Source organism: Mesoplodon mirus (genome assembly GCF_964341445.2).
Source record: "Mesoplodon mirus genome assembly, chromosome: 3".
Classification (NCBI taxonomy): domain Eukaryota; kingdom Metazoa; phylum Chordata; class Mammalia; order Artiodactyla; family Ziphiidae; genus Mesoplodon; species Mesoplodon mirus.
Window position 1 is genome coordinate 150,951,062 of NC_138978.1, and position 69,920 is coordinate 151,020,981.

Sequence of the window (69,920 nt, forward strand, 5' to 3'; positions counted from 1 at the left end):
TGGCCTTCAGATTGGAGCTACACCACCGTTCTCCTGGTTCTCAGGCCTTCAGACTTGGACTGGAACTGCACCACTGGCTCTCCTGGGTCTCCAGCTTGCCAACTAACTCTGCAGATCTTAGGACTTGTCAGTCTCCATAATTGTGTAAGCCAATTTTTTATAACGAATCTTTCTCTGTATATAAATCCTACTGGTTCTGTTTCTCTGGAGAACTGTGACTAACAGAATGAGGTCTTACTAACACCAGGTAAATCATCAACTCACAGATGCCAGAGCTGGGCATCAAACACTTCCCTCAGTTTATGGATGATGAAACTGCAGCCCAAGAAGGAAGGGTCTTCCCGTGGCATACTTCACCTACCATGTTCACTACTTAGCTGATGCTCGGAATCTCCTTAACTGGAAATCATATTTACAAAGAATACTTAAAATGCAAATATCTCTGGGAGAATAATACACTGATATGAATTCATAAAAAAATATAAATGACTTGATGAAATGTTTTCTGAAGAGCAATTTTTGGTGGGGGAAGGCAAGAGTACAAGGTGAAAAGATAGACATAGTTCCAACCCTCTTAGAAAGGGGGTCCTTGATGAATGAGAGTTTCAGAGATGGACAGAAGCAAGCCATGCACTATGGGCATAGTTTGGTTTTTAAAAGTGAAAGGAGGAGGCATTTGGGACAGTGAGAGGTGAGGTCCAGGAAGGGCAGGGCAGGCCCACAGACTTCACCTCCTTATGACCTTGAGAGCTGGTCCAGACCACTGTCGTCTATGTTGTGCTGGGAAGCTGAGACTTCACACATCTGAGGGCATGAGTGGCTGGAGCTGGCCCAATCCTTAATTTCAGCGAGCTTGCAAGAAACTTCTGGAAATACAGACTTCTAGCAGTAATGCTTGCCTTTTTTAAAAAATAACATTTTGGGGCTTCCCTAGTGGCGCAGTGGTTGGGAGTCTGCCTGCCAGTGCAGGGGACACGGGTCCAAGCCCTGGTCCGGGAAGATTCCACATGCCGTGGAGCAACTAAGCCTGTGTGCCACAACTACTGAGCCTGCGCTCTAGAGCCCACGAGCCACAACTACTGAGTCTGCATGCCACAACTACTGAGCCTTGGAGCCACAACTACTGAGCCCGTGCGCCACAAATGCTGAAGCCTGTGCATCTTGAGCCCGTGCTCCACAACAGGAGAGGCCGCCGTGGTGGGAGGCCCATGTGCCGCAGTGAGGAGTGGCCCCAACTCGCTGCAGCTAGAGAAAGCCCGAGCAGCAGCGAAGACCCAAAACAGCCAAAAATAAATAAATTAAATAAATAAATTTAAAAAAATAACATTTTGTGTGCATGCGTCTGACTTCCTGGCTACATTAGAATGTGTCGTGGGTAGAGTGGGCAGAGGCTGTTTGGAGTCATGAGGTGACCAGAAGCCTATTTTCAAACCTTATGTGTAACTTTTCTGCTTTTTGCTTATATAAAGCTTCTGATTGAGTTTTCTCTTTGGGTCAACAGCTTGAAAAAGAAAGCTGTGTTATGCCAATCTGGCCAGTATCATAATTGTCCTTCCTGTTTAGAGCAAGGGCAGCGGGCAAGATGGTGAGGATACTTGAAATCCCATTACATGATGAAGGTGAAGGAAATGGGGATGTGTTTAGTTTGGGGAAGAGACTCCTCAGGGGACTTGAGAGCAGCCTTCAGCTATTTAAAGAGCTGATCTGTGGAGGAAGGAATGGAGTTGTTCTGTGTTCTCCTGAGGCCAGGGGGCTGGAGGAAGGTTACAGGAATACAGATTTTGATAGTCAAGAGTAAATGGGCTGCTTCAGGAGGTAGGGAGCTCCCTGCACTGGAGGCACTGGAGCATGGGCTGGACGAGTGCTTGGTGCAGGGTAAGCATTAAGGGTTGGTTGGTCTACATTATCTTTAAGCACTTTCTAACCCTGAGATTCTGATATGAAGCTGTGGATGATGGTCAGTTGTCATGGATAGAGGAGTCTGAAGAAGTTTGTTATGAGCATTCATCCAACCAAACATATTGGTCTATTGTATATGAAGCACTCTATTCAGCATGAGAAACTAAAGTCCCCGTCCCAAGGGCACAAATGGCTGTAATACAAAGTGGAATGTTGTATAGGCCGTGAAGAGGTACACACTTCTCTTTCTCTTCTGTTAGATATCTGAATCTGGATGAGCAGGCAGAGTTAGGCTAGCACCTAGGAGATTGTTTGAAGATGGCTAAGGAGAACGTGTCAGCAGAAGGGAGATGACCAGGTGGAGGCTGAAAGGTGTTGGGGGTGATCGGTCCCATGCTGTTCAGAAGGGGTTCCCTTGCCAGTACCCTGTTGTGCAGCTGGCATATCTAGTTACCATGTGCTATGGTCTGAATGTTGGTGTCCTCCCCAAATTTGTATATTAGAATCCTAATCCCCAAAGATGATGGTATTAGGAGGTGGGGGCTTTGGGATGTGCTTAAGTCATGAGGGTGGGGCCTTTGTGAGTGGGATTAGTGCTCTTACAAAAGAAAGTTCACAGAGCTCCCACGCCCCTTCCACCCTGTGAGGACACAAAGAGGTGTTGGCTCTGACCCAGGAAGCAGGCTCTCACCAGAATGCAACCATGCTGGTGCCTTGATCTTGGGCTTCCCAGCCTTCAGAATTGTGAGAAAGAAATTTCTGTTGTTTATAAGCCACGTGGTCTGTGGCATTTTGTTATAGCAGCCTGAACGGACTAAGACATCATGGAACATTTGACTCATTTAGCCCACTCCCTCTGCCCAGACACCATGCTCACCAATTAGCATGATGGTCATGATTTGGCTTTTCGTGTTAATTTCTCTACAGGAAAGGTGTATGACAGAAGGACCCCATCGCAGCACTTATCTCAGTGTTCTAATCATTTGCTGGTCCATCTGTTACCTAGACTGAGGTTCCTCATGGCTCTCTCTCTTAGCTCAGGGCCTGGTACTTAGCAGGAATTCATGAAATTTTTGTTAAGTGATGAAGGCTGGAGGGAACAATCACATCTAATTGGGGTGGAAGTGGGCAGTGGTCAGGAGAAATAGAGAAGTAACATTTGAGAGCTGGGCCTTCCTTGAAGTGCGAGTTCCTCATTCAGTACTTACTAAAGTCCCTGTTATGTACCAGGCACTAGGCTAGGAGACACTGGGTATATAGAGATGATTGACACAGTACTTGCTTTAAAGGAATTCCATGAGATGGAGGAGACATTCCAGGCTGAAGGAGCTACATACACAAAGTCCTGGAAGTGCCTGATGTGTCTGAGGGGCTTTAGTGTGTGAGGCTAGAGATTAGGCTGAAAAAGGGCTAGACTGTAAAGGGTCACTAATCGAAATAGGAAACATTGAAGGATGATATGGCCTTTAAACCTTGCTCTTCACAGGCCTGTCAGGCCAGAGTTTGGACTTTATCCTGGAAGCAGCAGAGAAATCAATCACTGGACACTCTAAAATGGATGAGTGACATAATTGAATGTGGGTTTCAGTAAATTTCTTTGTGGTAATGTGGAGGATGGGCTGGAATGCCTGGATACTAGGAGAGAAGTTAGAAGGCTACTGCAATAGTCCTAGCAAGAGATGGTAAGAGCCTTTGGGACAGGCATGAGGAGGCGACAGATGTGAGATATTCCAAAGATTAGGTACAATAGACCACCGTGACCAGTTATGGAGGGTGAGGAAGAAGGAATCATTAGAGATAACTGAAATGTCTGGGTAATGCTTTCAACTGAAATTGGGAAGGAGGATTTGGGGAGGTGTGGCAGGTGCTGGTAATGAATTCAAGTTGTACATTCTGAGATGGAGGGCAGGTCATGAGGACATCAGGTGAAAAAATCCTGTAGGAAATTGGAAACATGGATCCAGAGTTCAGGGCAGAAGTAAGGGTCAGAGATAAACTTTAGGGGTCATTAGCATTTGGGTGGTGAACAAAGTGTTGGAGAGAATGAGGTCCCTTGTGGGGAGTGTGTTGAGACACAATAGCCCAAAGACAGAACTCTAAGGCAAGGATACAGCCCACTCTTCAGAGCTGGTGGAACAGAAGCCCCCAAAGAGACAAAAACTGGCCAGAGAGACAGAAGTAGAATCATGGAAGCCAAGAGAGAACTGTGTTTCAGGGAAGGTGCCAGGAAGAGACATCTAAGCCTGCTTTGGAAGTCAGGGGATGTCTACCTAAGCAGGTGATGTCTGAATTAGTCTTAAAGATGGAGAACAGGATGACGCCTGGAAAGGGGAGGGCAGATCTGGCAATTAGGATGCCTGTAGCCTCCACTAGGGAAGAGTCAATGCCAGTAGACATATTCAGTGGATTGAAGAGTGAGTGCAAGGTGAGAAAGCATAGGTGGCAAATATAAACCATTATTTTTTGAAGCTTGATACTAAAGGGAAGGAAGGAGAGGAAAAAATAGGCTGAGAGTTGAAGGGGGAAGTTCCCTTAGGATGGGTGGCTTGAACCCCAGTGCACTTCTCTGCGTCAGGTACGTTCATGCCCTTCGTCTAGATGATCTAGTCATTCCGTGAGTATATTGAGCAGCTCTAAGGGTAGGGACTGTGTTGGGTGCTGGGCTGCAATGGGGAACAAGACCTCTCAAGGACCCGGTCCAAAGGGTTAGAGACAAATAAGAAATTTCAGGTTGGTGTGGTGAGTGCCACAGACAGGGTCAGTATGGGACACGATGGGAGACACTGGAGGTCACAAACCCAGCCTGGGGTTTGGTGGGGCTCCCTGGAGCAGGTGACATCTGAGCTGAGACCTAAAGTAGAAGATAGCCAGGTGGGGCAGGGCAGGGCAGGGGAAAAGGCATTCCAAGCAGAATGTTCTTCCTGCAAATCCCATCCCCAATTTTCTGTAAATCCTAGACACCCTGGATGCCCATGGAGAACATGAGGAGCCTCCTGCCATTTTTACCCCTATTTAACATGCTTTCCTGTGTCACAGTGGTTTTTACCCCCTCGTCTGTGTGTCTCCTGAAGCATCTAGTGCAGTGTTCAGAACATGGCTAATGCTTAAAAAATTTTTTTACATGAAATCTTCTCAAGCCCAAGGACCACTATCGTGGCTAATACATTTTCAAGGGGCCCCTGGCAAGGTTAATAAATAGAGGTATAAAGGGAAAGGAAAAGTAGACATAGGAAGAAGAATAAGGCTGAGAGAGAAGGCTGGGGTGGGAGATGGGGAGAAAGCAAAGAAACGAAGATCAAGTGTACATAGGGTGGCGAGGGATACAATTCCAAACAAAATCTAACCAGAACTCTCTGCTCCACGGAACCTTGCCTTTGGATTCTTTTCTGCCACAGACAGAACCCCCTATTCTTCCTCCACTTTAGGGCTCTCCCACTGGAATCTGACTTCTAGACATATTTGATCAGTTATATGCAACACAGCTGCATTTTCTCAGGAATGGGGAGAAGCTGAGAGAAAGAGGGGAGGAAAAGAAGCCCTCCAGACCCAACAATTTTCCCACTTCACAGGGTAAGCCCAGACAGAATTCAAATTTCCTTCCCTTGAGAGAGGGAAGCTGGTGGCTGTGTCACACTTCTAAATTGGGAACACAATTCACAAACTAAGTTCTGTAGCACAGCAAAACTAACTTTGTTTTGCAGCTGGATAAAGTAAGGAAGAAAAAAGCTGGCATTACAGATTTTTGAATTGGCACCATGTCTTTCAACCTCCACCTTTCAGGAAATGTTCCTTAATGCAGTGGGAGGTGGTAATTTCACTCTCTCTCCCAATCCCTCCTCACCCCCAAGAAACCCTGTTTAGAGCTGCACTTACCCCTTCATTTGTCGGCCTGACTTTGCTTTTCCCATCATCTCTGGATCCTTTGCTGAGTTCTTTGTCTATGTCAATAGGATCAACATAGATAATGTGAAAGAACTCTAAAAACAGTGGAAGTCGTAGATAGTAACGATGGTCTCTGAGGGTGTCAGTGTCACTGGTCCAAGACTGAAAGTTCCTAGGAAAAAGAACAAAGCCTCTCTGAGTTTCCTCTACAGTAAACAGCTTAGTATTATGCTGAATAATAGTATTGGTGGTTCGTGAATTAATTGTAATTGAAAAAAAAATTTCCAGCCATTTATCACACTATATACAAGAGAGGAAACAAAACTTCTAATTTAAAATTCAGAGCAATATGTATCCTACTAGGAGTTGGATAAGCCACGTAGAATCATACAGTTACACACAAGGAGGATTTCATGAGCTTTTGTCAATTAAGTTATATCTTTTCTAAAGGGCAGTTAGGAATAAAGTTCCCTCCTTTTTCTCTAGAACATACTCCATATCAATTTTCATAAGCCTAGAGAAAAGCACATTTATCAAAGACCACTAAAATTATTATTTTTAAAATTTAATTTAATTTTTTATTATTTATTTATTTGGCTGTGTCGGGTCTTAGTTGCGGCACACGGGATCTTTTGTTGTGGCGCGCGGGCTCTTCGTTGCGGGGCACAGTCTGCTCTCTTTTTGTTGCATGAGGGCTCCAGAGTGCACAGGCTCAGTAGTTGCTGCATGCAGGCTCTCTAGTTGTGGCGTGCGACACGAGCTTAGTTGTCCCAGGGCATGTGGGATCTTAGTTCCCTGACCAGGGATTGAACCCGCGTCCCCTGTATTGGAAGGCAGATTCTTAACCACTGGACCACCAGGGAAGTCCCCCAAAACCAATAAAATTATTTTAGCTTGAAAATATTAGTGGAGGAGAAAAGAAGTAGCCCGGGTGTAGATTTTAAAGATGAAAATTATATGAAGGTGTGTTTGTGACAGGTCATTAAATGTATTAGATAGTTGCTATGCCCCAGGCACGTAACTGCAATAACTCATGTCTCATCATGTTTCCCTCTCTGGGAAAACAATGTGTTGTGTGAAGATTACAGCTGGGGCTGAAAGATGTTGCCATGAGCTTTCCTCATAGTCTAGAGGCCACGAGTACCTCGTTCAAGGACCTTTTCAGGGATTTTTCTCTGGACCTTGAATATTCTCTGATTAGTGGGGATGAAACGTATTTGCCCAGAATAACAGTCTTGGTGAAAAGACATTTCTAACCATCATTTCACTGTTTGTCTTTGGTGAATTTTAGGCCCTTGATAGGTAGTGCGGCTTAGCAAATGCTGCCAAATTCTATAGACAACTAGCGTGTATTTTATTTTCAAATAACTTTTCCTCTATCAAGATCTCAATTCTCACAAATATAGTAACTAGAGGATCATTAAACAAGAGTTCAGGCATAGTTTGATCAACCATCTTTTTCTTTTACTCTATGCACCACAGACTAGAAGCAAAAGGTATGACTTTCTTTTATCTTCAAAGATGCTGAAAGTGAGGCCCAGGAAAGATAAGGATATTATTTCCTTAGGATTTCCTCAAGAGGATTTCCTCAGGAGGATCAAGCTTTGGGAGACTGAAAGGCTAGAACGCAGAGATCCCTGATTTTTCTTCTTTCATCTCAGACGTGGTGAATTTTGTCTCACATCAGTCTCTAGGGGGTGTTGGTGCTCCTTTTGACTGAAAGGTTATCTCTTCTTTATTTCGTGTGCTGCGAGACATGCCTGAAAGACACACCAGGCAACTGAATGGCTCCATGCTTGCTCAGTGAGTCAGAGTCCATGAAATATTTCTTTAGGAAAAAGAGATACAATCATCCCTCAGTATCTGTGGAGGGCTGGTTCCAGGACCCCCGAGGATACCAAAATCTGAGGATGCTCAAGTCCCATATATAAAGTGGAGTAGTATTTGAATATAAAGCACATCCTCCCATATACTTTAAATCATCTCTAGATTACTTGTAATACTAATGTAATGTAAACTCTATGTAAATAGTTGGCATGCAGCAAATTCAAGCTTTGCTTTCTGGAACCATCTGGAATTTTTTTCAGAAGGCTAGTTGAATCCGTGAATGTGGAACCCCTGGATACAGAGGACTGACTGTGCTAACTTGGTGTAATAGAAGAGAGGGAAGGAGAAGTTGCCTTAAGAAGAAATGATCATAACTTATTGTTATTGTTTCTTAGAAATGTAATTAAATTGGGGGAACTGGGGTGGCAGGGCTGGGATAACTGTAAAGGTTAAAACTTACAATCTAGGGCAGATCAGGCAGAAAACATGTGTTTAAACACTGAAAAAATCTGCAAATTATATGTGAGATAGCCCTGAGTAGCTAAGGCTAAGCATGAGAATCCATCTATCTGGTGGGAAAATGACAAACAAGATAACAAAAAAGCACAATCTTTTTGGTTGACCAATATAACCACCATGGAGTTTGCAAAAACAGAACCATCTGTTGTGTAGGGAACCATGGAGAGAGATTCTGTATTTATAGAATCCTGAGTGGGAAAAACAGGCACATTAATAAACTTTTTTTTCAATTCACTAATCTGAAATCCACTTTTCTTCTGGTTTCTCTGCTGTCAACATATACCGTGTTTAAAAACAAACAAACAAAAACCCAATTTAAAAGCAGACAGACTTGCTATGACTAATTTAAGAACTCCTAAAGTAGGCTCTTTTCCAAAAATACATAGCAATTGACAATACTGGCAGCTCAGTCTTCGGGGTTATGATACAACTACAGACCCTGAGGCTGAATCAGATGTTTACTGCTAGTTTGGGCACAGCAGGGTAGTTCGCAGAGGAACTCTACAACCCTTAACTGTTCCTGGTATGGGGCTTTAAAACGAAATCTTCCCATAAACAAATGTTTCCAATGCGCGTACCTTGAGCAGCCTACCTTAATAATTCTTATTTTTTCCTCTTGATTTCTCTTTTTTAATTAATTAATTAATTTTTTGGCTGTGTTGGGTCTTCGTTGCTGTGTGCAAGCCTTCTCTAGTTGCAGCGAGCGAGGGCTACTCTTTGCTGTGGTGTGTAGGCTTCTCATTGCGGTGGCTTCTCTTTGTTGCGGAGCACGGGCTCTAGGCACGCGGGCTCAGTAGTTGTGGCGCATGGGCTTAGTTGCTCCGCGGCACGTAGGATCTTCCCGGACCAGGTCTCGAACTCGTGTCCCTTGCAGGCGGATTCTTAACCACTGCGCCACCAGGGAAGTCCCCCTCTTGGTTTCTAAAATGGAAGGTTTTCAAGGAAAAAACTGTAGTGGGTGCCAAGAGCACTATTGCTTTTCAGATGTTGCATGTTCCTTTTAAAACACCTATTTCTTAGTTGCCTCCTTAGCGCAGTAGGCAGCATGTCAGTCTCATAAAACACATATTTCTTAATGAAAATATGTTGTAAAATTATTTTCGAAAAGCTAACATCTTTAGCTGGCATTGCTTTTCCACGAATACCTCTATGTGTTATAATTACTCTGTATTATGATGGAGGAGGTTGGAAATTAAAGTGATGATTCTCTTCCAAAAGCCTTCAAAGGGATGATAGGATCACATTTCTTTCTCTTTTTTTGTCCATTTTATTAAATTATTTTTCTAGGAATTTTCCCTTCAACTAAGTTTTCATATGTCTTCATAAAATTATTCATAGTATTTTGTTATCATGTTTAAATATCTATAGGATGGATGGTGATGTCTCCTTTTTCATTTATGATATCAGTTCTTTTTTTAGATTAATTAATTATTTTTTATTTATTTATTTATTTATTTGCGGTACGTGGGCCTCTCACTGCTGTGACCTCTCCCGTTGCGGAGCACAGGCTCTGGACGCGCAGGCTCAGCGGCCATGGCTCACAGGCCCAGCCGGTCCGCGGCATGTGGGATCTTTCCGGATCGGGGCTTGAACCCGTGTCCCCTGTATCGTTAGGCGGACTCGCAACCACTGCGCCACCAGGGAAGCCCTAAATTAATTTTTATTGGAGTATAGTTGATTTAAATATTGTGTTAGTTTCTGCTGTACAGCAAAGTGAATCAGTTATACATATACATATATCCACTCTTTTTTATTCTTTTCCCATATAGGTCATTACAGAGTATTGAGTAGAGCTCCCTGGGATGATCCCATTTCACTCAGTGAGTTCAATTAATTTTGCCATGGGGAACTCCCTGGGGGTCCAGTGGTTAGGACTCACTCTTTCACTGCTGTGGCCAGTGTTCAATCCCTGGTCAGGGAACTAAGATCCTGAAAGCTACTTAGCGCGGCCAAACACACACACAAAAAATTTTTTTTAAACCATGAATTCAACTGTGGGGACGAGGAGGAGGCAAAAATAAATGACATCACCACTTATTGGGTATTTACTATGTGCCAGGTAATGCACTAAGCACATTACAGCCTTTATCACATTTTATCTTCCCAGCAATGCTGCACATTATTATCTTCATTTTACATGAGGGGACTGAGGTTCGGAGTGGTGAAGCAACTCGTTGCAGGACACACAGCTGGTAAGACACTGGCCTGTCCTTGGTTTCCTGTTCAATGGGATACACAGTATATTTCTTGGAGGTTTTTTTCAGCATAAGGTTTTACATTCTGCTGCTAAATTGTTCAAGTAGTTTCTTGTACCAGGTGTGACCTGGTTCCTTAAAAATTGTTATTTAATGAGAACCTATGCGCTAGACACTCTGCGAGGTGATTATGCACCTTATCTCCTTTAATCATTACAGCTCTAAGAGATTGGGTTCTCTCCATTTTACGTATATTCAAACTGTTGTGGGAGGTAAAGAAAGTTGCTTAAGACTGACGAGTTAGTGAGAGGCAGAGCCACGGATGGATTCCAGGTCTCCGACTCCAACGCCAGAACGAGCTTTCCCCAGGACACCAGTGTTTCCATTTGTCAGTCCTGGCACTAGAGAACCACAGTGCTGATTTAATGTTTATCAAGTGTTCATAGTGCCCTGGGATCTGGCACTTCGATGAGAAAGCTGTGGCAATACCGACCTCTGTCCACCCAGCCAAGAAGGCAGGACGGGAGGCCTGGAGGGTGAAGCCCTCACATTTAAGTTTCGCAACAACAGAAGTGGTCCCCTGGAGGCTGCTTGGCGAGCGCCACCTCCTCCCTCGGGCGGGGGAGACACGGAAGGGGCCCCAGGCCCCTCCGACGTCCCGAGCCATGTGGCAGCTTTGGCGTGCGGTTTCGAGTCGTGGGCCTCAGTAAACAGACTGGCTAGTAGTCCAGCGGAGAGTGCAAAGCGGAGAAACCCAAGCGGCACCCTCGCCGCGCCCGCACCCCTGGCCCCCCAAAACCGGGACGGGGAAGGGGACGGCGGCGGAAGGTGCTACGGCAGCGGCTGGCAGAGGCCCTCTGCTGTTGGCCCCTCCCTTCCCGCCCCCGGAAGTGGCGCGCGTCAGCGCCGGCGTCGGGGAGGGACCCCAACGCAGCCGGGGGAGTTGAGAGTGGCGGCGGCCGCGGAGCGATTGGCAAGCTTGGCCGCGGCTAGGAACGCCCCGAGCGCGCGCCCGGCGGGTAGCGGCCCCGACGACCCGCGCCGCCGCCGCCGCCGCCGCCGCCGCGTGTGGGGGCGGGGAGGGCGGGGCACGAGTAGCCGCGGCGGCGGCGGGAGATGCGGGCGGCTGCGGGCACCCGGCGGGCTTGGCTCGGCCGCCGGCGCCTTCTCCGGCTCCGCCGCGGGGGTCGCAGCGGCTGCCGCGCCATCCTCGAGTTCCCAGCTTGAGAAGGCGGCGGGCGGAGAGGAGCATCGTGTTCGAGGCGGAGACCCAGAGGGAGCCCCGCGCGCGGCCTCGGTGAGCGGCCAGCCCCGCACGCCCCGTCCACCCCGCGCCCCGTCGGGGTCTTGAGGCCCCCCCAACGGCGGGGAACGCGGGCGGGGGCTAGGGGCTCGCTGCACAACAGGAAACGAGCGCGTGAGGGCGGGCGCGGGGGCTGCGGCGCGCGCTCCCCTAGGGATCCGCCCCTGCCCCGCCCCGCCCGCTCAGGCGGCCCTAGCCCCGAGGCGCGCAGGTAGATGCGGCGCGCCCCTCTCCGCTCTCTTCGCCCCTTATTTGGTACCGCGAGGTCCCTGGGGCAAAAGGTGGCAGTGATGGTTTTTTGGGGGGGCAAGAGGAGAGCAATTCTGACTTTCTGTATCGACAGGAAGTTGGAAAGTGAAAGTACAGTAATTCAGTGCTTACCCAGGCCCGGTGAGGTTGCGGCTCTTCCCCCGGACTTTGAACTCCTCGGGGGCACACGGTCATCCGTGTCTCTTCCTCTCCCCAGGCTCGCTATTCATCCGGTGTCAAGTTTCATTTCTTTTTCTATTTCTCTCCCGCAAACCCCCTCCCCTCTTTACTTTCCGCTTAATGTACAGCTGCCGCGAGGCTGGTGGCTTCTTCATTCCTAAGAAGATCAATTGGAAATATCTTTTGGGGGCTGAATATTAACTGGCTTTGGCAGGAAATAAAGGGCATTGTTGACTGAAGTAGTCAAACGATACACAATTGGCTTTTTCCCAAGCAATTGCTATTTGAAGTTTAGGGCATTTAAAGAAAGACTGGAATTTTATTCCTCATTAGAACGGTTCACCCATCTCTTTGGTTGGTGGATCAGCGCCTCCCTCCCTCTTTGCCATCTCCCACTCACCGCCCCACTGCGTGGAAAACTTGGTGCTTCAATATTTAAGACAGTCAGTGGTGTTTTCATTAAAATGTATTGTGATTCAGTTTTCCCCCTCAGGAACTCTCCCCTCTTTAATTTTGTTTAAATGTTAAAACTGCGTTAAGTGGAATCCATTTAGGGAAATGTTGTTTTTAAGTTTTAGGGTAATGTAACAGTACACTCTTAATATTTTGTTAGGATAGGATACTGTACAGTTAGATACACCAGATTACTTTTTGACAACTACGATGATTTTAAGTCAAAACTAGTCTTGATACATTTCATAATTTGCCTTTGTTTTACTTAAGCAGCACTCTGAATTTGGAGACATTTATTTCTGGGGTCTTAGCTACTGTTTCTGAAAAATAGTTGGGCCATGGGTCACCACAGCAACTGGACTATGTGTATTATAAACATGTTTAGGGTGGGAAAGGTTTCACTTAATAGAGGCTTCCTTTCCCTAATGAGTTACTTCAACATGCTCCTTTCATTTTAGCACAGGGACTAATCTACTATCTTTGAAGTGTTAAGTTAGAATCAGTTATGTTTTCCACTAATCCCTCAAAAATCAGATTCCTTCATTTGGATCAGTTAAGTATTTACATCCTTCATTATACTTCTACTAAAAATCTCTTTTAAAACTGTAATTTTTGGGCTTCCCTGGTGGCGCAGTGGTTGGGAGTCCGCCTGTCGATGCAGGGGACACGGGTTCGTGCCCCGGTCCGGGAAGATCCCACATGCCGCGGAGCGGCTGGGCCCGTCAGCCATGGCCGCTAAGCCTGCGCGTCCGGAGCCTGTGCTCCGCAACGGGAGAGGCCACAACAGTGAGAAGCCTGCGTACCGCAAAAAAACCCCACAACAACAAAAAACCTGTAACTTTTGGAAAAAAACTGTAATTGTAGAAACTGAGATTTTCGTGAGAAGAAAAATAAAGGGTTTGGGGGTTTTTTGACTGAGAATAAAAGTATTAATATTTTTGACTTTATTTCACTTTTTGTAATTTTAAATAACTGTCTTCTGTAACTTTTTTCCCTTTAATTCTCTTTTATGGCTGAAGAAATTGTTGAATTTCATATTAATAGCACACTTTTAGGAACTAAAATGAAGAGGTTCAGCTTAACTATACGCCCAGTGGTTCACCACCTTTTCAGTCAAAGAATAAACTTATCAAAATTGAATGAGTAAAATATTCCTTTAAAGTACCCACAGAGGATGTCCATTTTATGTCTTTGTTAGTTTTTCGCAAAAGAAAATTTTTTTTCCAGTATGTAAGTCCAAAACCACAGTGCCCATTTTCTTTCACAGCCATTTCCCATCCCCGATGCACTGTGAAGTACAGTAAAGAAGCTGCAGCGTTTTCCACACAGTTGGGTTCTGCCCTGCAGTATGCAACAGCCCCACCAGCGTTTGGCTCAGTATACACTCTCTCCTAATAACCAAAGGGAGAGGTGGAAGGTAAACCCACACCACCTTGGGAACACCTCCCATTTGCTCAGGATGGCACTTGCGTACTCATTGTGGAGATGTTGATGGTTATTTCTTTCTTTTTGCATGTATTGCTTAGCCATTATAAACCTGTAGGGCTCAAGCACTATCTGCATGATAGGCATTAAGACTCTAGGATTTGGTTTGGGGAATTTCTCCAAAAATAAATGGAATTACAGGCACCAAATTTGTAATAGGCTTGAGATTCCAGTTCTCTGCCCCGTTCACTTTCTTCTTTCCTCCTCTCCCCTCTTCCCCCCCTTTCTAGCTTCAACATCACCATTATCATTCTCTCACACATATTCACACACTGCTGTAAGCATTGTTGATAATGAAGATGATGTTTGGAAATGTGGAGACTGAGTTCTCTGGTTAAGCTAAAATTTACTGGGAAGTAGTTGTAACAGATTTAGACTAACAGATAATTGTTTAAATGGGAAACATATGTAGTTAAAAAGTAACTTGCCATGAACAGGCATTATCAGAAGAAAAGCCTCTGCAGTAAAATCAGAGAAATGGCAGGGACCGCCCCCCCACCTCCCCGCCCAGTACTTGATGGATATAATATAAAACCTCTATTTTAACCCAGCTTAAGTGAGGCTGTGGGAAACTATGATTTCTAGTGAGCATAGTTATTTAGCATTAAAGTAGCATTTCATATTTGTACGTTATTATCACTTAGTGTCTAATAATGTAATACTTTACAACCCACTGGTGATGTGAATGCTTTTATCCATCTAGGGAAGTGGTTTCCCTAATGAACAGAGTATGACTGTGATGAGAGAAACTTAGATTCATGGCCTCAGTTTCTCCATTAAGTTTGTAAATGTGGGAGGCATCTCCCCTATTCTATTCTTTATTATTTTCCCACCTCTACTTTTGGATGACAGTATCTCTGTATAACCAGCTTCGAAGTGATAACAGGATAATTGGAGGACTTTTGAATGTCTCAGAAAAGTTACAGAAACTCATATTTTCTAGTATAGTTCCTCATCTTTGCCCTTTTTGGAGGCAAACATTGTTGACCCTTTGTGAGTTGTACATAGAGTTAGGTTTCTCAGGCCTAACTTTTGTATTGTTTGTAGTGTTTGTTTACAAACATCTTTATTGAGATATAATTCACATACCATAAAATTCACCTACTTAGTACACTTCAGTGGTTCTCGTATATTCAGAGTTGTATAACCACCACCACGATCTAAATTTAGAATATCTTCATCACCCCATTAACAGTCACTCCCCTTTTCTTCTCCCCACCCATTCTCCATTCCCAGCTCTAAGCAACCACTGATCTACTTTCTGCCTATTCTGGATGTTTCATATAAATGGCTGGCTTCTTTCACTTAGGGTAGTGTTTTCAAGGTTCATCCACTGAAGTAGCCCATATCAGTACTTCATTCCTTTTTCTGGCTAATATTCCACTCTGTGGTTATACTACATTTTGCTTGTCCACTCATCAGTTGTTGGACATTTGGGTGGTTTCTACTTTTTTGAGTATTATGAATACCACTGTGAACATTCCTGTGTAAGTGTCTGTGTGGACATATATTTTCATTTCTCTTGGGCATATACCTACGAGTGGAATTACTGGGTCATATGGTAACTCTATGTTTAGTATTTTGAGGAACTGCCAAACTGTTTTCCAAAGTGGCTGCACCATTTTACATTCCCATCAGCAATGTATGAGGGTTTCACTTTTCTCCACATTCTAGCCAACACTTATCATCTGTCTTTTTGACTGTAGCCATCCTAGTAGGTGTGAAGTGGTATCTTGTGTGGTTTTTATTTTTTTATTTATTTATTTGTTTTTTTTTGCGGTACGCGGGCCTCTCACTGCTGTGGCCTCTCCGGCTGCGGAGCACAGGCTCCGGACGCGCAGGCCCAGCGGCCATGGCTCACGGGCCCAGCCGCTCCGCGGCATGTGGGATCTTCCCGGACCGGGGCACGAACCCGTGTCCCCTGCGTCGGCAGGCAGACTCTCAACCACTGCGCCACCAGGGAAGCCCAAAAGTTTTAAATTTTGATGTAGTCAATTTACCTGTTTTTACAGTATTTTAACAGAATTGATTTTGTTTAAGTCCTGTTCTGATCCAGTGAGATCTAATTCATAGATTTCAAAAGGAAGGTTTTGGGCTTCCCTGGTGGCGCAGTGGTGGAGAGTCCGCCTGCCGATGGGTTCATGCCCCAGTCCGGGAAGATCCCACATGCCGCGGAGCGGCTGGGCCCGTGAGCCATGGCCGCTGGGCCTGCGCGTCCGGAGCCTGTGCTCCGCAGCGGGAGAGGCCACAGCAGTGAGAGGCCCACGTACCGCAAAAAAAAAAAAAAAAAAAAAAGGGAAGGTTTTTTGTGTTGTGTGTGTGTAAGGTTCAATTATAGACTTTTTAGAATGTGCTTATATATGGCCAGAGTTTCTGCCCTAAGGAATTCTTCCTGGGAGGGTGGGAGGGAGACGCAAGAGGGAGGAGATAGGGGGGAGGTATATGTATATGTATAGCTGATTCACTTTGTTATAAAGCAGAAACTAACACACCATTGTAAAGCAATTGTACTCCAATAAAGATGTTTAAAAAAATATTCTTCCTTATAAATAAGGTGTTTGGAAGTTTTTGTGAGGAAAATAACTTTGTGAGAACATTTCCTTGCTGCTCCATTGCCTAAACCAGTGTTTGTTAACTGAGATGATATGGTCCCCCCAGGAGAACATTTGGCAATGTCTGCAGACATTTCGATTGCCAAATTGGGCAGGAGGTGCTACTGGCATCTAGTGGGTAGAGGCCAGGGATGTTGTTAAACTACAAAGCACAGGACAGCGTCCAGGAACAAAAAAATAATCTGGCCCAAAATATCAATAGTGCTGAATTTAGGAAACTCTGGCCTAAATAGGAAGATCCTAAAGCTTGAGATACTGAAAGGTATTTCAGTTCCAGTCTTGATAATCAAATAAAGGTTGCTAATCAAATCAAAGGAGGATCTATGCAGGTGGAATCCCTGTGGACAGAATGGTGACAGGACTTGTAACTTAGGGAACATTTTGCTGAATTTTCAGTGCTGCCAATTTATGTGTAAATTACATTTATGATAATGGAAACTATTTGGAGGAGAAATACCAGTGGAGCAAAAGTAGATTATTCCCTATACCTCTGGGCCACCCTGAGACACACAACATATCCTGGCAAATAAACCAGCTGGGCTAATTTAGATAGATGCTGAAATGGTGGTCTCCTCAGAGAATATGACAATGAGTTTTTAAGATAAAATTTAATAACAGTGATACTCTACTGGTTGGCATTCGTCAGTCTGCTCCTGCAATTTATGAAACTAGCTTTATCTCACAGCAAGACTTCTCTTAAGCAGCGGGGCATGCTTAAGAGTTTGGACTCTGGATCCAGATTGCCTGCGTTTAAATCTCAGCTCCACCATTTATGTGTGTGACCTTAGACAAGTTACTTAACTCTTTAATGAATCCATTTTTTTCACGTGTAAAATGAGGCTGCAGTAGTATCTGTCTTATAGGATTGTTGTGGGGATAAAATGAGTAATTAGTCTAATACAGTTAGAGTACTTAAAACAGTGTCTAACATATACGGCTGGCTGTTAATTGTGTATCTTATCCGATGCCTCTTTCAGCTCATTGCTATGGACAGTGCTATCACCCTGTGGCAGTTCCTCCTTCAGCTCCTAAAGGAGCCTCAGAACGATCACATGATCTGCTGGACCTCTAATAATGGGGAGTTCAAGCTTTTGCAGGCAGAAGAGGTGGCTCGTCTCTGGGGGATTCGAAAGAACAAGCCTAATATGAATTATGACAAACTCAGCCGAGCCCTCAGATACTATTATGTGAAGGTAATACACATCCACCTCAAAACAAGAACTGATCCTTCTCTTCTGGTGAGGTTAGAGGTACTAATGTCCTGGTTTATTTATTTTTTAAAAGAAATTCTTTTTAATTGAGGTATAATTGACAAAGTTATATTGGCTTTGGGTGTACAACATAATGATGCGATATTTGTATACATTGTGAAATGATCACTGTTCTGGTTTATTTTAATTCAATTTATTTTACAGCTTCAGCAGTTTGGAATTAGGATGAAAGATGTAAATGTTCCAGGTGTATTTCTGCAAATTCTTATTCAGTACCCAACTCCCATTGCTCATATTTTATTCCTAATTACAGTTGTCTTTAAAGAAAAAATGATTATAGAGTTGGAATAAGGAAAAGGAAATTTGAGATTCTTGAGGATGAATAAATACTCTTGTTTATATCATAATTCACTTTAAAAATTGTCTCATATTTACTCATTTTTTTAGCTCTACTTAATTTTTACTTTTTAGTTTACCTGGAACACAAATTAATACCTTAAAGAATAGCTGTTAATACCTAGATGTGATTTCTTAGTTAAAATTTTTTTGTTTCTTATTATTTTGAATACATTCTTGGGCACTGAAGTAAAATAAATGGATCAAATGGGTAGAATTAAAGTGAGAAGCGAGGATCTTAATTTCTTTCACCTTTGAGTGGTTAATGTTATCAGCTTTCCTGTATGGAGAGATGAGGTAAGAAACAGCTGGAGTTTCTGAAGGAAGTAGGAACCTTAGCAGAAGTAATATTCCGAATTCCTTTTTGCTTCCTCAGGATGTGAATGGCTTGTACCTTTGGAGTTATTTGAGATTGCAGTTCAGAAATTTTTGACTTCATACAGATACTTGGCTGACAGTGTTAAGCAATTAAAATCTTTCAGCTTTTATGAAACATATTAGTTCAGTTGTTAATAAGACATTTAAATGTTTTTAACTTGTACTCCATAACAGTAGGAGCTGTGTTTGGTATGGCTAGATAAATTTAGATGATTTTGAAGCTTTCAAGTAAACTACCTATCAAATAGAGAACCCCATTAGGTCAGCTTTTTCATGGGGGGTGGGTAAAGTTTAAGAAATGCTTAAGAAAAGTTTAAGAAAGTCTAAGAGTGTTTATTTTATTTATCTACAGAATATCATTAAAAAAGTGAATGGTCAGAAGTTTGTGTACAAGTTTGTCTCGTACCCAGAGATTTTGAACATGGATCCGATGACAGTGGGCAGGGTTGAGGGAGACTGTGAAGCTTTAAGCGTCAGTGAACTCAGCAGCAACGGTTCCAAAGATGTGGAGAATGGCGGGAAAGAGAAGCCACCACAGCCTGGTGCCAAGACCTCTAGCCGCAATGACTACATACACTCTGGCTTATATTCTTCATTTACTCTCAACTCTTTGAACTCCTCCAACAGGAAGCTTTTCAAATCTATAAAGGTTGAGAATCCAGCTGAGAAACTGGCAGAGAAAAAATCTCCTCAGGAGCCAACACCATCTGTTATCAAATTTGTAACCACACCTGCCAAAAAGCCACCAGTTGAACCTCTTGCTGCTGCCGTTTCAACTGGCCCAAGTATTTCTCCATCTTCAGAAGAAACTGTGCAACCGTTGGAGAATTTGGCTTCCCCCAGACTGCCTTCTCTGGAAGCACCAACTTCTGCATCTAGTGTAACTGCAGCTTTTACCACCACACCACCTATTTCGTCCGTGTCCCCTCTGCAGGAGCCTTCTAGAACACCTTCACCACCGCTGAGTTCCAACCCAGACATGGACACAGACATGGAATCAGTGGCTTCTCAGCCAATGGAACTTCCAGAGGACTTGTCCCTGGAGCCTAAAGACCAGGATTTGGCTTTGCCAGAAAAGGACAAAACAAATAATTCATCAAGGTCCAAGAAACCCAAGGGGTTAGAGCTGGCACCAACCCTGGTGATCACGGGCAGTGATCCAAGCCCACTGGGAATATTAAGCCCATCTCTCCCTACAGCTTCTCTTACGCCAGCACTTTTTTCGCAGGTAACACTCTCTTTCTTATTAGTGCCGCATTTTTTTTTGTTTTGTTTGTTTTTACTCACCTTTTAAAACAAATCCAGAATTTATAACCTCAGGTTCTCATTTGGCTACATAGGCTTGCCTTACAGAAGGTTATATGATCCTGTGAAAGTAACCCAATTCCTCACCTCAATTAGGATTGTCAAAATAAAAGGTTTGGAGTATTGTGTTAAAAAATTCATTGTTCTGCAAGTAAATAAGTATTTGGTTTTTCCACTTTCTCCTAAAGAAAATAAGTATATTCTCTCTCTCTCTGTCTTTTTTTTTGGGGGGGGGTCTTATAAAACAACAGTGATAATCTCAAGTTAGAAGACAACAGATCCTGAGGTCCTTACAAGTTTGTGCAGTTATTTTCATTAGCTATTTCTTAACTTGCTCATCTAACATTTAAATAGTTAGATTACTCCTAGACCTACGCATTATTAAGGGGAAAATCTGTTTGTGACTCAGTTACCCATAATTTCTCCATACCAAAATTCAGATTGGTTTTGTTTTTCTATTTGAAAAAGATTCTACCAAAAATGGGTTAGAAAATATTTTGACCTTTATCTTACCTGGGTTGTAAAAGTAATTTCTGAGTTTTTCCTCATGATAAGATTTCCGACTTGGACATACTTGGAGTGGAGAATAGGACAATATTTGGATTCAGAGCTATTTGTGTATTACAAGGCTAAACATAATCCTGATAAGCCATTTAGTTATATTTTTGGTTTGTGTATTGCAGACGCCCATCTTACTGACTCCGAGCCCCTTGCTCTCCAGTATCCACTTTTGGAGTACTCTCAGCCCTGTTGCTCCCCTAAGTCCAGCCAGGCTACAAGGTGCTAACACACTTTTCCAGGTAAATTACATAAAAGCTTGTCTTCTGTAATTGGGGTGTGGTAAATGAAGAAAGAGGCAAAAAGGCAGTATCCACTCTTCAGTTAATCATTGTAAAACTTCTACTTAATAAGTATTCCTTAGATTTATTTTTGACTTTCTAAGTGTTAATTTTCTGGCCAGCAAACAACTCAGATAAATATTCACGGCAGAGTTTCCTTTTCATTGTTTACTATCCCATACATTTGAATTAGACCAAGAATTGTTTAAAACTGTAGTAGATTTTTTGAGCCTATCCAATTTCTTTTTTGGTCATTTTAAATGGTAGAAATCCTCTTTTCTAAAAAGAGAAAATGTGTATATATATATATATATATATATATATATATATATATATATTTTTTTTTTTTTAGAGGGGTTTCCCCTTTTAACTGAGGATTTTTTAAAAATAGAGAAAACTCTTGAGAATAGTATATCAAATACTCCCATTTCCCCCCCCATTCAGAATTGATATTCATCAGCATTTTAAATATATATATTTTTAAAAATGAATATTGTATTACCTCTTTTTTTTTTTTTTTTTGCGGTATGCGGGCCTCTCACTGTTGTGGCCTCTCCCATTGTGGAGCACAGGCTCTGGACACGCAGGCTCAGCGGCCATGGCTCACGGGCCCAGCCGCTCTGCGGCATGTGGGATCTTCCCGGACCAGGGCATGAACCCGTGTCCCCTGCATCGGCAGGCAGACGCTCAACCACTGCGCCACCAGGGAAGCCCTGTATTACCTCTTAACCAAGGTCTTAGGAAAGGTCTCACAGCTTGCTTGCTTTATTTATTTATTTATTTATTAAAATCCTGCAAGGCAGGTATTATTAATCTTTTTTTAAAGGTATTTATTTATTTATTTTTATTTTATTTTGTCTGCGCTGGGTCTTTGTTTCAGTACATGGGCTCTTTGTTGTGGCGTGCGGGCGTCTCTGGTTGTGGCGCGTGGTCTCTAGAACACACGGGCTCAGTAGTTGCAGCGCATGGGCTTCTCTCGAGTTGGGCTCTCTAGTTGTGGCGCACGGGCTTAGTTGCTCGGCTGCATGTGGGATCTCAGTTCCCCGACCAGGGATCGAAACCTCGTGCCCTGCACTGGAAGGTGGATTTTTAACCACTGGACCACCAGGGAAGTCCCGGTCTCACAGTTTTAAACCATTATTTTGCCCAGGACATCTAGACTTTATAACTTGTAGGCTTTCTTGTAGTTGATTCATTCACTTATTCAAGGGTGACTCCCTGGGAGATTTTCTTAGATTTTGTAATTTAAATTTTCATTTGTTCTTTTGGAAATGGAATGGTGAGGGGGGAAAAAAAGAAAGAAAATTAAAAATCTTACTACTTCTGCAATTTGTTTTTTGCAAGAACTTATAAATTATTGAATAGAGTGTTGAGAATTTTCCATATTTCATTTTACATTTTTCTTTGCCTCTCACAAACAGATAATTGAATTATAGGGAGAAAGTCATAGTGCTCACGTAACTTCAGCCTGGAATCTCCATATAAATTTGGTCTCAGAATACATGATGGGGAGCCCTTTTCTAGGATGAGCACCCTACAACTATTTGCAGCAGTTAAGAGATGGGCATCTCCTCTGGATCTCTTTTTGATAGTCTGTGATTTGCTATACAATTGAATTATACTCTGTAGCGCATGCTGTCATTTACTGAACTTTCTAAAACTTTCATTTGAAGTCAAGTGTGAACCTGTGTACCTTAGCATCGGAGGGAAAGTATAGGTTTGGTCTTTCCATTCCATCAAGGTACGCTGGAGGGTGTTAATATTTAACATGTAAGACAAACAACTTTTTAAAAGTTTTTGTGACATCATATTCTTCCATGATAAACAATTACTGCCTTTGTCCTGTGAGCCACTGCAGGTGGATGTCATGTTCTGCCTCAGGGAATATAATAGGGACAGAAAGTGAAATTTAGGGTTGCATAATAGGATGATAATGTGTTTTATTTTCTTTCTCAGTTTCCTTCTGTGCTGAACAGTCATGGGCCGTTCACTCTGTCTGGCCTGGATGGACCTTCCACCCCTGGCCCATTTTCCCCAGATCTACAGAAAACATAACCTATGCACTTGTGGGATGAGAGAACCAAGGAATAAAGAAATAGAAAGACACCCAACATGATTACATTTAAAGTGAGCAATTGGTACATCACAATGCTGATAATAGACTATTGTGATTTCTGCCATTCCCCATTAAAAATGCTTTTTTAGGATTCCCTTTGAATAGGACTCAAGTTAGACTGTGTATAAAAATGCCTTAATTGGAGTCCAGACTCCACCTCCCTCTTTTTCTTTCTTTTTCAAAAATATTTTGAACTTTGTGTTAAAGAAATTTTTGGTGGGGTTTAGCAGCTAGCTATGCTTTGCAAGAGAATTAAGAACAAAGTTACTCCTCCTGCCTTTATTGGGACCCTTTGGCCAGGAAAAAAATTATGCTTTGAGCATGTTATATAAAGAAATATTAGTTAAATGAAATTGGCCATATCTTTAGGACTTTAATGTGCTCTGTTGAATATTGAGTTGTGCATAAGCAGTAGAGGAAAAAGAGTCATTCCTATTCACACAAAGTAAGATTGGAGCAGGACTATTGGGTAGATTCTGTTTTGCTATGAACTATAACATAGGTAAGCAACTCCACAAAAAGGCACCTTATTTACATTTATTCAGGGTGGATCTCTTAGCCATATGTGTGATCTTGTCTGAACCTGTCAACAGAGCATGGAGCTAGTTTATTCCCACATAGGGAGATTTTTAAACCGGGGACTTAAAACAGTATTTGGAACAACCAGTGAGAACATGGGACCCCATATCTGGCACAGAAGTGTCATCCGCTCTCTAGGTGGTCTGATGACACACCCACGGAATGCAGTATGGTAAATGATGGCTTCTAGGGAGATGAACCTGGGGTTAGAAATTTTGAGGCATCTCTGAGTCAAAGATTCAATTGAATAACTTGAAACAACACGTAGGGCTTTTCTCAGTTGGAAGGTACCGGCCTGAAGGACCCTTTTCTCTGTTCATTTTATCCCATTTTCTACGGTATATTTGTCTTTTAAATTTAAGGTCGTTAGAGGTTGTGATAGTTTTCACAATGTAATTAGGAAGATGAAAAGCAAAGTGAAGCCTCCAAATCTGTAGTGAAGTAAAGATATGCTTATTTCTTTGAGTTTTTTTTTTTTTTCCTAAGGAAGGCGCAGAGTTCATTCGGCAACGCTCATACACAGGGATTGGATTCTTCATATCAGTAGTGAAAAACTTAGGCCTTCACCTCTACCAAATTTATAAAATATTACCATTGAGTCATCAGTGCCAGGTGCAGACAGATTTGTTGATCCCCTAAACTGATTTGATACCAACATCACAGTTGAGTCTTTTGAAAAACTTGGCTTTAAAGTCCAGGATCAGATGATATGCTACCACCACCGCCACCCTGCCCATTAAACTAGTCTTTTAACCCTAGAAATAGTTCCTATAATTAACCACCTGAAGTAAATGGAATAAGGGAGTAGTAAGGACTTGAGGGCTCAAAGTGACACTGCTATAAACCAGCATCTTCCAGATATATAAAGTTCACTTTGTTTTATACAGTATGGAGAAACTCTAGCATAAGATGTCTATGCTAGTTCCTTAGTAGCAGAAGGACAGTATTCAGGGAGCTGCCTTTATATTTGTAGTGTTGGAGACTGTTACTGGTTCATTTGTGGTTATCAGCTGAGAAGTTCTGTTCCTGAGATACGCAATAGCAGTGTTGAAAGGCAGTGTTCAGTAGTGATGGGGAACAGACCTACTGGATTTTCTTCCCACATTGAATTATTTTGTTTGCATGCCTCTTTGAACTTAGACTGCTCAGCAGCACTTTGGACTAGTTTTTATTAGGTTAATTCACATTTTGTACATTAGATAAGTAAATATTGATGGCTTGATTTAACTAGATATTTTAAATTTTGAAAGCACAGAAGTATCTTATTTTGAGTCAAAGGAGAAAAGCCATTGGTTTGTTTTCATAGATAGTATCTTTGATAATTAACCGTCTCAGCACAGGGGTGCCTGGAACCAAGGGCACCATTAAAACTCAGTCAAAGCAACTTCCTAGGAACCAGTTTTAGTGAGTCCTCTGCCTATAAACCTCTCCCAGAAGTCTCTGAGAGGTGTGGGCCTTAGGAGGTTGAGGATGATCTGCTTTCTCTTTGAGATCAACTATTTTGGGGAAGTTGGTGTGTGTGATTGTGTGTATGTATGTGTTCACTTTTTTAAGTGAAATGAAACTGCAACCATAGTGCAAGTGTATGAGGCAGATTGTTCTATTTGTAAACTACCTCCTTCCTGGAAAAGTCTCTGTTTTGTATTTTTTTGAACATCCACAGAGTTCTTCTTAGCATCAAAAGGTGACATGCCACTTAAGATCAGTATTCACTGGAGAGACTTATATTTGGTAGCGGTAGCTGGTATCCATCACTAGTCACTTTGCCAGGATGAATGCTGGTGGGCAAAAGTAGCCCAAGTTAAGATAGGGGAGCAGGTTTAGTGAGTTTTTGCGAGTTCTGCTGTGATTAGCTTAACTTTTCATTTGCTCTGGCCGATATCTAGTCAGTTGTATGCTGCGAGATGTTTAACCACCAGGCTCTCTGAAGGGGAAAAAAGGCCCTTAAATTGTAGCATTTGCTGATTCCCATCATGTAAGTTACTCCCTCTGTGGCTGATTTTAAGCCACCACCTTGGAGTTGAGAAGGGAGGCGCACAGTTGGCTCAGAGCCATACACTCAGCCAGCAAACCACTGCACTTATTTCACCCTAGGGTGGATTTTCACATAATTTCTAAAATAATTTTTTCTTTTTGGTTTGTCACAGTGCTTTTGTGATATAATATTCCTCATGGCATATTTTATGTGTTCAAACAAAGGTGGAAACTTCCATTGATTTTTTAAAAATTTATACATGATGGAAGAACCAGAAACCCTCAAAAGGTCAGCCTTATGCTTCTTTGAGTTAAAATATAGGTTTAATTTTTCTACATCTTGGTGGTTAAAATACAGGTAACAGTAATTTTTTTCTTTAGATTTTGATGGGGAAAATAAGCCCATGAGCCTATAGTAAAAGGGTACTGGATTTTTTTTTACACTGGATCTTTTTTTACAATTCCTTGAAGATTTACATACTATATTAGAGATCAAAAAAGGCAGCACTGACTGTTGAATCTCTTTACATGGCACAATTTTTAGTTTTCTCCATACTGTGTGTCACTTAGGCTTGGAGGAGACCGTAAATCAGAGGCTTGGAATTCTGGAGCTGTAACTGCAGGCTGTTGATATTATCACTTCAGTTCCATTCACACTTGGCATTGTGTGATGTCTAGTCTAATGACATTGTTTCATCCTGATCTCAGAACTCGTGTTATGATTCTAAAGTTCTCAAAGGCAGTTTTGTATGTTTCTAGTGAATTTATGCACATTAGAGCCACTCACTGGCATTTCAGAAAAGCAGTCTCCAACCTTTTTGAACACACACCTTGATCAATAAAAGGCTTTGAACACAAATACCCTATTGCAAATTTATATGTATATATGTTAAGTTATATACTGCTATACTAAAGTCCTGTGTACACTATAAGACATAACACAAAACAGAAATTAAGGATGGCATAAAAATAAATCTTGAGTAGAAGTTCTAATATTTTTTTCCTGCACCCAGTAGATTGTCTTGTGCACCCCCCTGGAGGCATGTACTCTACTTTAAAGCCCCCTGACTCAGGGTCTGTTTGTCAGTCTAATCTTGAAAAATACAATGTGGAAGCTTTGGTTATGATATATGGGGAAATCCTTTACGTATTTGATTTGATTTTTATGTAAAATCTCCAGTAGAGATTAGGAATTTTTCAGCAGAGCTTGTCATCAACTTTCTGAAATTTCCTATTTCTTTCTCATAAGAAATTTCTTTTTTATACGTTGCCAAATAGCCCATTACCAAATGTTTTCCAGAGCTTCATGCTTATTATTTTTGACAGCCTGTTGTCTCTTTCCTTTTCATATTAGGTATGACTTTATAATTTACTTTTATTTTACTAGCTGCTCTCAAACTTCTTCTGGCCTTATTAATGTTACATTTTACCAACAATTTCAGAACTATTTCAAGTTGCCTTATGTTAAAATACATAACAACCTCCATTTTCTTGCTGCATTGGTAAGTTTTTTATTATTATTATTATTTTGGGGTAACATTTTGGCATCTGAACAAATAAATATTTTCTTGATGGGTCTGTTCTATCTATCATTTCATTTATTGTATATATATATATATATATATATTTTTTTTTTTTTTTTTTTTTTTTTGCGTTATGCGGGCCTCTCACTGTTGTGGCCTCTCCCGTTGCGGAGCACAGGCTCCGGACGCACAGGCTCAGCGGCCATGGCTCACGGGCCCAGCCGCTCTGCGGCATGTGGGATCCTCCCGGACCGGGGCACGAACCCGTGTCCCCTGCATCGGCAGGCGGACTCTCAACCACTGTGCCACCAGGGAAGCCCCATTTATTGTATATATTTTATTTGCCCACATGCCAGAAGTCTAGAGTTGTGCTGAGGTGCCGTTCTTAGGTGTGTAAACAAGTATGGTAACAACTGCAGGTCTCCGTGCAGAAGCCTGGAGCTCTGAGTGAAGGACCACAGCAACAGGAAAACTAGAGTCTTCATGAAGTACGTAGTCTGTGATCTGAGGGTGTGACAGGATGGAATTGAGAACTTAATTGTTCAATTCATAGTACTGAAGTGGAGGGAGGCCAGCCATAATTATCTTGAGCAGGTACTCTGACCAGAGAATTAGTTCAACGGAAAGTGTTTGGTTAATTATCTTCTTGGTTTTGGGTCAACAATTAAATTAACAGTTGTTACTGTTTTTAATGCTGCTGGCGTTGCCTGAAACAAGGTGCCCTGATATTTCTCTGTGTCATCAGAACTCTGCTTACTGAAGTTGAAGTTTTAATCTTAAAATCTAGAATTCTTGTGGGGGGTGGCGTATTAAGCAAGAAAAGAAGGCGGTTTGATTTCATTTCTCGTACTTGGTGGAACCTGTTAGGATGAAAGTCATGTTTTTACCTGTAAACAGAGCAGAACTGAAAAGGTGAGTTATTGATGTAGTCTAAATGTTCCATTTGAAGCTGCCAGTTTCTTCAACCTACTTTTCTGAAAAAAAAAAAAATCGTGATAGATTGACAGCCTGCCAGAAAATAGCAATTTCTAGGGTGCTGCCGTCCACACTTAGCTGTTGTGAAAATGGAAATCAGAGTGGTTTGTGCGAGAGGGGAAAGGTTGGCTCTAAGCTTTGTATAGAAACCAGGAAATTCAGGCTGTTGTTAACGTTTTAAATGAAACCTTTAACAAGAAAATTTATGAGGGATACAATCAAACATAGTAAGAGTATAATATAGATCAAGAAGTTTTATGAGGCTTAAGTTTTTATTTTAAAATATTTTGGGAAACTAGAGCATTTCTTTCCAAGTCATACTGATTGGCTGAGTGCATATATGTGTGTGTATATATACGGATGTACTGACTGAGTATATGTTTGTGTGTATGTGTATAAACAAATCTATTTTTCAGAGGGAACATAGGTCATCCTAGTCTAGGATGGTTCCTAGGCTATTTTATACTAAAACTTAAAAACAAAAATTGGCTGCACTTTGCAGTTGTCACTTCTTAAAAATTAATGCCTTGCACATTTGTTTTTTTAAATGCATAGAATCATAGGCCTTAAAGACTAATTGCTTGTCTACTCTTTAGAAATAATGTACAGTGCTACATGTGACATACTCTAAGCAAAGTCATCTTAAACTGTTTTCTTATATTCATGTATTATTGAGCAACTAAGAATGTTCTTTCTAAAAATTTCTACATTTCTGTGTAAAATCCTTGTTACGTTGGGTTCTAAGTTTCTCAGAGAGGAGGTTTATACTAGACGTAGTATTTCTAAAATCCAGATTTAACCATGATTGATATAGTGGTGGAGGAATTCTGGCATTGTAGCCTATTCATCCTTTTGAACTGTACATAAAAAGCATTAGCAGAAAGCTCAGAGTATCTTGGGCTGAATGGTCTTCTCAGCTTTGCCTTGTTTCCCATCTCATAAGGGCCCGTTCTTGTTCTTGTCCCCTCCAAGGATTATGAGCCCTGCGAGGACAGGCCTGGGATCTTCTGGACGGGTTGGGGGTGGGGAGGTGCCCTGTGGCTGGGCCTGAGTTCTAGCCAGTCCATCATTCAAGCTTGCCTAGAGTTCAGGGGTGGGAATGCCATATGCTGGTATGAAATCACTTGGCACTTTTTGGGACACCATTATTAGCACTGTTCTGTTTTTAATAACTGGAAGCACTTAATGGTTATTTTGTTTAATTTCATCTTGAGGATATTGGGGGTCAGGGAAGTTAAGGTTTATTGCTTGTTTATGTTTTCTGGAACTTGACTGTTTGGAGAAGGGATAAATGGATTACCCAGTGAGCCATTCTAGGCTCTGTAAGGTATGCTGTTTTGGCTAGGATGCTTTAAAATAATTTACAAGCTTTTAATATTCTGCTTTGTAGAAATGTATGACTTTTAATGGTTTGCAGTTGGTGGATTATACTCAACTTTGTGAATTCGCCAACTTTAAGTTTCTTTTCTGTTTAATCATTGTTGCTTATTGTCTGTCAGGTAGGGGACACAGTCCTTTCTAAGACATTTCATACTTTTTTTTTTTGACGGCAGTATTACCAAGGGCCTTTAAGTGTACATTACATTCATTGCTTATGTGATAAAGTAGCATATTGTATGAACTTCCCTGTTCAGTATTAGTGAACTAAGATGCATATTTGTAAAGACAGAAATGAATGCAATTAATTTTTGATTACTTGAGGCCTATTTATTTGGTTTGGCCATTCGACCTTTTCTAGTCACACTCATATGTATTTCTTCACTTTTACCTTCTAGCAGTTTCATTTATCTTTGTGGGTAGGGAAGATTAAATATGAAACTCAGTCCAGTCATTTTGCTACTGGTTGGCTTTGGTTTGAGGCAAATAAAATTTTTGACTTAGTTTTTTAGAATTCTGCCCTTTACACTAGATAATCAAGTTGGCTTTTTAAAAAAGTGTACAATTTTGTCCTTTGAAGAACTAATAATTTTCTGTGAGCCCTATTGGATCTTCAAGTTGGATATCACTTGAAAATTAGATACTGTTAAACTTTTGATTTTCGCCCACCCAATCTGTAAGTCAGAAAGAGAGCATATGTCTGCTGTGGTGTTAACACAGAGAGATGTATTCTTTTACCTCAGCGTCTTAGTTTGGCCTCTGTAATAAGAACTTGTCAGGGTGCTTTTCTTAAACTCCGATTCATTCAGCTGAGAAGACAGTTACTTCATTGTTTATTTTTCCCCTTGTTTATTTTATTGAAATCTATCGCTCATAATATCTAGTATCCACTACTTTTGTATAAACAGAATACTTACATATAATGCCAGTGCACACCTATCCAAAAGACTGCATTATTGATAAAGTGTCATTAATAATTTGTCTTGATTAATGTCAGTTTAATTTACATGAGGGAGACCTTCGAAGTATTAAAATCACTTTCTTTTTCCTAAAAAAGCAATTCAAATGATGGTAACTGCTAACATTTATTAAAATCACATTAATTGTTGATGCAGCTGGAGAGAAACTGCCACATCTTCTAGCTAAGCAGTCTGACTTAACGTGTTGGGAAACTAAGGGATGTTGTTTTAGGGTAATTAGTATGGCTGTAGCCGGAGCCTTCAGCTCTACATGTGTGTGGCAAAAAAAACTTTACAGAGTTTAGGTTGGTGAGGAAGAATATGCGCTGGCACTTTGAGGGCTTTATAATATGCTGCTTTTAGGAGGGAAAAGTGTAGTTGATATTCAGTGCACCTCCAGACATAGTAAGGGGTTGCTCTGAATAACCAATCAGGTGATCTTTTTTTTCTATGGCTTCAAGTTTTATGCAAAAATATTGTTAAATTCTGTAATGATGATATGCATCTTTTTAGAAAGATGATACATTTTTAAAAACTATTTTATATAAGAACTGTCAGAGGAATCTGCTTTGTATAATGGCAAGCTGGCTTTAAGAAAGCACTGTATCAAATTTACTAAAGTCCAAAATTATATAGATATGTTAATAGATGTATGTGCAACTTGATATGGACAAGTGTATTTTTTTAAATAAATATTTTTAACAAAATGACTTTCTGAATTATTTCCCTCCTCTCACATCTATTGAGGTAGTCTTTGTGTATTATATTCCTGTCTATGCTAAATGTGGGTAAGGAGAGTTCCGCTTTCCCAAAGGTTATCATTAAAACCTGGCCTTCAACTATTTGATGTGTATCTACATTAAAATATTTAAAGCCTGTGTTGAGATAGGTAGTGAAAAGGGGAAACTGTAAAATGATTGTTGATATAAAAAGGAATTAAAAGAGTACTAACTGGCTAGAAAAATTATTTGCCTTGTGAAATCTTTGTATTTTACTTTTAAAATTTACATTTTTTTAAAGTATTTAACTTTTAATCAGGTTCTTTTGTTTCAGTCCTTTGTAAGAAGCAGCTCTTGCTTATTTCCGCTCTAGGCTCTGTTTCTTCACGTAGTTTTTGAGATTAGAAACTAGAGACTTCAGTTCGTTCAGCAAATGAAGTTAGGCCTTTTTAGAACTGGTCTGATAAAATATACATGGGGGCAAGTGGGGTTAATAGGTAGCAAAATCACATCAGAGCTCTGTTTCATATCTCTAGATGAAAATAAGGGTAACAGACTGTTCCGCAGGGGACGACAGTTCACTAGCCCTGGTGACATGGCTGTGATGGGGCAATGATGGGGCAAGGTTCACTCAGCACAGTGGGTGGTAACCACTTGTGAGGACTGCTGGATTCCCCTAAACCAATGTTCTCAAAATGCATTGCCTAGAACAGTAGTCCCATGAGGGCGAATAAGTTTGGGAAACGGGGTCTTCACCTCTTGGAGAGTTGAAGTGCATATTAGAATACTAAAAGCCCTAAGAAATCTTTTACTCAAAAAAACCTGTTTAATCCACCATTTGCTAACCTTTCTGACTGCCGACACGTCCTCTTTTGAGAGGCATAATGTCTGTTTTGCAATTATCAATACTTTCTGTGTTTCATAGATGCATCTAATGATAAAACAAATATCCTAATATTGGGTAATTTTCCAGGGCTGGCATTATTCGGTAGGAGATAATCATTAACAGTTGTAAGATTCCACATTGATTGTCACTACAAAGCACTGCACTTAACTGGAATACACCCTGTAACTGAAGGGAGTCCACGAAGTTGACTTCATTTTCCAATAAGAGGGCATTATATAATGAAAACTGAAACAGGGACAATAATTTCTAATAGCTATGCAAGGTAGGTGGCAAGCATTCGTGGCAAGGAGGTTGCTGGAACAGAGCTGATTTTATGATTCTCATAAGTTTTGAATACACATCATTTGATAGAAACCTCTCTCTAGTCAAGGTCACCTTCCGTATTGCCAAATCCAGTGGCCGATGTTCAGTCCACATGGGACCTTGTAGCAACACTGATTACTTCCTCCTTCTTAAGATATTCTTCACATGCTTTCCAGGAAACCACATTCTCTCCTGAACTTCCTCCTACTTCTCTGGTTGCTTCTCTCATTTACTCTGCTGGATCCTGTTCTTTTTTTCAAACCTCTTGGTGTTGCAGAATCCCAAGGCTCCATCTTTGATCGCTCTCTACATTTACTCCCTAGATGACCTCATTCAGTCCCGTGGCTTTAAACATTCTTTATATGTAGGTGACCACGAAGTTTGTATCTTCAGGCTTGACTTTTCTTTTAACCTCTAGATTTTATATCTATCAGCCTTCTTGACATCCAAGATAGCATCATAAAATGAACACCTCCTGAAACAACTCTTGAGCACTCCTGTTGTCTTCCAGTGTTAAATGGCCTTATCACATGCTCATAACACAAGTCAAATGCCTTTGGGGTTATCCTTGATTCCCATCTTTCTCTCATGCCCCACACCTGATTTATTGGTAAATTGTCAGTGTGACTTTCAAAATATACTTTAACCCAATCACTCTGACTGCTGATGCTACCAACATTGTCCAAGCCACCACCATCTCTTACATAGTTTACAGCAATTATACCCTTTCTGGTGTCCCCAGTTTCATCCTTGTTCCACAGTCTCTCTCTTCTTCACACAACAACCGGAGTATTACTTTTAAACATGTAAATCAGATCATGTCCCTTGCTGCCCACAACTCTCCCAATAACCTCACCTAAGTAAAAAAAAAAAAAAAATCCACATTCCTACCATGGTTTATATGATCTGACCCCCCCCACCAGCTACCACCCCAACTTATTTACCACTCTTCCTGCTTCCTCACTGCACTTAGCCACACTGGCCTGCTTGCTGTTCCTCAGACACTATAAGCATATTCCGTCTAAGGCCCTTGCACTTGCTGTGTCCCCTGCCTGACAGGAAATACCTCAGGTCTTTGGGTGGTTTCTCCTGCCTCTCATTTCGGTTTCTGTATAAATGGCACCTCTTTAGAAAGGCCATTGGAGCATCTCTTGACATTCCCTCTTCCCATCCACCTTCCCTGCTTTATCTTTCTTTCTTTTTTTTTTTTTTTTTCTGTACACGGGCCTCTCACTGTTGTGGCCTCTCCCGTTGCAGAGCACAGGCTCCAGACGCGCAGGCTCAGCGGCCATGGCTCACGGGCCCAGCCGCTCCGCGGCATGTGGGATCCTTCTGGACCGGGGCACGAACCCGTGTCCCCTGCATCGGCAGGCGGACTCTCAACCACTGCGCCACCAGGGAAGCCCTGCTTTATCTTTCTTTACGCGCTCAATTATCACTCACCCTGTGGCATGTTGTTTACTGTCCTTGTGAGGCAGGGACTTCTGTCCCATTCTCTGCTGTATCTGCACCTAGATCAGTGCTTTAAACCTAGCAGGTGATCAATAAATCTTTTTTAACTGAATAAATGAATTCTCTAAAAGACTTTTTATGTCACTGTGAATCTGGTATACTTCCAGATTCTGGTATACTGATGGGTTAGATTCCCACATCCAAGTGGCAGAAGGAAATCTGGGAACAGGGTGATTCCACAGCACTCTGAAATGTCAACACCCTTCAAAGAAGATTAGGAAAAAAGCCTACTTTCTCTGTAACTGATATTGAAGTGTGGTATAAAACCTACCTGCTTCCCCTTATTCTGATCATATGTAAGAGGGAACAGTGGTTCTCAGTCCTCCCTCTGAGAGTTTTGTTTCTTCTAAAATATCAGCCATGGGAACCTATAGTATGAGAGAGACCTGTCTTTGGGGAACATCTGGTCATTTGTTTCTGAGCTTTTATAAAAGGATCAATTGTCCTTCATAATGGACAACACGCTTATTAAATTTAAAATATTTTATTTTAGGAAAGGTACTCTTAGATTTGTTTCAATCTTGTTTTCTATATTCACAAATTAATCATGATCACCTTAGATACAGCTATTGATTCTTCTTTCTAAATCTGTATAAAAAGGATGTTTTCTTGAAAAAACCACAAGAAAAATATAGCTGCTTTCTTTTTCCCCAGGTCAGTCACTCACTCTGGTTAGATTGCACAAGTAAGTCTGGCTGCCATCTAATACTTTTAAGTATTTACAGGCATAGTTAAAACTATACCCCTAGACCACCAGCTTTCAAAAGATTTTGGATCTGTTTGATTTACAATAAATATGTACCAAACATGAACAGTTTCTAAGCTGCTAACGAGGAGGTTTTAAAAATAAAAATTGCTAAGTTATTAAGCAAATTTCTATGTCAGGCATATGATAATTGCTTTACACAAATTCACTTAATTCTTTCAGAATTCCTTTGAGGTAGGGTAAGGTTCTTTTAGAAATGTCACTTTACAGATGCAAAAAAGCAAGGCTGGAAGAGCCTCAGTGATCTGCCCAGGGCCACATAGCTACAAGGTGAGGCCAGGGCTTCAACCAGGTCTCTCTCTATAGCCAGATTCTCACTGTGACGCCATGTTGATGGCAGATGGAGCTGGCTGACATGACAATGCCGATGGTTCCAGGATAAGCCTTTGGTGTGGGGCATGTGAACTGCTCTACTTGGACAGGTTATTGAGAACCATGATCCACTTATTTTATATTTATACATGTACATTTGTATTTACACAGAGAAAGTGCTGGTAAACTAACACACAAACAGCCACTGGAATAGCCATTTCACTACTTACAGAAGTCTGAGCACTCTTAACCGCTCCAAGTTGCTGAGTTTGCATTCTGTCTCTGTATTACTACAGGATTTGATCTGGACAGGAGCTGATACTCCTTGACAGACACTGCTTTCAGTATACTGCACAGCTCGAATTGGTCAGTCATCCAGCTTTATACTAAAGAAAATTCTGACGTGATATAACGAGTTTTTTTCCCTATAGAAGATGTAAAGTTTAAATTAGGTATTTTTGAGAAATTCTTAATGCTGTTTCTATACCTTTTATAAGCCATTCAATGTCAGTAAGAAAAGCAGAAACTCTATGCCATTCTCCCAGACAACTTCTGGACAAATAAGCATTGATGATTAGCAGTGGTATGCTGGTAAATGTTTATCAAATGGCTCTCCAAGGGGACAATAAAGCCATGACCTGTAGCTTTTGCCAATTTCTGTGGTGTAAATACTCCCACCATGGCTGATCTCAAGCCACTAACATGTTATCACTGAAGGTGGGGTTGGAAAGACATACACGGAAGCATACCTTTATATAATATTTCTACCCTGCAGGCACAATAAATAACTTCAAGAGCATAGGTATAAAAAAGTTAGGAAGTGATGAGTTTTGAATAGTTATAGTTAAATTACATTAAAAACAAAGGTAATAAGTTTCTCTAATTTAATTTTAAATAATGGCTGTGTTTAACAACCAGCTCTCAAAATGAAAACTTAACAATTGGCTTTTATAACCTGGTATGAGCTAGCCCAGCATACCACTGAAGTGCCCCAAAGGCAGCAAGATTCAACTTTTCCTTTCGATGTTTTAGATTACAGGCGAACTACTGACGGCAGCAGCAGGAATTGGAGGGCCTTTGGACTATAATAAGTAAAAGCACATAAATCCTTTGAGCATGCCAGGGAATAACTTGGGGTTTGTTTTGATTAATTTAAAGTCTATCTACATATAGCAATGATCATCGCTCTTTATAATTTCAACTTATTTTCTCAAACTTCAACCAAGAGTGATCTTCAAACCCAGGCTATGGTCCTTGAAGGAGGCGGCCAGTGGAGTGAAGCATCTAGCTGTCTTCTTCCTTCCCAGCTGGGTATCCTAGCCCGCTCTTACCAAAAGTCTGAGCCAGGGAAGAGGAGAGTAACTTGAATAGCCAGGTGAACATCTAATGATTTGCCCAGGGAGGACCCAGGTACCAGAACTCAATTTAATTTCTTCTACCCAACCAAGTATTAGTGAAGATCGGAACCAAGGCATCGAGAGGTTGCCTCCGCTGCCACCCCAGCTTTCTTCCGCCCTTTGACCTGAGCTGGTGCTCAAGAGGCCGGAAGTCTTCGCCAGCCTCCTTCATCTAGTTTTACCTCTGGTAGCACTCCAGGCTTTCCATTCCAAGTGCTTTGTCCTGGGTAGGAACTACAAGAGAAAAAACAGGTAGCCTGTTTGAGCAGTTCTGATTCACTAGCCCTTATTCATCCCGAGAGCTTACTTTTTGTTTCTCTGCCATTCAATGGCTCAATTAGGGAGCCGAGTGGAAAGTCAGACCTACAAGTTCTGGCAGACTAGTCGATGGAGGCAGTTTGCTGAGACTAGTGTCTAGGGCTTGGGGGATATGTTTTTTTTTTTTTTTTTTGTCTCCCGTGAACAGGGAACTCATTAAGTCTTACTCATTGGATATTCATCAGAGCTTTCTTGAACAGTGGCCTAACTGAAGGCTCTGTGCCGAGTGCTGGACTGAACAACTCTGGTACCTGCCATCTCAGGCACAAGGATGTAGTGTGTGCTGACTGGGGGGCCCACACTGATGTTTAAAGGGAGTGTAGGTCCACCTACTGAGAGATAGGACCATGGATGCCTGACCCTTCAGTCTTCTTGTGATTGGTATTTTACTTTCTATGAAGAGGATAAGGGTTCTGCCTGGGCACCTTCTCTTAAGAACTGGCTATGTGCACAGCTGGTTCAGTTGCTGGGACTTTGAGGGCTCTGGGTGGAAAGGCAGGTGAGGGCTCAGGGTTATGAAAACAGCTTTGGGACTCTCCCTGCCTGGGGTCTCCAGGAGCGAGACTATTCTTAGGAGGTGTCTCTGCCCTGAAGGAGCTTTTCTTTGCCACTTGGCCTGAAGGACTTCTTTTTGAAAAAGAGATTTGGACTCGAGTCAAGTCCCAAACTGCAAAGAAATGGCCAATTAGGCTGCTGGGCCGAGTTCCAGCCAAGGAGGCAGGCTCTGCCTCTCAGTGCTCAGCACAGGCTGGAATGCGATTCTTGGCCCATGGTCCCCTGGTCTGGTGGGATGCAGGAAGCCAGTTCACAGACCATGCCCCTCTCCTGATGGAGAAACCATGAGTCAGCCTATCCCGTTCCCTCTTGCCCTGAGAGCCCAGCACAGACAATCGCAGGGCAAAGCAGGAAGAGGGGAAAAGGAAGCTGTAGAAAAATAAACATTTCCTTGCATTTTACTTGGAACAGAACATCATTTGTGGCGTGCTAAGATCCACAGCATCTCTCACGTGCCCCCCTGCTCTGTTTTCCTCCTCTTGTGTAGAAACAGATTCTTTCCTTACCTGATGAGAGTCCAGGGTGCATCCTGTGGAAAAACAGGAGCAAGATATAGAAGGTAAAAGCCAAGCCACCAAAGATCACGCCACAGACCAGGAAACTATAGCTGCCCTGAGCCTGGAATATCTGCCAAAGGGGAAAACACAGAGAAACAGGCCATCAAAACCTCACATAAAGATGTATTGGAGGAAGCAGCCTGCTCGGGCCTCAGCAGGTTTTTCAGTCAAGTTCTGGCCCATCATGCCAATAGACAGAAACACTGGTAGGAGGGACATCTTGGCCTTGTTTCAAGGTTATGTTTCTGGAGGTGGCAGAAATCCTGCTGTACGGCAGAGGTTGGACCCAGTGACCCCTGCAGTCCCTTTCAGCTCTGTGTCCTGGAACCTTTGAAAATCTCCATATCTTCCTTAAAACTCCAATCATATTAGGTGTTTCTATACCCTCAAGCCCTGACCAGAACTCTGCAGAGGAGAGAGATATATATACATATCCTTTTATTATGATATATATGTGTGTGTATATATATATATATATATCTCCTTTTATTATGGAAAATTTAAAACATATACTCAAGTGGCATATGGAATCCCCATGGACCCATCACCAACTTTAGTAATTAGTATGTTTCCTCTGTACCCCTTCTTCCCTGCACTAGATTACACTGAAGCAAATGACATCAGGTCATTTCAATGCAGACGGTAGCATAAGATGTAGCTCTTCCTCCTGTCCAGCAGGACAAAAGAAAAGGGAAGGAGAATTGAGTAGTGATTAGAGGGATTTTGGAGACTGAAAGACATAAGTATGGACATCTCTGTTGGTTATTACAGGTGTGACTGAAGGCAAGTTGCTTAATTTCTCTGAGTTTCAGTATCCTCCTTTGTAAAAGGAAGCATAACAATATCTTCATTACAGTCTTCCATAAAAAGTAGGTGGATTTTTTTTTTCCTGATGAACAAATGAAACGTGGGTATGTTTGAAGAGAACTGGGTGAGTTGGGCCCTTGATCAGGGCAGGAGTCGGGTAGGAAAGCTGGGCCCTTTGTAGGTGGCCAGAGGCGAAGAGAGGTGGGGCAGGGAGTGGTGGATTGAGAGGGATGGAAAGGAACTCCGCCTGCAACCCAAACCCATCCCAGGCTCTGAGAGCTAAACATTCCCACGGGGCCCTCTGGCCCTGCTCCCAGACATGGCTTGTGTTTGCTTTGGACAATACCTAGCATCCCTTTACACCTCCGGGTCCCACATTTGGAGGCTCAGCTTTCAAGGGTGTCTCGGAAACGGAAACAGGTGACAGAGACAGAGTGGGGCTCCCGCTTGCTGTGTGGGAGGCTCAGGGAAGGGACAGTGGGGGCTGGCCACATCTTCTCACCTGCCTGGAGGAGCGCTCCCTGATTACTCCCCCCACCCCGAGTTTCCCCACATACCGAACCAACCAGCATCTGGAGGGCCATCTCACCAACGCCTGCCCCTGTTACCAGCACTGTGGTCGCACAGCCTAACCAAAAGAGAAGGATCTGGCTTAGTAATAGCAAGTTAAGGAGACCGAAGTCCGCTGGCATAATCCAGGTTGTTTCCGGGAAGCCTGTGGAAAGTGGTACAGCTGCCTGAGAGGACTACTTTGGATCTCTGAGATTTCTCAGACTTTAGCTCTTAACTTTGCTTAGGTCCTACTTGTCATTATATCCCTTCCTTGTTCTGAAACCTTCAGTTGCTCACGATTGTCTCCAGCGTAAATTCCAAGTTGCTTAGCCTGGCATTCAGGGCCCTTCCCAATCTGAACGCCAACTACCTTTCCAGAAAGATTTCCTGATCTCCTCTGCCAGGCAGGCTAGTGTCCTCACTGCCCTGGCATCGTGCTGACCAGACACACCTCTGGTCAATCCGGCAACATGGCACAGACCTTCGGAGCCCAAGCTTCAGAGTCAGACTTGGGTTCCAAGCCCGCTACATCACCTACTAGCCATGGGACCTTAGGCAAGTCCTTCCCATTCTCTAGGCCCTGGTTTCCTTCGGTAAAATGGGCACGACAACACCTCTTTCGCAGGGTGGCTGTGTGGATAACTGACGCAAGACACGTGAGTGCTCGGCAGAGCGCCGGCCAGTTCTCCGCTTAAACCCTTCAACGCTGCCATCAGGATCAGGTCCAAATGCTTTAATGTGGTTTGCAGGGTCCCCTATAATCTGCCCCTGTTGAGAGCTCAGACTGTCACAGTATCTGCTCACAATCTACCCTCCAGTCAGGAGAAACCCTCTTCCGTTTCCTGACCCTGCACACACTCTCACCGCCAGCTTCTCATACATGCCTTCACCCCCTCCTGAACATTCCTCCTCTTCCTCTTTGTCTGGAAAACTCCTGTTCATCTTTTAAGTTGAGATTTCCATCATAATCTTCTCCCCCAGCCCTGTCCTTGAACCTGGATTAGCTCCTCCTCTGTGCTCCCTCAGCTCCCTGCACTCTACTCTCACGTGCCTCACCCACCTCCCACCTGTTTATCAGGCAGCCTCCCTCTATAGGCTGGAAGCCCATGAGAGAGGATGTGCCTTGAATTTTAGTTCAGTGGCATATACCACTGCTTAATATTAGCACAGTGGCCAACGTACAGTAGACACTTAGTGTTTTTTGAATCAGAGGTCGCCATTGTCTCCTCTGTCCTTCAAGTTCCTCACTTACATTTATACCTGTCTCTGTGCCTTTGCTCTCACCCTGTTCACTGCCCCCCACCCCAACCTTCCCCGGAATGCCTTTCCTTTTTCCTCCGACTTTCCAAACCCTGGGGCAGTTCATGTTCCCTCCCCTCCATGAAGCTATCTCTAGATTCAACACTGGTCAGTGGTACCCACTGTCTGTTCCACTCATACATTCAAAAACCTTTCAGTACCTGCTATGCATCAGGTACTGTGCTAAACACTGAGGGTACTCAGATGAATAATAAGAGTTAACATATATACTGATCACCTGTGAGCCAGTTACGCTGCTAAGTCAAGAGCTTTACATTTCCTCTAGTGCACAAAACCATCCTCACAGGAAGGTATTTGCATCCCAATTTTGCACATAAGAAAACTGAGGCTCAGAAAGGGGAAGGAAATTGAGCTGCACAAGGTCACAGAGCCAGAAGGTGTGGAGACAGGACTGACCTTCAGATCTGCTGATGACCTCAAAGCCCATGCTCTTGCCCTTGTCCCTTGCTGGTGCATTCAGGGAGCGTGTCGTCAAGGAGAGGACGCAGATAACATAGGTAGAAAAGCCTTGAGGTGGGACAAACACGAGAGGCAGGTACAAAGGAGGGGGGCACACCTTCCCAGTGGGGTCAGAGAAGCTTCCCAGAGTCGGGGGAAGGGGAGGGACTTGAGCAGGCAGATGAGAGGGTGGGACAGAAGAGGGCATTCCAGGCAGAGGGTTCACTTTGTGCCAAAGTGTGGAGATACAGAATGGGTTTTGTGCCGTCAGGGAATAGCAAGTAATTCAACATGGCTAGAAGGCGGGCTCTGAGGGGAAGCAGGGAGGGAGAAGGCTGGAGAAAGGAAAAGCGCTCCACAGAAGATGTGAAGGCTGTGAGCAGCTCTGTGTTTCCAAGCAATCCCTCTGGAGCCGTGTAGAGGACGGCCCAGTAAGTGTTCCTCACCCTGGCTACACGTTACCATCACTCAGCAGCTCTGGACCAGTTAACATCAGACTTCGTGGAGATGAAGCCCAGGCATTGGGCTTTGTTACAAAGGCTCCAGATGATTTTAATGTGGAACCAGCAGTGAGAACCACTGATGGAGGCAAATCTGAAGGCCAGGAGACAAGCCAAGACCTGCCAAGGCAGGGATGGGAGTGATTAGAAATTACGAAAAGCTGGGCACCCTTAACTATTCCAAACAGGTTAAGTGGTTGAACTAAGGCGGGGATGGTGAGAAAAGAAGAGGACCGATTTGAGTGATCATTTGCAGCAGAACCAACCAACATAACATTCTTCTTATTATTAAACTCTAACATTTGTTAATCACTTCAACCTCTGTGGGATATACGATGTGACAGGTGATACCAACATTACTTCATTACTTCCTTTACTCGTTTGAAGGTTGGGGATTATCCTTTGAGTTCAAGGACCCAGGTCTCAGGATCAACTCAGCGGATGAGCGGGATGTAGCTTTCATTGCTCTGACCCTGCCTGGCGCCCCCCGCAACCCCCCACACCAACGGCCCCCACTCCTGCTCTAGAGAAATCACTCATCTTTAGTGCTGGTTTTCCAACACTCTAGGGCACCTCTGATTACTTCTGAGGGTAACGTTAAATGTGTTCAAAACATAATTATTTTTAATTAACTTATTTTTTTAAAAAAGATCTTTGCTATACGCCCTTGGCAGGCTACGGAAAGGGAAGGAGACTCGTTGAGGGAATCAGAGGTTTCCGACATCAAGGAAGCTAGGCACAACCCTGAATCAGGTGTGGAGTCATTGTTCTACTCCACTGTTTCAAACAACATCCACAATAGCAACAAAACACAGAGGTCCTTTTACTGATAAGTTATAAAACCCCTTTCCTGTGCTATAATTTTTCCTGTGCCACTTTGCTTTTCTTTGAACTTGTTATTTCCAGCACATGGGTGTTACACAAGATGCCAGCTGTGGGTCTCTAGACACCGCTACGGGGGAAAAAGAAAATGGGAAAGAGATGCTTACTGTTTCTCTGTGATCTGAAATCACATGATCCGGTATAACGTTGAATGGGGTGGGGGGGGGACACGTGGGCCAGAACAAGCCTGTTGCCCCCAGAGTCAGGAGGGGAGCCTTCACTTCTGTGAGGAGGTGGGGCAGGGACCTTGTAGCTGGAAGACCCCAGGAAGAGGGGCTTGCGGGGAGGAAGCAGCGCCCGGCCCGAGGGAGTGCCTCTTCGCTCTTGGGCTCACCTTTGTACTGCAGGATGTCCTCGGTGTAGGCCAGCATGCTGGGAAAGGTGCTGCTGAGGAACAGGCCCAGACTGGCTGTTCCCACGAACAGGAAGACGACGTTGTAGGAGAAAACAAGAAGCACCAGGAACGTCACCACCACGCCGACCTGTCATGGCGGAGACGAAGGCGATGAGAAATTGGGGAAAAGCTGGGTGGTCATGGAGAAAGGAAAACCAGCAGTCCGTCTCCAGACTTGAAAAGTTCCTCTCCGGCCGCAGGGGCAGCGCTGTGAGACCCTTGCGCCCCCATGTGGAATATATGGGAACTGCACCTTCCCCAGTTGGTGTCGGCCAAGGAAACCCTGAGAATAGGAGAAAGGGGGGAGGGGAGCCCGGCCAGACATCACGCAAACAGCGTACCGCGCATGCCGTAGAAACGCTTAGCTCCTACTCCGCTCCGACCTTACAAACAAAGCCTTGAAAAGTCGCCCGGAAAATCTCTAGACTTGGGAAGTTTTAAAAACACCTAACTCTCTTAAGTTAGCCTGCATGACAGAAGACTGAGGATGCCAAGGGCGAATTAGCAACTCTGCCAACCAACTCTGCTCCCACTCCGCGTGGCCCCCTCCTCAGTCGGTGGCGCAGACTGGCTGTCAGCCTGCTTCTCACCTCCCTACCGGCCCCTCATCCTCACCTCTGCACCGGGACACACACGCTCCCTCTCCCCTGCCCATCTTCTTCCCTAGCCAACTGTAAGCTCCTTAAAGGCAGAGACCTCATCTTATAGAACTCGGCACCCCAGCAGTTCCTCGCAGCACACCCCCCCCACCACGTGTGTACTCATTAACCAGTAAGTGGTTGTTGAGATCCAGGAGGACATCAAGAGCAGAGTGACCCTTAATTTTAAAATGAGCGGAATCTGGGAAGAAGTTGCAGTGAATTCGAGACATGGCAGCTGCAGCATCTGGGAGCTTGCTCAGGGCTGTTCAGCTGTGGTCCCAACAGGCTGCCCACGAAAAGTACCTGAAAAGCTTTAAAACAATTCAGACACCCAGGTTCCCCTCCACACTTCCCCCTGCTCCCTGATTCCGAATCTCTGGGGTAGGGGCCCAGGAATCTGTATATTCCAAAAGCACCTCCAGTGGGTCTAATGTATTTGGGAATCACTTGCTCTAGGATAGTGTTTTCCCAAACTTGCTTGACGACACGAACCCCCTAGAGTGTTTGTTGAATATATAGATTGCTAGCCCCCTCCCCTGGGCATTCTGATTCACCAAGTCTGAGCTGGACCCAGAAATCTGATTTTCCTTTTTAAAAACCAGCACCCCGGGTGAGTTTATCATCAGTGCCTAATTCATGTGGAGGCTTCAGACTTCCTTTTCTCACCAACCCAGAGTCATACCCACTGTCTTCTCTCTAAGCAGCTGGCCTCATGTGCTAGAGAGTCTGGCCACCAGCAGCCCCTGTACCCTCACTCTTCTCCACCCCACGGACCTCAGGAGTCTTTCTGCCTGCATCACGTCACCATCACCCCAGCTCCACAGAACAGGGGCCCTCTTCTTACTAAGCTTAGCACTTCCTTCGCCTCTGTCCTTCGACCCCGTCCCCTCTCCCCTGGCCTTCTTCATTCACTTACTCTCTGACGTGTTATCCTCACAGGCCTCCTCCTTACAGGCTTCCTGCCTTTCTCCTCTGCCTACAAACATGCTCATACCACCTGACTCCTGTCAAACAAGACTCCCTTCACAGACTTATTTGCAATTCTCACACCTCCACTTCCTTCTTACCCTCAACCTCTTTTTTTTTTTGGCTTCCACTGTGCGGCTTGCGGGATCCTAGTTCCCAGGCCACCAGGGATCGAACCCACCAGGGATCAAACCCGTGCCCCGTGCAGTAGAATCACGGAGTCCTAACCACTGCACTGCCAGGGAATTCCCACCCTCAACCTCCTGAGTTTGGCTTCTACCCCCTCCCCCCACCTTCCATCTACATTGAACAGAAATTTCTTTCTTGAAAGTCATCAACCAGCACAAGGCCAAATCCAAGGGCCTTTCTTGGGGCTCATGATCTTTGACCTCTGTAGCCTCTACATTATTTCCCAACCTTCTCTCCACTAGAAACTCAACTCAAGGAAGTACTTTCCGACAGTGGATTGGACTTCCTGGAAAGGTGGTGAGTTTCCAGTCACTCGGGGGTGTTTAGACAAGACTGTGGACCCCTTGGAAGGGATATTACAGAGGTGATTCAATCCCTGGTCGGAGGTTGGGCTAGACAACCTTACAGGAATCTGTAGTCTGGACCTCTTTGTCATAGATGGTGGCATGGACACACAGACCTCCTGCCTCTGGAGCAGACCAGTTCCTTGAAGGCCATCCTACATGACAGTCTGGCTACTTAAGAATCATCTGAGAGAGCTGCAAGATGTAAATTCCCAGGCCCCAGCCCAGAGATGGTGATTCTGAAGGCCAAGGGATCCCTGGCCTCCACTGGCCATAGGGCTCTGACCAGCTGGGCACCACGCTGAACAAGGGAGGATCAAGGCCAGCACCTGCTTCTCTCTACTCCTTGCAGGCTGTCAGCTGGGATCTGCTCCAGACACAGCACTAATCTTCTCCTACAGCCCCTTTCTTCAATGGGTACAAAATCAGAGGCCCACAGAGGGGAAAGGACTTTTCCAAGATCGCACGAGTAGGCTCCACCCCTTGGATTTCCATCCCTTCCCCACCAGCATCCCTCTCCTCTCCTCTCCTCCCTCTACTTCTACATGTCTCACCTGCTGGCAGAGTCCAGTTCTGAGCAAATGTCCTGGGGCAGTGCTAGGGCCAAGAGTGAATGGTTCTGGGACTCCAAAAAGTGAAAGGAGGCCACTTACCACATTGACGAAAACCATGGTAGCTGGCTTCACTCTTGAGGAGATGGGAATGGAGATGAGCCGACCCAGAGTGATGAAGCCCCAGAAGAGGCTGGGGAGGTAACCGGCCACCTTGTGTCCCACAGACAGCGGTTTCTCTACTGCATAGCTGTACACAAAGGCGGAGTATGCCCCCTGTGGGGAGACAGGGCCTGCTGAGCACACCTGCAGCGTACCCCCTGCAGAGGAGGCCTAGCTGGGGCAGGTGTGGTGTGGGCTGGCAGGGACTGGTCCTGCTGCTGGAGGCTTAGGGGTGGGTTTGGAGCCGAGACCACGCGGCACACACAGGCCTGAGCTGAGAGTGGAACCTGGGCACCACAGCTTACGGACGGTGCCTGCAGGAGCTAGGGGATCCAGGAAGGTGTCTCTGGGTCCCCATGGGGGTCCCGAAGGGTCTGGTCATGCAGGCTCTGCCCGCCCCTTCAGCCAGAGCGGAGTTCCACTACGTGCCGTATTTATGAGGATCCCACAGAAGGTGTTTTGTTGAAGGAAGGGTGCTGCAGCTGAAAAAAAGGTGTGTATAGGCATCTCATTTTACAGATGAGAGGGCAGAGGGAAGTGAGTTGCCCAAGGTCACACTGAGAGTTGGAAGTCAACCAATACTGTCACGAGTACTTGCCACCAGGTCATCTAGGCTTTTAGGGCCTTTTCTTTGGAGAGTCCCTCATATGGCAAACCAGTTAATCAATCAGCCATTCAAAACTGTCCTAATCCTTAGAGATTTCTGGAAAAAGGCACTAAACAGAGTAACAGAGGTCACTAGTGGACTGAATAGCTGGGCCCAGGTCCCGCCTGTAGTTTGTTTACCACGTGGCTTGAGAAGCCCAGGCTTCGAATGTATTCGACAGGGCCTGCTGAGCACAGAGTTTATATGGCATGACCTCTACCTGGGGGAAGAGGACACCGCCCCTTTAAAAAATGTGGGGAGCCTACACTCAGTTACAAACCAGAGGCCCCTATCCACAGGGTTCATGAAAATAAAGACAACTGAATGAGACAGGAGACCACAGTTCCAAGGGGCTGTATTCAATTCTGGAGAGACTCTCCCCTGGGACTTGTGCTTGGTTTAAATTTGGGGACCCACTGTAGTACAGGTGAGGTCTCTAGGAAACCTTGACGTTCCTCCTTTCTCTTACCATCCCCAGACTTGAGGCTCAGGGGGCGCAAGGGGCTGCCCAATAAGGGACACCATCCAAGGGCAGGCTCACCGTCAAGCCGTCGGTCATGAACAGGACCAGGGCGGCTGTGATGTGGATGGCGAAGAAAGAAGAAGGGACTCCTTTGAAGTTCTTCCTCTGGCAGCAGTGGAACAGGTCCTCGTGCCCTGGATGAGACACGAGAAGAGCAGGGACAGGTCTCAGCTCCTGCTCCCTTCCTCTGCGCACCCAGGGACAGTGGCCGGCGGTCAGGAGAGCCCTGGCAGAGGGGAGACCACTTACTGCCTCCCACCTTCTCCAGCTTCCAACTGTCTATTAGGAACAGTCCCTGTCCATCTCACAGTGCTGTTGGAAGCAAGGCTCAGAGAGGTCAGGTAACTGGCCCAGGGTCACACAGGAGGGGTTAGGTAGAATGCAGGCTGGAGCCAGGAGTCTGCCTTCCTCATTCTCATGGCCAGTTTGTTCCATCTCCTGCCTCCCGAGACCAGCAGTGCCAAGCGTTCTTCCCCAACCATTCTCACCTGTGATCTACATTCTCCCTCTGGGTGGGAGGGCTTACCAGGGAAGCCTCGGTACGGGGCCATGAGCCTGAGAGTTCATTAGAGCCCCCACCTGGGTGAAACTTAGGGGGCAGCGAGGAAGTGTCTTCCTTCTCAGGAGGCTGCGTCTCCAGGGTGAGCTCATCTGCAGACAGCAGGAGGGGCCTCCTCTGAGGGCAGCAGGTCAGCAGCCGCTCTTTGGACAGCAGATACAGCACAGCCATGGGCACCGGGAGCTGGGGGTGGGCAGAGGGTCAGGAGAGCCCTGTTCCCGTTAGGGTCCCCATTTCCCATGCCTGGCCTGCCACATACACCTCCACATGGCTGTGTGGCAAATGTCTGCACAGTCCTGGGAGAAGACAGCTCTTTTCCCGTGGTGCCCACCTGGGAAATGCAGCCAGGTGCCTTGAGCCCTGGGCAGGCTTGGTGTAATTGCTGCCCGACTTTAACCACAGTCATTTCCCTGAAAAGACAGGTACTTGTCGCATGCAAAGCTTGGACTCACACTGGGCCTCTGCTGGCACAGGAGGTGCTAGAGATAAACTCCTTTCTAACATCCTTGTCCTGAGCAGGGCTGGAGCAGGGCCCCTCACAAAGAAGTCTGGCTTTTGTTCATCACAGTTCTGTAAAACGTGCTGGGGGGAAATCATTAACCCCATTTTCCAGGTGGGGCAACTGAGGCTCAAAGTTATTACTTAGTCAAAATTGTTACAACTGGAAGAGACCTGAGAGCCTTAGTGCCGGTCACACAGCTGACTTGAGGCAGCGCTAGACTGGCGCCCGGGCAACCTGATTCTGACCAGTGCCATCTCCATGTCAGGGGTTGTTCTGGGTGACGTTATACCTTATGAAGGTACAGAGACTATCCTCAGGGAAAACAGAGACAGGGACTCCTTTGGATTGAAAAATGCATGCTGTGAGCAACACACATGCAGAGCCCAGTGTCATGCTCACTGATATTTATGTTAAGCCGCTTCAGTTTTATGAACTCCCCAGAGGAATGGGAAATGTCTCCTGTTCCTGGGGTTGCCTGGAGAAGCCTTTACCACCTCCCTCAGGTGACTTGCCTGTGTCTAACCACCCTCACTGCCAGGAAGCTCTTCATCAAGTCTAACCTCTGCCCTTCCTGCTGCAACTCCTTTCGCTTCCGAAAGAGAGGAAGCCCAGGGAACTGCGGAAGTGTCCCAGGGGCTAATGGGCTCCTCTGGGCTCGCAGGCGAAGCTGGCCTGGTAGACGGACATCAGGGGGCTGCCAGCCCCTGCCTAGTGCTGCTCTGGGGAAGCCTCCCCGTCGCCTGGAGGCAGGCTGGCTCACACAGACATTTTCCCAAGTCACGTGAATGCCACCCCTGTGCTGACACCTCCCTGTGGGCACCTTGGGAGCCTCCCTCCACTTATAAATAAGTCAGACACACCCCAGCAGCATTAGAGCCATAAATCTGGTCTGAATGCACAAGACAGCCCTCAGGAGTCCCGGGTCTGATGGGGGAGGTGAAGCCCTCCCTCCAGTCTGATGGGAGAAACAGGAAACCCACACGAAGAGGCCTGTGGTAGCAGAATGCCTGGGGGGAGGCCAAGGGGAAACAGCTGTATAAGAGGTGTGCTCACGCAGGTTGGGCTCTCCAGGGAGGTGGGTGGTGGGAAGGACTTCACAGAGGATTGGCTAACGTTGCTCGCAGGAAAACACCGGATCTTTATAAGAAGCCCATTCAGGGAAGGTAGGCTCTACCTTTAAAGTCAGAGAATGCCAGGTGGGCTGGCCTGTGTGAATGTGTTTGCCCACATGCATGCACAGCCCATTCTCTTCTGGGGTGGGCTGTTTATCTTCAGATACAAACCAATGGAAAAAGTCCGGAAATCCTGCAGCAAACAAAGTGCCTCCAGTCTGCACCTCATGGGGCAAGAGAAAACAGACCTCAGGCTTAAGCTGGCTGGACCTTCTGGCTTCCTGGTCCCAGAGTCTCAGCCTTGACATTGTACTGACAGTGCTCTTTGCCTTCGTAGGTCCCCTGTGGAGGGCACAGGCCCAAAGCTGCATTGTCTGCAGAACAGTGATGGGTATGGGCAGAAAGGAAAAGGAGCAGACGGAGAGGGGTATGTTTTTCAGAGCCCCCAGTGAAGAATCTGGTACAGGGAAAGTTACAAAAGAGAAGGGAAAATGAGCAGGGACTATAGGGCAGCTGTTAGGGGCTTGTGCTGGGGGTCAGGGTTCCAGCCTGGCCAAGCCTCTTACTAGCCCCTTATCAGGCCCTTGAGCCAGTGATGGTATGACACCCCTGCCCTGCTGTTTAAGTGGGACTGGGTGCCCTCAAAGGCCTCTTTCAATGCTACGTGCATAGCATCACTCTGAGGCCCAGCCTACCTGCCTCAGGAGGGGTAGGTAACAAGTCTGCCTAGAGCAAAGACAGACTCCAAGTTGGGGTGACAAACCATGTGGCACCTCCATCCCATAGCCAGGTGGATGGCCACCTGGAATACTCCCCACCCCAGTGCGTGCTGCTGGTGTTCACGACCATTCTTCCCAAGCTGGAGAGGAGCTGGCGGGGAGTGTGTCCCACCTCTCCCTCTGGCCCCAGCCTGGGCTAACTTGGGCCGCAGGGCACCAGAGGAGGTTTCCAGCTAGAGACCAGAGTCGGTCCTGACTTAGCAGGGGAGGATGCGAGCTGGGGAGCAGAGGGCCTTGGTATCTGACCCAGACGCAGTGACGTGGTCTCCCTGTTCTGTTCCCACCAGGGCAGCCTTGGCAGGCAGGGTCCCTTGGAGGTCATCTTGTCTATCTTCCAGCCTCCACAGGGGCGCACGTCACAGCAGGCACCGGAGAATCCCACTAGTGACTGAGGACCCTGGAGAAGAGCCTGGTATGTCCTGCAGTGCTGTCCCAGGGTCTACATCATCTGGCCTTGGAGGAAAAGAGCTGGTCCCCCAGGGAACCTCTGATGACTTGGAAGTTGACCCTGATCTCGTTGCACTAAACCTGCTCACTGTTTCACCTCCCTCGGGAATCACAATCCCAGGATGTCACAACCGAAGGACCTTAGAGGTGATCTCCTGCGACCCCCTGTGTTCAGATGAATCCCCGGGGGTCAGTTCTCCCCTCTTCTTGCCTTCCTGAAAGCATATCTCAGCCCCAGTACGTTTCTCAGAAACAGAAGAATCTGTACTGGGAGCTGGTATGGACTGGTATGGGTGACTGTCCACTAGTCCCCACCCAGCCCTGCCCCAGTGGCACTCACATTGATCAGGGCCATGATCCAGAAGGCGTAGGACACACGGACCCCTGCCCCGTCCTGTGGGGTCAGCCCAGGGAGTGTCTGGTTGGACCAAGGCTGGGCCCCAGTATGGTGGTGGGCCAGGACCCTGGAGGCATGGAGCAGGTGGCTGCCGGAGGTGGCGTTGGCTGTTCTATTGGTAGGCAAGCAGTTGGCCTCAGACAGAAAGGGGTCGGCGATAAGGGGGCTCAGCAGTGCACCAAAGCCCACAAAGAAATGGAGAACCTGGGAAGGGAAGAGAATTGGGGTGGGTGGAGGCGTGGCTCAGGCTTTGCCTGCCCCCCACCTTGTGTCCCATCGGGGGAGCCCCTGCCTGGGAGCAGTAGGGTGGGAGGCAAGAGAGGTGAGGAGTGAAGCTCCTGTCACCACCTTCCCGCCTGGGATAACTTGGCGACAATGGCCAACCCCTCCCTCTCTCTTCGTTCCCAAAGCTTAACCACCAGCTGGGGGCTGTTCCCAAGTTAGCATCCACCAGTTAACACCCCAAAGGGAAGGGGGCTTAATAAAGGGAAGGGCTGGACTGGAATCCTGGGTAACTGGGAGAAGGAAGGAAGAAGAAACACAGAGGGAGGAGATGAGAGAAAACACCAAGTCCTTCCATCACGCCCTTTCCAACTTACAAAGTACCTTTTCTCATTAGCACTTAGATTCCTCTGACCACCTGCAGGCCAGGATCATCACTCCATTTTAGAGATGAAGAGATCTGAGTCCAGAGATAACGGCCCAGTATGGTCCAGCTGGAAACGGTCACACTGAACTTGACCCTGCTACTCTTTCTGGGTCACCGTCCTGGTCTCGGGGAGGAGACGCCTGGCCCAGGGGAGAGGGCTGAGGGAGCTCCCCTGTGCCCTGCCCGCCCCCAGCCCCACGCCTGCTGGGGGCTCACCTGGAGGAAGACCGCCGAGTCCTTCTGGTAGATCCTCACCAGCTGCATGTTGGCCACGGTGTCGATGCAGCCCATGGCCAGGCCCGCCAGTGCCATGACTGAGGCCAGCACCTTCACGTCTCGGCAGAAGGGGATGGCGGCGAACACCAGGGAGATGGCCAGAGAAGAGGTGAAGAGGGCCCATAATGACTGGGCCAGGCTGCAGTAGCGGAGGGTGCGGTCAGTGGAGGGGGGCCGGAGCCCTTCGAAGGAAGACTCCCCCACCCTGTCCTCCACTCACTGGGTGGCCCCCGGGGAAGCCGAGACGCTTCCCCTCGCCTCTGGTCCAAGGGCAAAGGGAGCTATGGCAGAAGCTCTGTCACTCGTTAGCTGTGGGTGGTGGGCAAGATGTCTGAGTCTGCCCAGATAACCATCCCTACCACACAGGGTGGTCGTGAGAACTATGTAATGGACACTTCACAAAGCGTAACTGCTAATTTTGGACTTAGAAGTGATTTTGTATCATTTACTTAAACTTTAAATTGTTTGCTTATAAACAATTATATGCAAAGATATATCCATCTCTCTCACGGAAGGTGTGAGGGGAATGGCTTTGAGCGCCTTCAGGGAGCCGTGCCACATGCGTGAGCCTGGAGGGGGGCCGGGGAAAGCTGCTGAGCCGGGCTGCAGTGCCCTCCCCACACACGAATGGAACATGCCAGGCCCTCTGCAGGCACCAGGCCTGAGCTGCCTGAACCAAAGCCCATAGCCGAGGTATTTGGGGAAATTGGTGACCCCTCTATGGGCAGAGCTGTTGGACTCTGTGCCTGGCAAGTGTCCAGAAGGGAGGCCCCACTGAGAGGTGTCTGAGTGGTGACCTTCCCCCAGAGGAGCCCACAGCAGCAGGCTGAGCGAGTGAATGGATGAGTGAACACATGGGTGGAGGCCTAAGGCTCTGTCCGGTCTTTCGGGTACACTCCGCCCAGTAAGCAGGCTCTCGGAGAAAGGAAGGAAGCCTCATATTTTCTGGGGCCAGTCTGAAAGGCTAACGTGGGGGGAAGGAGAGTGGGCAGCAAGCAGATTCTGGAAGGGAGAGGTTGCAGAGGAAAGTGTCTCAGATTATGAGGAGGTGGAGAGCCCCAGGTGCCTTTGTCTGGCTGCCGGACCTGGAGGGGTGGAGGTGGGAGTGTTGGTATTTCTGTGACAAGAAGACCTGGATTTCCAGCTCACTGAGGAAAAGGGGGAGGCCCCAAGAGACCCCTCAGACTGTCTTTTCCTGGAGATTCTTGCCTCTGACCCTGTTGGCTCTCAGCTTTTCATCTCGCCCCATCTTTGATGAAATCCTTTATCAGAAGGGCTCTGCTGGTAGCAGCAGTTCTTTATTTTCTCATTTTCTTGTTTCCAGGCTGATCTGCTAATTGGAGATTACCAATCATGACCCCTGTCTGTTCCCAGCTCAGAGCTGTGTGTGAGGGGGCAGGGGAGACTCACTTCACCCCGGGCCACTAGAGGGAGAACAGGAGGGTCGTGTTGTGGAGAGGCCTGTTCAGGTCCCTCCCAGCACCCGCTTCCCGCTCCCCAAGCATCCCTGCTCTGCCGGCCTCCAGCACTGACAGCCTGGGCCACTCACCAAGCTTCACGCATTTCTGCTTCCTGCTACCTGGTGGCCTGTCTCATTGGTACTGGCACAGAGGCGATGCCCACACCTCTGCAGGCTGATACAATCAACAGGCCTCTCAGAATGGCTCTCTCTTTCCCTTTCCTTTCCCTGCACAAGATCGACTAGGCAGCCTCCTGGGTGGCCTGACTTCAGGGATAGCAAGAGGGTCCCCATCTCCCCCTCAAGTGTTCCCCCCACTGAGCTGCTACGTGGGCCTGACACTGCCACAACCTCACTCACCACTTTGCGGTAAAGCACCGACACCCCAAGTACAAAAATGCTCTCTTGAAGAATTAACACATTATCATTATTGCCCTGAAAAACCTGGATGAGAGTGGTTAACCAGTCCTGTAGCACAGTCCTGAGGGCACGGGACCTGGGATCAGTGAACTGAGATAGGCAAGAGCTGTGGGAAGGTGTGGGAAAACTAACATTACAGGGTACATGAAAACAACGAACATTTGTTTACAGGGTCCAAGACATTCGGTGTACGTGACAATGCTGTGAGGTAGACCTTGCAATTGTGCCTCGTGTGACCCACGAGTAAACTGAGGCTGAGAAGGGCTAAGAAAGTAGCAGACAGATCCTTGACCCAAGCCCAGGGCTTCTGACTTGCTGTTCCCTATGCCATGCTGCTTTCCCATGGAGGAGTGTGCACGTGTGTGTGTAAAAAGGCTGATGCTGGGCCATGGACCCAGCCAAGCTGGAGAGGGGAGCAGCCTGGGAGCATGAGGCCAGATTCTTCAGAGCCTTGGTCTTAGGAAGCAATGGCAAACCGCTGTAGCCACTAGAACATGAGCCCCCAGTGGACCGTCTGCTGGTGTTATGGGAAATCCAACTGCTTCCGGATAAATGCTGGCTCCGTCGCAAGCTTCCCAAGGCATCTGCTGTATCCTGTTCATTGTGGGACCCCACGTCTGGACTGTGTTTGGCCCTGAGGTGTTTGATCCAGGGTTGCTGGATGTTGCTAGTGAAATGGGAATGCTTGAGAAAGGCTTGTCTCATCACCCCACATAGCATGGCCTGGAGAAAGGGACTAGAGACTGTTCGGAGGCTGATGTGGGATAGTATGGGGGTGAGAGAGAGACAGAGACAGAGACAGAGGTAACGAGATAAAGAATCTAGTGGGCCAAGTTGCCAGGAAGGTGCTGACTGGACCAGCAGGAGGCTCGGGAGACGGGGATGGGGTTTGGGAAGGGCTGGTGGCCAGTGGGCAGCCCTGTCCAGGCCTCTCCTCTCTCCAATTGGTACCCTCTCACCTTGTTATTCCAGGGAAGGACACTCGGTGCCCAAAGGGGGCTCTTTTGTTCCCAGGCCCAGTGACAGGCAGGAGGGAGGGATAAAAAGAGAACAGGAGGAAAGGAGAGGCTGGAGGGAGGCTGGCTTGGGAAGTCCCCTCCCTGTGACTCCTGCCAACCCCAGGGCCATGGTTTGACCCTGCAGCCTGCCAGCTGCGTTCCTGAGGTATCGGGCGGGGTGAGCAGGTTGGGGGGGCGGGGGAGATGGAGACCTGTTCCCAGTAAGTGGGGACCCACAACAAACCCTGGGTTTGGAACCCAGGCTGCTCACCCTCCCCAGTTGTTTCAGCAGGGCTCTGCCTGGTCATTCCAAAAATCAGTCTGAACAAGTTTCTTTAGAATGGTATGTTGTTGCCAAGAAAAAAGGAGTCCTAGACACATCTCAGAGCCAGGCCGAAATACACTGATTGTCTTGGTCACTTAATGGTTTGGTCAATGGCCCCTTCCAGGAAAGTGGGTAATTGAAAATTATAGAATAATAATGTCATCGCAGCTTTGGCAGCACGGATGTGGTGGGATTTGTAATCTGAAGACGGGTCCTAGGCCCACCTCTGCCACTTCCCAGCGGGCGGCTCATGGCAAGCCGCTTACACTTAGCCCTTCTGAGCCTCGGGTGCTCTGCTATAAATCAGGGATATGAAGCACGGCCTCAAGAGGCTGCCTGCAGAGGGAGTGAGATGTCACAGTCGGTCCTCCTGTGCTCACTCACTGGAAGCTGCCTGCCGGCCACCTGCAGGCCCTGGGCTGCCCCAAAGAGCACCATCAGGCCCAGAGAAGCAGGCTCGCTGGGCAGAAAGGGTCAGAGAACTGGAGCCAGCTGCTGCCTGACACCCCCGCCCCGCCCATTCCTGCTGCCAGGCCCTCTGACTGCCAGAGTGGTACCGAGGACCAAAGAGTCCTGCCTCCCATTTTACAGATCAGGAAGCTGGCCCGGACGGGGATGAGAGCGAGTAATGCTGAGTGGGGACCCAGTTTCTGACTCCCAATCCAGGAAAAGGCCAGCGTGGTGTCGTGGAATGTCCCTCACCTGGCCCTGGGTTCTGACGTTAATTCAGGCCAATGAGAGGAAGGGCCCCACTCCCCCAAGACAGTCTAGGGAACCCTTCCTCAGGAAGCCTGAGAAACGTCCAGGTTACTTATTAACGGCTCCACACGGAAGGTGCAAACGGGCAAGGGAAAGCAGGGAGCCAGGTGCCTGCCCTGCCTGCTGGCTGCGTGACCTTGAGCACACTGCGGACCTGTCAGCCCCCGTGCTCTGCCTTACCCAGAGGGTACATGTGATCACCTTGTCCTGCTGTGGGTGCCTGCTCTGGCCTTCCTGGTTCTGTGATAAGAGGAGGGGCTGCTAGGCTCCAAAGCAGGGGAAGGGCTTGAGCAAAACAGTAAGATGTCAGCCAGCTGTCCAGCCCTCCACTGCCCAGGGGTGGGAAAGAATGCTGCTGAGGGCCAGACCCATGCCACCGGGGTGAGCGACCCCAGGGCGGCACTCACATTCTCCTCACATTTTTACTCAAGGGATTCCCCCTGTCCCCCATGGATAATCTCCTTCCCTGAAGGACCAGGGAAAGGGCAGAATGCAGAACCAGGAGGGGTCAGAGGCATCCCCAGCTCCCCTCCACCCCAAAAGGGCCCGGCAGTCTCCCAAGAGAGGAGCGGGGCCTGGGACAGGAACCAGGGGACAGGACACCCCCTGGGAGTGAGGGCAGCCTGGAGACTGCAGCGCAAGCCAGGGCGAGAGGGAAGGGGTGACAGACTGAGGGAGGGGCAGGGGGAAAGGTCCCCCTCTCACTGGGTCCCCCCACACTGACACCCCAGCTTGCCTGACACCCTTTGTTAAGGCTGGGGGGACCCAGAAGGAGGAGCAAGGAAGCCTGTCTTTGGGGGGGATCCCTGTTAGACTCAGATCAGGGGAGCACCCTTGCATGACGACGTTCCCTGGCTCAATGGGTGCTGGACCCGCAGGGAGTGCTCCTTACACACTGGTTAAACTTGCAGCTCTGTCTGCCTGGAACACCTCTCCCCATGTTCTTTGCTTGCATGGCTCTCTCCTGTCATTCAGGTGTCAGCTCAGAGAGGCCTTCCCTGAGCACTGAGCTAAAGTAACCCCCAACTCTGTAACTCTGTAACTCTGTAACTCTCCATCCTTACCCTGCCTTATTTCCTTCATTTCACTAAAATGATCCTCCAGAATGTAAGCTCCATTAGAGTAGGGACCTGTGTCATATTCACCCCAAAAACAGGGTCTGGCTCAAGAGATATTTGTTAAATGAGTGAATTAAAGGGTGAGATGAGTTTTGAGATTTTTTTAATTTAAAAAAATGAAATATAATTTATATACCATAAAATTAATCTATTCAAAGTGTACAACTCAATGGCTTTTTTTTTTAGTATATTCAGAGTTATGAACTCATCACCACAATCTAAGTTTAGAGCATTTACATCACCCCCCAAAGAAATCCTTTCCCCATTAGCAGTCACTCCCCATTCCTCTCTGCACCCCACCCTCAGCCCTAGGAAACTACCCATCTACTTTCTACCTCTATAGATTTTCCTACTCTGAACTTTCACATAAATGACACCATAATAGTATGTGGTCTTTTGTGACTGGCTTCTTTCACTTAGCATAACATTGTCAAGGTTTACCCATGTTATAGCATGAGTCAGTACTTCATTCGTTTTTATGGCTGAATAATATTCCATTGTGTGGAGAGACCACATTTTGTTTGCCCATCCATCCATTGATGAACATTTGGTATGTTTCCACTTTTTGGCTATTATGAATAATGCTGCTATGAACATTTATGTAAAAGTTTTTGTGTGGACATGTTTTCAGTTCTTTGAGGAATATACCTAGGAGTGAAATTGCTGGGTCAGAGGCTACCTCCCATGTAGAGATGGATTTTTAAGCCAAGAACCATGTCTGGTGCCAGACCCCTAGGAGACCTTCAGCCCACGTTTGCTACATGCTGAAAGGTGGACAAGCTGCTGGAGGGAGAGGCAGAGGCTTTCTAGATGGGAGACTGACCAGGGTCTGGCTCAGAGAAGGGAACTGGCTTTTGTATTGTGATCCCAGAACCACAGGGGGCCAGCATCCTGGGGAAGTAGGTCAGATAGTGGCCTGGGGAACATTGCATGGAGATTGGGTTTCATGCAGTGGGCAGGAGAGAGTCAGAGGTGGGTATTGGGAAGGCAGGGCTGCAGGAAATTGAGAAAAAAAAGAAAGGTAGAGAAAGAGATAGTTAATATAGCAAAGAGAAGAACTCAAGCCTTCCTTTAAGAGCATGTGTGCAGAGGAGAGGCCCAGGTGAGGCTGGGAAAAGGTTGGGGAAACTCTGAAAGCCATTTATGTGCCCTGATGCCTTTGAGATAAAGGGGTCTCCCAAACTGCCCAGGGTGGTTAAACAGGTCCCCATGAAACCAGGAACAAAACCCTAACCTTTTGTCTAAATACCCCTCTTCTTTCCTATCTGACAAAGCACATATCTATACACCCTGCCCACCAGGTGGCTTTGGGTTTTTCTCTTTTCTGAAAGGCTTCCTGCTCTTGATAAGCAAGGTTTTTCTAAGGAGGGTCTAGTCCAGGTTTTTCTGGCCCTAATTGCACCCTTCTCCCTCTTGGCCTGCATGTGGTGGCCTCTGTCAATGTCAGAAGAGAGAGAGAGAGCTGGTCCCATCCTGAGTGGAGGGCTCCTGCCCTCCTCTGCACCCACTCTAACATCAAGGCTCTCTACACCCAGTCCCTCTAATGTATGTCCCTTTGGAGGCAACCAGAAACGCTGCTCAGCCCTGGAACTCAGTCTGGGCCAAGGAGTAGGCAGGACTTGGGCAGGAATCCTAGAGAAAGAGTGCTGCCCTGACTCTCCTCTCCCTGGTGTGTGTCATCCCGCAACTCTCCCCACTCCCGCACAACAGCTGGCCCTCCCGTCCCAATTTGTTAAACCAACCCTCCTCTTGCAGTAACAGACTATCTGCACCAGCAGCAATCACGTGAGCTGAAAGCACTAGCTGTCGTATTAGCATGTTAACTTGCGGTGAAGCCCCAGGAATCAAGCTCTAGAGGCTGGTCTCGGGGCTGGTGGAGGTTCTGTTTGCTTTGGGGGATGGAGGATTGCGATGAGCTGTCCAGCCCTAGCTGGGTGATGACTCCTGTCTACACACAGGCCACCTCTGTGATGTCCCTCTATTTCCACTGAAGTCTACTTTGCTCTTAACCAAGGGAAGAGGTTCTTTAAGACATTTTGTCTTGCGGTGGGAGGACTGAAGTTCAGAATTGAAACCTGAACCACTGATGGGACAACTCCCCCTACTCCACCCTACCCCCACCCCTCAGATCCCAGCCGGAAGCCCCAGAGGCCCATAGTGTCCTTCCCAGGAGTGTCAGCTCAGGAATACTCAGCCCATAAGTACACACAGGGATACTCATGCCATGCCTTTGCCTGGTGAGTATAGGGTATAACTTGTACCTTTCAGAGTTGAAGCTGACTACTATGAGTCAGCTTGCTGTTTTACTCTACAGGGTTGTTGTGAAGGTTAAATGAATTGATACAAGCGAGGTACTAAGTAAGAACAGTGCCTGGCATCCCCTAAACACTCAATAAAGCTAGTTATTACTGCTACCACGATCATTCTTTTCTGTGAGCCAGTTTCCTGAGGCAAGACCCTTTCCACTGCCTGTTCAGAGCCCCTCGTTGAGTAAGGAGCCCTGAGGGAGGCACAAAGCAAGTAAGGAAGAGCTGGCCCAGCTTGTTGTGTATCTCTGCTGTTTTCACAAAGCCTGGCATGCCAACCTGCCATTTAGAATGATCCTCATTCCCTTTCTTGTTCTTTGCATTACACAGGCTCCTAAAAAGTTCCAGGTAAGGGAGCTTTTGTAAGTCAAAATACTTAAAAACAAAACCAGAAAAATACCCTGACTGATTTCTAATTAAACGTCTAGGCATAATTAGAAAGGATCTGGAACTTTTTCTTAAGATTTTTGGAGCCCCCCATGCATGCAATCCTGTACAAAACCCACAGAAACACTATTGTACACAAGGAGACTTGCTTCTCAAGAGGACATTTCGGTTTACAAAAGGATTTTGGTAGTGGGGATAATCACTCCTTAATTGATGCTTTGTCAGTTGGGTGGCTTAATGTGGGGTCTATATGTATAGACACCTATGCTCCTCTCCATCAGCTCTAGAAGTGAGGTGGAGGGGGAAATCCACCTCACAGATACCTCTAGCAGTGAGCCAAAGGGCAGAGCCCTTGGCGCAGAATGGCTCCCCAGAGGCTTCAGCTGTGGTTTTGTTCCCAGGCGTCTGCTTGCTTGAGTCCATGCAGTCCAGGAAACCACCCAGCCAGAAGCCAGGACTAGGGAAACCTCCAGCAGCCTCTGACTTGCAAGTCATCTAGCCCCTGCTTTGGGTCTGTTCTCCCAGTTGCACTAGGAGAGTGAATCCTACTGCCTTTCCAAAGGGCTCTGTGGAGGTGGCCCTGTCGAATTTGAGCCGGGAGGTTGAGGCTCTGCAATGGTGTCCAAAGGGGCATCTCTGGGGGCCATGCCAGGCAGAGGCCAGGGAGGAGTAACATGGGGTGGGGGAAAGCAGATGGGGATCCTGGCACCAGAGCTGGAGAGTCACCTCACTAAGCTATGGGTGAGTCACCCTGTTTCTCCCCTACGTGGACCCAAGTGCTAAGGTCCTGTTTGTCTCAGAGGCAGAAGGGTGCCACCTCCAGGGGCCAGTGCAGGAACCCTGGCTCCCTCAGGAGCAGGACCGCACAGGACCCACCTGCCCCGTAGCCGCCCAGGGGAAGGGACACCCTGTGTCAGCTGATCTGGAGCTGAGGATCTGAGTGGAGCACGCCCCAGGGCACTCTGTCCAGCCGCAGCCAGCTCTGGCACTGGGCACGGCCCCTGAGGTGACACTCCCTCTCCTTCCACCTCACTTCCAATTCCGTCCCCCACCCCCGGCAGCAGGGGCTGCAGACAAACCTCAGGTCTGCTGTGCAAGAGGGCGACCCTCCCACCTCTGCAAACTCCCTCACCCCTCTCCCTCGGGGTGTGGGTGGGAGAGAAGAGGGGTGAGAGCTGAGTCTATGCCCTCACAGGGGTGAGCGAAGGCAAATAAACAATCCAGAAGTCACCTTCAGTCTCCAGAGAGAGTTTTGCGGGGAGAGCTGGGGTGGGGGAGGGAAGCAGCCCTCCAGCTAAGGCTGGGCATGGCTAGCGCAGCGGGGAGGGGTGGTCGCTGCCTTCCAGAAGGCAGGGACAACCGGCGGCCCGAGCCCCGCGGGGGCAGAGACGAGCGTGGTGGGAAGGGTCGGAAGGGTCGGGGGGCTGCGGCGCTCGGGCGCGCGGACCGGGCACTCACGTCCTCTTGAAGACGCCCCCGAGGGCGCTGCCCAGCAGGAGGCAGAGCTGCTGCGAGAAGAAGACCCAGGAGATCTGGGGCAGCGAGCTGTGCGTCTGGCAGCGCAGGTCCAGCAGCGTGGGCCCCAGGAAGGCGATGCACAGGCCGAAGCTGAAGAAGACGCTCCAGTAGGTGAGCGTGGGCTGCAGGTTGCGGCGGAGCAGCCCTGACACGCGGACGTCGCAGCCCATGGTCCCGGCTGGCGGCTGCTGGTCAGCGCGCGCGCGCGGTGCCGAGTGCCGCTTCGCCCGCGGGAGGGCCAGCAGGGCTGGGGAGGCCGGGGCCGAGGGAGGGGCGGGAGGGGCGGGGAGGGGCCGCCCGGCGAGGGGCCCCGCCCTCGGGCCCAGGGAGCACCGGGGGCGCCTGGGCCGCCAGTGGGCACCGCGTCCGGGCCAGAGCCTTCCTCGTGCGGTGCCAGGCGCCGGCCTCCCCTCCTTCCTGAACTCACGTTTCCACCCTCCCCCGGCTTCGGGAGACCAACCGGGAGCCGCGGTTCATCGCCACCCCCGCTCCCACCCAGCTCCGTGTCTCTCCAGCCTTTTTATCCAGCCCCCCAGGGTTGGAGGGCCTGGACGCCCATTTTAGAGCTGGGCAAACTGAGAGCCTGAGACGTCCTGTAAGTACACCGAGTGGCTGGGGAGCAGGATCTTCCAGCGCTTCTCCCTCGGGGCAGCTGCAAACCCTCCCCAGACACCGATCTGGCCTGTGCTTTGGTGGTGAAGGAAACACCGAGCCCTCCCCTCTTAAACCTAGGGGCTTCACTGATGGACTTCGGGGGTCTGACAGCATCCCATCTTACCCTGGAATAGAAGGCAAAATTTCATACATACGCTCTTTTCTTGGTAGCGTATTCATGGCTTTCACCAGAAAGGTAATCACTCTAAGCTCCACAGAAGGGCCTGAGAGCCGGTCTTCACCTGCCACATCACATTGGCGCCCTGTACAGGTGTGGGATGGAGGAAGATGTAGACGTTCTTCCAGACTCCATCTCTCTCCCTTCTTCCTAATTGGGGGAGGGGTGAGGAGAGGGCGGGAAGAGCAGGTCAGTGACTTGAAGGAATTCTGAAATAACCCTCTAGGAAAAGAAAAAAAAAGTTCTGAGGAAAATTGCTTTTTTTGTTGTTGTTGTTGCTGGAAAAAGCTGGATGGAGGGTGGAGTGGGAGGGTGTTATATTCCAGACTGGGAGTCCTTCCAGGATCCTGCAGCTGACACAGGCTGTTACTCCCCCCAAATGGCCACGGGGCTGTTGGGTCCCGTGTAGTCCTGCTCATGAGGCTGCCAGATACCTTTCCTGTGCTGACACCTGGAAGCAGAGCAGAAAGGTCCTTCAGGGTTACTCTGCCCAAGTATCCTAGTAGTGGCAGGAGCCATGACATCATGACCACTTGGCCACCAAGGGGACCAGGGCTGAAACGGCTGAGGAGATAGGTAGGTAGGTGTCCCCATGACAGCTTGGCATGTGGTGGGGCAACCAGCTTCTCTTGCAGGTACCCTCCCCCCTCACAGTGGCACCCTAGCATCTGCTCCATCCCCCTAGATTGTGAGCACCAGGGAGGGGAGCCCCAGGGTCCCTCCGGCTCAGTTGGTCTATAGGTGATGACAGTTACTTATTCAGTGGTGATAATGATGGGCCTGCACAGTACTTGCAATTAAGTAACAAGTTATCCTCTGGAGGGAAAAAGCAAAACTAAATAACAACTGCAAATGTTTGAGAACTCTGCCACTCTCAAAGAATTCCAGAACCATAGAAGCTTCAGAGTTGGAAGGAGCCATCTGCAGTTCAGTCCCATATCCCCACCCCATCATTGCTGATAAATGCTTGTCAGTGTTGTTCTTGACTGACACCTCTTACTGATGGGGACCTTACTTATCATTTCCTGGGGGGCTGCCTCCAATGTGGTTCAGCTCTGGTTGTAAGAAAGGTTTTATGTGGAACTGAAATGCTTCTCCCTGTGGCTCCCCACTGCCACCCACAGGACAAAACTATTGCTTTGTGCGTGTTAGCCCTTCACACACACAGTGATCTCACCCACCACCACTCCCCCCTCCTGCCACACTTGGCTTTTCCAGCCCAAATTCCTGAAATTCTTTCACAATTTTCTTGGATGGTGCTTCCCAGTTACATCACCCTACTGGTTCAGATCCTTGGGCCACAGTGACAGTGACTTAGGTCAGTGAGGAAGCCCACCATGTCTGGAATGCTAAAAGTATTCTATAACTTGATCTGGATGGTGGCTACACAGCTGTAAACATGTAAATATTCATTGGGCTGTATGCTTATGATTTGTGCCTTTCACCGTATGTGAGTTATACTTCAATAAAATAGTAAAAAGTAAAAATAAGTAAACAAAAACAAAGTGAGACACCCCACTGTGAATGCAATACCCAGTCACCTTATAGTGAAAGGCCTTCCCTTCTTCCTTCCCTCCCTCCTCTCCTCCCTCCCTTCCTTCCTTCCTTCCTTCCTTCCTTCCTTCCTTTGGTGGTCTGGGGCCCTTGATCGGAGAAAAACAGATAAGGAAACAAGCAATAAGGTACATTTTGTAATAGACATGCTTTAAGAGGCTGGAGGTGGGGTGGGCAGTGTCTAATTATGCCTGGGAAGGCTTCATGGAAGAGGTGATTACTGTACTGAACCTGGAAAGGCAAGCATGTGAAAAGGTTTTGCTTATGTGCTCTTTCTTCTTCTCTTTCTCTATCTTCTCTGTTTTCCAGAATCACATTGCCCACCTCCTCCAGGAAGCTTTCTCAGCAACATTCTATCCAGCCCCCAAATTCCAGCAAGCCCCCTCCACTCCTTTCACCCTCCAGTTTTCATAGTGTCAGCTATTACATTTAACCACGTGTTAGCTTCCTGTTCCTGCCACCCTGCCTCTCCTGCAGCCAATTAAACTGTGGGTTCTTAAGGGCTGGGACTATATTTACCTATATTTCTAACTCCTCTCCTTTACCCAGTGCCTCACAGAACACCTTGCAGATAGCAAGTCCTGGATAAGTAGCCGGGAACTGAATTATTTGCATAACACCTTTACAATTATTTTTGATTTTCATTTACATACCATATCTCCCAGTAATAACAAGTTTCCCAAGGGCAGAGTCTATCCTATATTGCCTTTGTGCTGTGTATTCAAATGTCTAGCCCTAGCTGGGCACCCTTTGGTCATTCTTAAATTTGAAAGAAAACCTTGGGTAGTCCCTTAGCCATTCTCTGATTTACCTCCTTCTAAATTGGAAGGAAATTACCCTTCCCTCTCACAAGCTCTGGAAAGCAGTGTGAGACCCCAAAATATGGAAGACTGAATAGACTGGCAGAAAGAATCTGAAGGAGTGAAGTGTTCTCAAGCTCTTGCCTGAAATCTTTTCTTTTGCTTTAAGCGTCATCTCCTCCAGGACGCTTTCCCTGACCTTCCTAGAGTCCCTCCTTGGGGCTCCCAAAGCAAACCATTGCTAATTACCTGTTTACTGCTGCTTTTTCAAGGCAGGGACCATGGGGTTTGTTCTTCACTGGGTGTGGGGATTGATTCCTTGGTGAGAGATGTTGGCACTACACTAACTCCTGCTAACATCTGGAAGTTTACAAGCAATAAATCAGCTGCATGTCTTGGACTATGGATAGGTGATCGACATCCTGGAAATACTCAAGGAGAAAGCAAACAAGATAATGTAACACAAAGTGAAATAAGAACTAGGTACCCTCACCGTGATTCTTTTACATCCATCACGGCTGGCCAGATTCCTTAGTGCAGAAATGCACATGATGTGCATTTTGTTTTTGTTACTGTTTCTGTTAGGATTGAAAACCTTAAATGTTAAGAAAATGTACAAAGAGAAAAGGTCTGATTATAGCAGCCTAGAGGGGAGTCACTTGGACCTGGGCCTGATTTCATGCTTGGCAGGATCCTCTAAGTGACCATGGACCTGTCCTCGTCCCCAGGGCCCTCTGATCTCTGCTTCCCAGACTCTCAGGAGGCCAGGCAGGAGCAGTAGAGTGAAGTCTCCAGTTCAAGATCATTAAGCATATCCTGCAGTTCCTCTGGCCTCTCTAGGGCATGAGGCTGCCCCTCCCCTACTTCCGGATTTTGTGCTCTCCTCCACATCATTGCCTGCCTGGCCAGACTTGGAGAGTGAATTGGCAGGCTCTGTTTGGGGGTGGCATGGGGTAGGTTGCAGACAGCTTGGTGCCAAGGAATGCACCCAGATGACCCAGCCACCCTACCACACATGAACTCAAACAGCAGACATGGGTGTGTGTACAAATATCCAGATGAACTGAGTTCTCATCTGCATGGAGGGTGAGGGGGGTGGTCGCTGCAGATGCCAAGAGGGGTAGGAGCAGGTGAAATGGCCCAGAAGCATCTTAAGAGTTAGACCAGTGGCCACACGCATCCTGGAGAGAATGTTGCATAGCACCTGGCATTTAGTTGGTGCTTAAAAGTGCTAGTTAAAGCTAGTCTAAATTTGAGAGTTGGAAGGACTCTCTGAAATTATCTAGTGCAACCTCCCACTCAGAAACGGAATTCCATTTATAGCATCCCTGCAGGTAGCCACAGCTTCAGCATGCTCAGGCTTGAAGTCAGAAGAATCTAGTGTAAGCTATGAGACCTGTGAAAAACTGAGCCTCAGTTTTCTCCTCTCTAAAATGGGGAGAATAATTCCTCCCTTACTGAGAGAAAATGTAGACAGAGTGTATAACACAGGAGCTAGTACACTAGGTTCTCAATAGATTATTGTTAATATTATTATACTTATTATCATCAACAACAACCCAAAATGATCTCCTGGTCTTGTACGCTAGAACAGTGGCTAATGAAACTGAATCCCCCTAAAACTGAGTCCCCATTCTGAGTTTATGATTAACCTCTCTATCCAAAACTATTCCCCATCTTATCCCCTCTGGCCTCTATCCTGTGCAAACTAAACACTTATCACCCAGAGTCAGATGACTAAAATTGCTGTTGTCGATAACATCATTAATGTACAGACTCAGGTTGTTTCTCCAGGGCAAGATGAGCTAACAGACCCCTGGGTCATGGACCACCAGACAAGAGACATATAAACCTTTGGCATCCTGACTCCCAAAATTATGATTAAGAAATGTCATAAGATGACTAATCCCAGCTTCTTTTCCTTCCCCTTTAATAACCCCTAACTCAAAGACCAAGTGGGAGTGGATCTGAGGCTTGGATCCCACTCCCTTGATTGGTGCCCTGCAATAAACTCTTATTTTGCTGCAACACCTGCTTTCAGAGTTTGGCTTTCTACATGGTGGGCTCATGAGCCCTTTTGCTAGGTTATAATTTGGCGACCATGAAGGGACCTCTCAGGTTCCTCTGAAGTTAGTGCCTGTGGTCTGTGGCCCTCTGCCAGTGCAGTCTTCCCTTAGCAGATCTGGCAGCTGAGGCTCTTTTGGCCAGGAGATCCAACTGGGGAATTCCTTTTTTGACCAAGCATCAGCAACCCTAGGCAATATTCCAGGCTTGTGGTGAAGGAATGGTTTTTGGATTAGAAGACATCTACCGGTAAACAACCAGCACAATGGTGTAGGCCAAAAACTTTTAGGTTTGTATATTGATGCCCTCCTAGGCCCATTGCTGGATATTGGGGGAGGGATTGGGTTTGATAAAAGTAGGAGCCTAAGGTTGCTTTTGGAATTGGTTTGGCTTTAAACCTTTTGGGATTGGTTTGACATCTGTCGTGTGTGTGTGTGTGTGTGTGTGTGTGTGTGTGTGTGTGTGAGAGAGAGAGAGAGAGAGAGAGAGAGAGAGAATGTATATTTCTGTCAAAGAAGATGCAGTATTTTAATTGGCAGACATGACAAACAAAAGTTCAGTTCCTAAAAATAGCCTTTTAGAATACTACAAAATTAGACCACCTTTAGTTATAGTTCCCCAAAACTGGGTTGCCAACTTGATAAAACATCTTTTCAGAATTCTGACCCTAAGGGAACAAGTGCTTCTAGGAAAAACTTGCTTTTCTCTACCTGTGCCTTTGAGATGTAAGTATTCTACCACGGCTCTCAGGAAATTTTATCTTCCTCTTATCTAGACCATTTCCAATTCCTCAGACTGAGAGAAAAAAAGAGAAAAGAGATCGTTTTAAACTTAACTTATTCCAACTGTTATTTATAAACTAGTGAGTTTTATATTATAATACCTGATTCATGACTAAGCTTTAAAATGAAGCTATGAGATTGTGTCTGTCTATATGTCTATGTGTGCATTACAAATATATGTCTTTTCCTTTGGATGGTATTATCAAAATTAATTTGTAAGTGAACTCTGTTTAATTGGCTGAAAGGAAATTAAGCGCTTATTTAAATTCTCAGAAATAGAAAAGATATAAAATAAACTAATACAAAAACAAGCACATATTTATTTTGTCATTAATATGATTCAATTAAAAACTAATGTGATGGGCTTCCCTGGTGGTGCAGTGGTTGAGAGTCCGCCTGCCGATGCAGGGGACACGGGTTCGTGCCCCGGCCCGGGAAGATCCCACATGCTGCGGAGCGGCTGGGCCCGTGAGCCATGGCCGCTGAGCCTGCGTGTCCGGAGCCTGTGCTCCGCAATGGGAGAGGCCACAACAGTGAGAGGCCCACGTAACACACACACACAAAAAAACTAATATGAAAAAAATCAAAAAAAAAGAAAGAAAGAAAGAAATAGAAAAGAAACTAACCCAAATTAATTTCAGGTTCATGTGATCTGCAAAATATTCAGTATTAAATTATTATCTGGTATTAAAGTTAGTTTAAGGAACTTCCCTGGTGGTGCAGTAGTTAAGAATCCGCCTGCCAACGCAGGGTACACGGGTTTGATCCCTGGTCCAGGAAGATCCCACATGCCAAGGAGCAACTAAGCCCATGCGCCACAACTACTGAGCCTGTGCTCTAGAGCCTGTGAGCCACAGCTACTGAGCCCACGTGCCACAACTACTGAAGTCTGTGCACCTAGGGCCCGCACCCGGCAACAAGAGAAGCTACCGCAATGAGAAACCCGCGCACCGCAATGAAGAGTAACCCCTGCTCACTGCAACTAGAGAAAGCCCGCGCACAGCAACAAAGACCCAATGCAGCCAAAAATAAATAAATAAATTTATATTACAAAAAATAAAAAAATAAAGTTAGTTTAAGCTTGTTGGTTTAATTAATATAGACATGTCTTTAGAGTCATCAACATTAATACTTTTATTATACCTAGGTTTACTGAAAGTCAAAAAAGATCTTATTTCTTCCTTTCTGTTTTTTCTTTTTTTTATTGAGGTATTGTTGATTTATAATATAATGTAAGTTTCAGGTGTACAATATAGTGAATCACAAGTTTTAAAAGATATACTCCATTTATAGTTATTATAAAATATTTACTATATTCCCTGTGCTGTGCAATATATCCTTGTAGCTTATTTATTTTGTACATAGTAGTTTGTACTTCTTAACCCTCTACCCCTATCTTGCCCCTCCCCCTTCCCCCTCTCCGCTGGTAACCACTAGTTTGTTCTCTGTATCTGTGAGGGATCTTATTATTTCTGTTACAAAAATTTGTCATCAAGAAAAATAACTTGATATAATGAAATTTTTATAAGTAAATTAAATGTAAATGAAATGAGAATTTTTAGGTAAACTCTTTAGGAATAATTATGTTTTAGGAAAGTCTACTTAAAAATAATTTCTCCAAAATAGATAACTAATAACCTGCCGTAGAAAAAATAAATTAAGTTAAATTAAAAAAAAAGAATAAGTGTTAAGTCTTGAAATGATAGAATTATCTAAGGGAAAATAAAAACTTATGAAGAAAAAGAATCTCTATATAAAATGTCCTCGAGAAAATATTTCTGACTTGAAATATTATCCTTCTTCACCAGTGTTTGTTAAAAAAAAAAAAAAGTCTCTCCAGATTTTTGGTAGCTTGAAGCTTTAGAGTTTTGCTAAATTAAGTTAAATGATGGAAGTTTATTAAATATCTAAGTCACTTCCAAATGAAATAAGATACTGGAACATTAATTACTGAATGTAGGCTTCTTTTTACAGAAAGCTAAAGATATTTAGGACTATTGATAAATATTTTTGGTGCCACACCAAGATATTTTCTATAAGAAAGCATGTGTTTTTTGAAACCATAAGTACTATTTATGTTTGCCAATCTACAGAATGCTAATGTAAAAGGCAAAAGATTTATATGACCTGAAGAGAAATATGAGTATGGATAGAATGCTAATGTAAAAGACAGTTCATAACTGTTTCCTTTTAAGTTTTCACTAGAAACTAAGGTTTTTAAAGGTTAAAAATTCTAATTATTATATGTAATTAAAACTACTAAAAATGAATAAGGAAAACATCTTTGTATGTGAGGGAAAAGAAGGTATAAGGAATGGAAATGCATTTTATTAAGGGAAAAGAAAATAATTTTGTCCTAAAGCTGATTATTTCTTTTTTTTTTAATTTTTAAAATTTATTTTACTTTGTTTTTTTGGCCACGTCATGCAACATGTGGGATCTTAGTTCCCTGACCAGGGGTCAAAACTGTGACCCCTGTGGTAGAAGCGTGGAGTCTTCACCACTGGGCTACCAGGGAAGTCCCTCAGTATTTCTAAATGGGAAAGAAAATAAGGGACAAATTAATATGAATATAGAAAGTGTACAAGGTTTATAAGAAAAAAAGAGTCTTTAGAAGGGAATTCCATGTGTGGTCAGGACTGACTAAAATTAGAATACATTTAATTGATTAAGTGAATTTTAATATTAAAGATAAAATGGTGCACAACTAGAATTTGTTTCTGCTGTGTTAAGAGTACAAAGTTTTCTTGGAATATTGAGCTGCTTTTGATAACAGACTGTAAGTTTCTTCACCTTTTAAGTGACCCGTTGTAACTTTCTCTATTTACCTTTGAAACCTTTTACTATCACTTTGGTTAAGTGAATAAGTATTGTTTCACAGTGACCCATGATTCTATTTCATTCAGTGTTTTAAATTTTTTAAAAAATATTTTTGACAAACTTCCCAAATATCAAATTCTAATTGAAGTTCCTTTGACCTCCAGCTAACTTTGGGATGTTTCCAAGGACCTCTGAGGCATCTGAGAGATATTAGACTAATTTAGGATTACTTGGAATGTTAAATTACATGAGAAACATTGTCAAATGAGTGGTAATAAACATTCTTAGGTTATATTGCATAGGTAAAATGGCATTAATATAAATTTTCTAGAAATTATATGAAATTTCTAAGGTTTGAATATGTCCTGATATAATGTTATATTCCTTTAATATAGTATGTCACAAAAATAATCAGATTTCTTTGTCATTGCAATGTAATCAGATCTTTGTGCCTTTTTAAGTCTTTTGTCATTCATGGACAGTTATTGTTTTACACTAGTGCTTTTGCAAAAATGCTTCATCTTCAAGAAGATTCATAGAGAGGACTTTCTGACAAGTCC

General features: G+C 45.8%; 2 protein-coding genes across 4 annotated transcripts; one reads left to right on the plus strand and one right to left on the minus strand.

Moving 5' to 3' along the window:
- The first annotated feature begins 11,431 nt into the window (after nucleotides 1-11,431).
- On the plus strand, nucleotides 11,432-30,943 carry ELK4 (ETS transcription factor ELK4). Its single transcript, XM_082614680.1, has 5 exons — nucleotides 11,432-11,619; nucleotides 17,582-17,797; nucleotides 18,942-19,817; nucleotides 20,578-20,694; nucleotides 22,690-30,943. The coding sequence occupies exons 2-5, from the start codon at nucleotides 17,591-17,593 to the stop codon at nucleotides 22,786-22,788; spliced, it is 1,299 nt and encodes a 432-aa protein (XP_082470806.1). The 5' UTR covers nucleotides 11,432-11,619; nucleotides 17,582-17,590; the 3' UTR covers nucleotides 22,789-30,943.
- A 3,208-nt stretch (nucleotides 30,944-34,151) lies between these two features.
- MFSD4A (major facilitator superfamily domain containing 4A) lies at nucleotides 34,152-60,678 on the minus strand (the record flags this gene model as incomplete). 3 transcript variants are annotated; one of them, XM_082615423.1, is made up of 10 exons in its annotated part: nucleotides 34,152-36,386; nucleotides 37,532-37,652; nucleotides 38,947-39,017; nucleotides 42,416-42,563; nucleotides 45,269-45,442; nucleotides 46,516-46,631; nucleotides 47,077-47,239; nucleotides 50,237-50,497; nucleotides 51,159-51,357; nucleotides 60,449-60,678. In XM_082615423.1, the coding sequence occupies 10 exons, from the start codon at nucleotides 60,676-60,678 to the stop codon at nucleotides 36,331-36,333; spliced, it is 1,539 nt and encodes a 512-aa protein (XP_082471549.1). The 3 variants fall into 3 exon arrangements, with proteins under 3 accessions (XP_082471549.1, XP_082471548.1, XP_082471550.1); XM_082615422.1 differs by lacking the exon at nucleotides 34,152-36,386 and having other exon boundaries at nucleotides 37,455-37,652; XM_082615424.1 differs by lacking the exons at nucleotides 34,152-36,386; nucleotides 37,532-37,652; nucleotides 38,947-39,017 and adding an exon at nucleotides 41,998-42,151.
- Nucleotides 60,679-69,920: the final 9,242 nt, after the last annotated feature.

What these genes read in the sequence shown, in the direction of transcription:
- ELK4 (XM_082614680.1), top strand. Translation starts at nt 17,591, where the DNA reads ATGGACAGTGCTATCACCCTGTGGCAGTTCCTCCTTCAGCTCCTAAAG. An exon ending in TCAGATACTATTATGTGAAG is followed by an intron (nt 17,798 to 18,941) that starts GTAATACACATC and finishes ATTTATCTACAG; the next exon opens with AATATCATTAAAAAAGTGAA. An exon ending in GTGCTAACACACTTTTCCAG is followed by an intron (nt 20,695 to 22,689) that starts GTAAATTACATA and finishes TTTCTTTCTCAG; the next exon opens with TTTCCTTCTGTGCTGAACAG.